We start from the raw sequence: 72,089 nt of genomic DNA on the forward strand, positions 1-72,089 counted from the left end.
TGATGGAGATGCATGGACACTCCATCTGACAGGGATGAATTGGATTATCATGGACAGAGTGAAAAGATGAAAGGGAATGGCTAGAGCCAGAAATGTACCAACAGGAAGAGATTAAAAGCCAAGGTGATAAAAACTAAAGAGAAGAAAGAGACAGAGAGGGGAGAAGGCATGGCACCCCACTGCTTTAAGGGCACGCTTATGCAACTTCTGGCCTTCAGCCAAACCCCTCTGGCTGCTCAAACCGCAGCAACGTGGCTCGGAGGGGCACTGGGGAGGAGCAGATGGGAAGACTCTCCCCCCCAACACATACATATCCTCCCTGAGCCCAGACCCCCACATCAGCTAAACTTTCAGCTCTCTCCCACCCTGCCTAAGCCACCAAATGTGCCTTCAACAAGTTTTACCATCACAACTGTTTACCCATTCCCAGCATCCAGCCACCTAGATTACACCTCACACCTTTGGTAAGTCTCAATCTGACCATACTCTCTACTTTAATGCTTGAAAATCCTGATTCCATCCGAAAAATGTGAATCTAAACAGAATTTATTTACTTGTTATTACTTTTGGTGGAAACATGAGCTCAGAAAATGAGCGTTTGGTCGACAGAGAGCCAAGGGGCAGTTTTGCTCCACAGAGCAATGTTGACTTGTGGCTAAGTGAGTGTGTCTGTGTGAGAAACTGTGTGTTTGTGTGTGTGTGTGAATGTGTGAGAGAGAAAGCTAGCTAAATGTCAGACAGGCAGTTGGCAGGCCACACGAAAACAGGCTCCTGTTTTTGAGTCAAGCTGACTCATGCCACCTTAAGCAAACAGGGAGCACAGACCAGAGCCTTGTCCTCACACATACACACACACACACACACACACACACACACACACACACACACACACACACACACACAAACTGCAACGGTAACAAGTCAACATCTCACAGGTCTAAACAGCCTCTCCAATTTCTGCTGCGTCTCTGTTTGGCTTCGATACACACAGTTCTGTCTACTTTACCAATGACCTACTGCAGAAATGGAGGCCTGTGCTGCCAGTTGAAAAGCCTAATGTGAACACATTTATTGGGTCATCTGGAGAAAAAATGGATGCGAAGGTGCCAATAAAGGTAAAACCCACCAACAAAACTCCATTGTTTTCCGCAGCCAGTAAAAGCAGAGAGGAGGAGGGTGGGAGTGACACAGGGAGGATTAAAAGAGAGAATGAGAAAAATCAAGTGTGAGAGAAGCATGAAGTGAAGAGAAAGAAAGCTTTCAGAGAGAATTATATCCAGAGTTAGTGTTTTTGAGGTATGGTGAAATCCAGAAGCGCGCATTGAGCCTGGATTAGGGGGGTGGTGGCCCTCCGGGAACGCACAGGAAGGGGCGCCTCGTCCACATAAACACTTATTTCCTGTCCTGTGTCAGACAGAGCGCAATGAACTATTGTCTGTGTGTGTCTGCGTGTGTGTGAATCAAAAGAAAAAAGGGCACACTTACAGCGTGGTGGGTGGGTGCGATGGCAGAAATTCAAAAAAAGATCTGGTCCAGTTGACCTCAATGCGAGCACCCACACCACGATGAGTGTGAAGGGAGGAGGAGGAGGGGGGTCAGGGGACGGGCAGCAGCATAGGTTGGAGTAATAGCCCAGAGACTGTTTGGGTCACAACGCTGTCATTACCATGACAACCTCAAAGCCCATTTCCTTTTAGCAGCCTGTTGCTCTTGTGTTGTTGCCCACCTGCTGTCACATGTCCACCCCGGAGAAAAGATGGCTTTCAAACACAGTCAGACTGCAGCACATCACAGCGCTCCATCAAAAGCACCACAGTGACAATCACTGTTTTCCAAGGCGAGATCACAAACCTCTCATATGCATTTTCATTCGTATGAGAAAAATAAACTTGAAATCGTTTACTGTTAACGTTTTACTGCTGCAGTTTCCTACATGTAGTTTATATAACGGCCTTCATAACTTACAGGTCACTGATGTTTACAGAACCCTGGCTCTTAAAGGATCAGTTCACCTCAAGCACAAAAAAACAGTTTAGTGGTGTCTAGTGAAGCTGGCTGATATGGCTCTAGGGATTAGTTTTCCTGTAGTTCCACCAGTTTCATCCAAACTGAAATATCCCAACAACCACTGGGTGGATTGGCATGACATTTGGTACAGGCTATCACGGTACGGATGAACCCTAATGACTAGGATGAACCCTAATGACTTTGGTGAAAACTCTGAAGTTTCCTTTAGCATGGCGAGCCAGTCAAACTTTCCACTTACCCTGTGAAATAGTTCAAGGTAAAAGACCGACACAACAAATAATTGAAGAGGTGGATTTAGGCTACTACTCAGTAGATGGTTAGGTTAACAAAGATGAATTGGGTATACTCACCTATATATTCTACTGTTTTTTTACTACTGAAATTGGCCAGAGAAAGAGGTGGGCAGACCCCATTTTTTCTCCACTACACCACTGGGCATAACATTCTGCACATACATTCATGCATCCTAGATGACTTATCCCAATGACATTGGAGATCCCTCTGACTTGATCCTCCAAGCAACCACAAGATTCACAATTGTTCTTTTAAGTAAAACATCTTAACAATTCTAGGATGGATTGCTGTGAAATTTGGTTTACACATCCATGTTCCCCTCAGGATGAACTGCATTCATTTTGGTGATCCCTTAACTTTTAATCTAGCACCATCATAAGGTGATTTTTTTCTTGAATATAACACAAAACTAAAGAGCCTCACATGCTTTTTACTCATTGGCAAATGTAAGCATGCCAACATGTTTTCAATAGTATTTGTAAGGAGAAAACTACCTGCATGGGTAGCCATTGCAAGGAGTAAGTGAAAAGGTGTCCCCCTTTACACCTTGCATTAAAATGCATCTCATATCTAGATATGATTTAACCTGATTACATTTACACTTGGTATTAATGTGCATCTCCAGTGTCCACCACAGTGTCTCCAGTGTCTGAATGTCAGACACTCTGACTCATTTAGTCTACTGTGGACTCTTAATAATGTGCAATAACTACTTTGATGTGCAATAATCCAGTGCAATAACTACATCCATGTGTATTATGCTATATTCAAATGTTAATCTGTTGTTATATTTATTACACGGTAGTAACAAGAAAAAAATGTACATTTATATCATACTTTAGTGTTTAGATATATTTATTTTATACTAGTACTTATTTTTAAATTTTATTGATATATTCTACACTTTCCTACTTCTTTTAAGACTTTAGAATGGGAGCATCTGTAACTAAAGGCAATTTCCCCTCGGGGATCAATAAAGTATTTCTGATTCTGATTGATTCTGAGATGCGATCGCTCACCCCAGCTCAAACAACCAAATATTATTCACCTTGGTTCTCAACTATTTACTTAGCCATTGCTTCTTAAGTGGCTTGATTGCTGTAGGAATTGCATAGTTGTGCTTGTATACTTTCGTTGGACCACACTGAAAGCTTGGTCTCATCTTGACTCCATCCATGAGTGTCTTCAAGATTCCTAAGCATTTTTTCTGCTTTCTTGCTATATGTTTCGCTAACTAACTATCTATGGCTACTACCTTTGCTAGTTTATATGAGCTACGTGGAATTACGTATTTCTGCCCACACAGTTGTTGTTAGTGGACTGAAAACACAATTGCATGTACAGTTGTGTTGGTGGTTTGGCTGATTGGATCACAAACTGCCCTCATTGTGTTTCGGGTGCTTTTTGCAGTACTCTAATCTGGTCAAGCACTGTGAGATTTCAATTTGATCACCCAACACACATTTTAATGCCAGGTGTGAAACGGTCAGTAAGTTTTTTAGGAAATTAGATGAAAATGTCCATCCTCATAAATGCACTCTAACATCCAGTGGCTTCAGACTGTCTGATCTGCCCTATTTAAACCACACTGCTGAGATGAAACAGATCTCAGTAAGTCTTGCAGCTGAGATGGGAACTGAGCATCTGAACTTCTGACTTGATGAGTCATGAGCCTCACTCCATTATCACCTTAACGGAGGCTAGAAAGCCACCAGCAGGCTGCAGCTATCTCTGTGTCCTATCTGTTTCTGTGGCAGGTGGGAATGAAATTGTTCTCAGTTGCCGGCCCTGTTTTGGTTCTCCTCGGAAGGGACCGTTAGATAGGATGGTGTCTGCAGAGATAGGGGCAGGAGGCAGCCCTGCAGACAGCTGGTAATGATGTCCTCTCACACACTGGTTGCTGTGGATAATAGCTGCAGCAAGGTAGAGCGAGATGAAGCAGAATGGTCTGGGTAGACGAGTCCAGGGTGCAAACCTGTGAACAGCCTTGTCTAGTCATCTTGCTCTGATTCTAGGCAACCCCGGGTAAGTCAGCGTAGCGTGCAGCTCATTTCACACTGTGATTCTCTTTCTCCTATCTAGATCTGCTAGCTGCCAGATAGAGTTTAGAGGAACACAATTAAGTATTTTTTCCAGATGTGATGAGAAGTTATAGGATTGGATTTTCAGTGGCAAGAGTTTGGCTTGGCCTCAAATCCAGTTCTAAAACAAAAGCATTTATTCAGCCAGAATACGTGCATCTCTTTCATCATTCTGACAGAGCCTAATGTCTATATGACAATTGCATACCTTGATTTTCAACTCCAAAAGCAACATTTTCATTTTGTAAAATACTCTTTAAGGAGAAAGCAAGGCTTTTTAGGTTTCACCGCTGTTTAAAAAAAAAAACAGGCTGATGATGGCTGGCTGATAATGGCTCTTCACCTGTCAGTGTTCTCCTTATGAATTTCCTGTGTGCCCTGTCTGTGTGACAGTGAGGGGCCGAGCTTTGGTGTCAGCTGCTTCATGGATGAGGACATCATGGAGGTTGTGGAGCCAGATAGCTCAATTACACAGCACTGCTACTCCTGTACTACTAACGACAGATTGACTGGTCGGATGGAGATATTTAAAGGTGCACAGACACAGACATGCACACACACACACACACACACACATACACACACACACACACAGTCCTTGCCCAATGCATCAAGTCCTCAGTTCAGCCTGACTGCTTCAGTGTCGGAGTGTGTGTGTTGCCTCTGTTGGGCCCTACAGTTGACGATGCTGACCTGCTAGGGAAAAGAGAGGAGGAGAAGGGGAGTGGAGAAGCCAATTAAAGGAAAGATCACTTGTGTGTCTGCTGGAGTGTCTCTGAGAGCCTCTCACGGTTAACCTTTCCAGCTGGAGAGTGAGGAAACGAGAGAGGAACGAGGGAGAGGATGGAGAGGAAAAACCGGCCAGGGAGATCAGGCGTTTCGACTTTAATGGTCCCTCAGTGTTAGAGTGAAGCTGGTTAATTTGCCTTTCCTTCTCTGGGTGCTGCAGGGTTTAGCTTCTGTCAGGCCGGCATTCTGCGAGGAACTTATGCAGGAATAATAGAGGCCACAAAGATGTGAGATATTGTGTGCGTATGTGTGTGTCTAGGAAAAGTGTGTACCAGAAAGGTAGATATTTGGAGATTTTTGCCTTCTATAGTTGATTTGATTTTGCAACTCACCTAGGAGATTACATGGGAGAAGATATCAGATATCAGGATTTTGGAGATTTCTGCCTCCTGTAGTTGATTTGATTGTACACTTTACCCAGGAGATCACGCAGAAGAGGAAATCAAAAGTAAATGACATCAGCACTGCATGAGCTGTCTTTATGAGTCTGTTTTTGGTGTGTGAGTTGTTGCTGTATGCATTGTGAATAAAGAGTGTGTGTGCCATGCATCACAGCAGCTGAAGACAACACAAATTGGGGCTAAATTAATGGGTGTGTGTGAGTGCATACAAGTGTGTGTGTGTGTGTGTGTGTGTGTGTGTGTGCGTGTGTGTGTGATTGGGGGGCAGGGTTGGGACTGACAGTGTGTGGCAGCATAAATTGGGGTTAGATTAATGTGATGCAGATCTGCCTCTGTGCTCTGACCCTCATCAGGGCAGAGATGAGCTGTGTGTCTCAATTAACCTAGCAGCACACGGAAAGCATGTATACAAACACACACACAAATCGAGATGCTGCTGTGAACACAGCACTGATACAACAGTGTACACATATGTAATCAAGATCAAATAACGCGTCCCAGCTAATACTGCACATGAAGGAACTGCAATAAGCATCATTCAGATGTACATCTTCAACTCTGTCTGTATATATGAGGAAAGTAGGACCAGTAGCATCCTTTCCTCTCCTCTCCTCTCCTCTTCCTCTTCCTCTTCCTCTCCTCCTCTAATTGTATGCATGGCATGTAGATCCCTGCAGTGCTGCCAGAATGATTGCAATTAAAGGGAATCCCTTCTTCTACCCTCCTCCACTTCTCCATGCACACACACAATCTCCCTCTCTTTCATACACACACACACACACACACACACACACACACCTCTCCAGTCCTCCCCTCTTGCACTGAAGGCCACTGCCGCTGGTGTGAAGTAGCACCACCCAGACTGGAGTGGTCTTAATCAGGCTAGAGAGTCACAAATATCGTATCCCTCCTTCACTTCATTCATCGCCGCCCTTTTCTTCTTTTGCCTCAGTCTTCCTGAACACACACAGAAGATTGAAAAGAAGAAAGAGAAAGACAGACATGCGTGATCTTCAGGTTTGCTTTACATATGAATTCCAATTATGGAAATCCATACAGAATACAAAACATGACTTGTACATTCTAATCAGCTGCAGAATTGTATTGTTGTTGTTGTCACAAACAGTGCACACCACTTGCATGCATTATCAGGGATCATACTGTGGACAGCTGTGTGGCAACTCTGTTTCAGAGCAGAGTCAAAGAGTGTGTCCTATGAGGTCAAAAGAAAAGACATTGCTCCTCCCAATGGCGAGAGGCAGCATTGCATTAGGTGAGTTAAGTAAAGGTGAGAGAATATCAGGGAGGAAGAAATGAACTTTAATTTTGGAAGCTAAGCATGTTTGATGACAGAATTAAATCAAAGGGGCAAATGCAATGTGAATTTTCATCTTCTTTTTTTTTTAAGTTATTTTAACAGTGGTTATTTTGACAAAGGAGTGATTGGTAAAAAGACGAAGAGCGTGACACCAAAAAGCGTTGAAGAGTCAGAGTGTGTGTTGCTATTCTTCTCCGTGTTTCTGTGTGGCTGCCTGGCCCGCTGACTGGCCCAGATGTTGGCTAATTAACACCAGTGTTAAAGACGCTCTTCATCTGGGTGATTAAATAATCAAATAATTAATTCATTAAGCAGGGGCTTGCACTGCCTCTTATGATCTCTGGCACACAGCCTGCCAGGGTGGGGAGAAGAGGGGAGAAAAGATGCAGGAGGGTGGGGAGCAGACTGCTGAGAGACAAGGAGAGATGACAAGAGGGGAAACTCAGCACATCTGCCAAAAAAAAAGGTGTATTTAAGGTGTATTTTGGCATCTGTTATAGATACAAATTCATTTAGCAATTTTAGACCATGCAATGTGGTGGCAGAGAGGACTGCTGAGGCTAAAAAAGCTTTCATCAAACAGATTAGAATGCGGTGACAGTGCCAGGGAGCTCTTGCACCATAAAATGGTCATAACTTCAAAACTGCAAATGCACACGTGGGCCTCTGTATTTATATGTTTCATTATCTTCCAAGGCAAATGAAATTAAACAAAAGCCAAATGCAGTGGAAGAAAAACTTCTTCATCTGTGTGTGTGTGTGTGTGTGTGTGTGTGTGTGTGTGTGTGTGTAGGTGTGGGAGTGTGTTAGAGAGCCAGAGACAGAGAGAGAAAGATCATCTCTCATTACTCGGAGAGAACATTGCCCCTGCGTTAACAGAGTCAGAGCAGACAGATAGATGGAGCAGAGATATGAGCTGATGGGGGCCAGCAGGGAGGAGAGACACAGAGGGATGAAGAGAGTGACAAAGATGTTTCATCATGCTTATTTCCACTGGTGTAAGGTGGTAGCATCAGCTGGGCAGGACAGGAGGGAGGGTGGTGTTGGCAGGGTGGGGTGGGGGGGTGGGGGGCACCACCTTCAAACAAAGCCCTCATGCACACATACCCTCAAACACACACACACACACACAAGTCCAGGCTTCCGCAGCCCTCATTTTAAACACTCCTTTAGCCATAATCATTTTCATATAATTCACTTTCATACAATTCCTTCTCCTAATCATTATCAGGCCCACTAACGTCTTAATGACTTCATAAATTTAAGCTATAAAAAGTAATGGAGAAAGACAAATGAGATAATTAGGAATAAATCTTAGTGGAAAGCCATTTATCAAAACATGGAGAGGCCCTGAATATTCCCCACCATTAGGCTCTGCTGTAATTAACACAGGCTCTCAGTTATGAAGGAAACCTGGTAGCAGAGATATTAAGATCCAAAAGCCTCACTGTTATTAAATTGACCGATGAATCTGCGACGTATAATATGATGTGGATTATTAGGATCCTTTTTAATTAAAAAGAGCGTTAAGATTTTTTTTTTTATATTTAAATTTTTAACGCTTTAATGGTGGCTTGAACTCATCTCTCTGTGGTTATGGGGCAATGAGACGGAGAGAGAGAGTGGAAGAGAGAAAGAGAATGAAACAGAGGGAGAAAGAAAGTGAGTGAATAAGTGTGAGTGTGTGTGTGTGTGTGTGTGTGTTGGAGAGAGAGAGCAGCAGCAGCGCAGAGTAAAAGCAATCTCTCACACTCGTACTTTCATACTCTCCTTTGGTGGAGACTGTGTAAGTACATGAGAGAAAATGGTGTTCTAATTTAACAAACTCCTAACTAATGCACATATGGACTAATGCATATACAGACAAGACACTATTAATTCTTATTATCTTTAAAAGTGTAAAATGTAATGTAATGGTTTGCTCTGATTAGTGAGGGTAAGAATCACATTCGGCGTTTTTTTAAATTAAAAACTATATTTCTGCGCTCTTTCTCTCTCTCAAACACACACACTTACACACACACATGCCATATCTTCTCCTTTGTCCTCTAAGAATATTCAAGCCTTCACATTTTCAAAAGGATGTCATCGAAAAAGTCTGGGATCCCCCCTTGACCTTCAGTCTGGTCCTAGTTCTTAAACATTGGGGCCCCCGTTTAAGATTCATCACATCTCCATTGATTTTTATTGCCATCCATTCAACATGTACTTATTCTTCCCGCAACTTATTTTAAAATGATAATATGAGTGTATTGTATTTGACAGGATAGTCATGCATATTCAAAATGTTGTAGATGTTTTCATTTGGATGAAAATACTTTCAACAATGAGTCATTATATTGGATTGCTGGTATGAGGCCTTGAAGCAATACATTCAGATAAAAACGACTGAATTTATTATATTTATGACATCGACTGCAGATAAAGAAAAGGAATGCACATCTTCATACAAAGCTCGACGCAGACGGTCTCACAGGGAGGAGAAGAGGAAGAAGAAGAAGAAGAAGTGTGGGCTTCAACATATAGAATCTTTAAAATGCTTTTGAGGGGAAGATACTTTGCCTTATGCAAATTATCTTCATATAAATGACATGCCAACCTCCAATCACTGACCAATTAATGACCTTCAGGGGCATCTTGTGACACATCAACGGCACTAATTTAAACTTGACAGGTCCCCTGGTGCATGCCGGCAAAGTTCGTGTGTGTGTGAGGTGCCCTTCTGCACCAGTTGAGCTCATTACCATGGAAACCCAGTTTGCACATGTGTGGGTTTGTGTCACCAAAGACAGTAATCCTCATCACAATACCCTGCTTGTGTGTTTTTGTATACTATCCCATTTGTGAGCTTTGCATGTTTGATGCATGTGTGTCCATCTGCAGTTTGGGTCAAGCTGATCCCTGCTACTGTCCACACTGTATCAACTCCATCAGCTTCTGTTATGTCCCATCAATCATTGCAGTTGGTACATCTCTGTCTGTCTTGTCTGTGTGTGTGTGTGTGTGTGTGTGTGTGTGTGTGTGTGTGTGTCTCATTCACTCCCTAACTGCCTTATCAGACTTCTGCACCAGCAGCTCTCATTAGAACATTAATTGAAAAAGTGTAATTAATCCTGAGAGGTGGTTAGACTGGACTTTGGCCAGAGAGAGAAAGAGAGACAGAGAGAGAAAGAGAGAGAGAGAGAGAGAGAGTGGTGGACAGAGAGCTGGGTGTTTAGTATGACCCAACACTGCCCCCTGTTGTTGCTTTACAACATCTCCTTGCAGCCTTTACGATGCTGCAGCTGCAGCTGTTTCTCCTTCTCATGTACCAACTACACTTACAATTTGTCTGAAATGTCAGATTTAAATCATTTTTATTAATAAGGAGTTAAATCATATTAAAGAAATATTTTATTGTAAGTTTTTTTTAAAACAACAGAAGAATAACAGTTTTTGTTGTTTTGCTTTAACTCTTTTTAAGAAAACACACAACCACACATAATTTCACCATAAAGATGCTATGTGTGCATTTTTGCTTCATTTTCATTTTGTGTGCACTATGTGAGTCAAAGCCAAAGCCTTGCTATGAACAATATATAAGTGTGTGTGTGTGTGTGTGTGTGTGTGTGTGTGTGTGTGTGTGTGTGTGTGTGTGTGTGTGTACATTTTTCTGATGTCTGATGATAGTGGTGGAGCAAGAAAAATCAAATCTGCAGAGCTATATGCAGAGCTCATCTATGTTGTGTAATGGGCTAAATCTTTAAATGATATGCTAGATTGAAATCAATCAGCCGTTTAACAAAAGTTAATTAAAAAAAATGTTAAAAAATATACAGTTTGAGAAAAAAAGGAAACCAATAGAAAATTCCATGATATATTTTAGATTATTTTGTTATTATTTTTTTGTATTTTATATTAATTGCATCCTTTTATTTTATTACATTTTTTTAAAAACACATTTTATAACTCAAATTTAAGTCATTTTCTCATGTTGATACATAGACACACAGGTGCTCACTGTGACTACTTCATCAAATAAGTATGAGGAAGCAGAATACTGAAATAAAAGAAGAGAGGTGTCTGGTTCCATCTCCTCCATACCCCCTGTGGAGAGGAGAAGGGTGGCGAGCCCGGTGAGAATGAGAGGAAAGAGGAGCACAAGGCCTGCTCTATTATTCTAATCCGTGGTTGTGTCTGGGTGACCTTTGGAGGGATGATTGTTTCTCATTTAGGAGTGTGAGGTGTGATCTTCCCACCCGTTTGATCCCGCTCACCTGACCTTTGTAAATTGGCTGTTAAGCATATCGCAACTCGACCCTCATGCCTCACACATGGCCTGTCAATACAGCCGCACCCTCATAAGTATTTAGGCACTTGGACACACACACACACATACACACACACACACACACACACACACACACACACACATATACAGCACAGACACACAATTTTAGGTAGTTGCCTATATGGATCCCACTTTGTTCATCACCACATTTAATTCTCTTATATATAATTGCTATGCTAATTCAGACCATTTTTTTCTCTTGGTGTGAAAAAAAGGAAGAAAAACGTCATGCGATTTTGTACATATGTAATTTTTTCTTGTCACACATACTGTGTGCACACATTTTTGGGTTACAGAATGATTCATATGCATATGCATGCCATCAAAGGGAAAAAGACATGAAAAAAAAACATAATAAAATTGTCCATTGTGCCGATCACCTTTTCCTGGCTTGGTTAATGAGTGGCAGCGCTGAATGGCAGTGAGGTGATTTTTCCATCAGACTGATGAGAGGAGAATTAAAGCCCACAGCTTGGGGTCTGCAGCACCATTACAGAAGGAAGAAGGTCTGAATTCATTTGGCCTGGCCACGATTCTAATTAACAACTCAATCCTGTGCAGCCACAGAGAGAGAGAGGCAGACAGAAAGGCAGACAGACAGAGGCGAGTCGGGGAGGGAGAGGGGGCTCATGTATTGTGTAGAAGCATCTCTCTGTTCTGGGGAAATGTCAAAAAGATTGGCTCATCTTTAATCACACTGTAGCTACACTATAATTTGGCAACCTCTAGCCTTTTCAGATATGTTTGTCTCAAATTTTTTAAATTATCCAAACATCTTCTACTTGTACAGAGCTCTGCGTCTCCATCTTCAATCCCCTGCCTCTGCCCGAACTTATCCTGCACTGTGTTGTCCGCTGCACAGAGCGCCGTGCGTCCTATGGTTCTCTAAAGCTGTAGGCTTATGGGGGACATTTCCCTGGATTAAAAGGATGATTTCATTAGCCTCCACGGGTGTCAGGTTTCAATCTAGGGATTAAATCCTGCAGATTAGAGGCCAGGGCTATTCTCCAGCATCTCATTAATATCTAATAGCACGAGAAATGTAATTTGGAAAGCCTGTCTTTCTGATTACTAAGCAAATGTATGCTTTGCTCTTTAAGACCATAAATTGGGCTTTGAACACTGTCTCTGTCCAGGGTTTAGCCCTCATCCCCAGGCAGGGTCACACCGTCACAGCCAGAAATGTGAAGCACAACTCAGGGAAGGTCAAACTATGTGCGGCAACTTTTATGGTGCTGCAAGCAGTGTTGATCAATTTTCATGAAATTATAAACTCTGTGATCACAAAGCAGTAGTGGAGCAGGTCACATCTCTCCTGGTCTTGAGGGAGAGCTTGTTCTCCAATAACTGAGGATGCCTTCCTCTTCTTCCCTTGCAGAACATTAAGGCGCTGTCCCGTCAGCCTGTGCTGGCCCGGGCTGGTCCCCACAGAGGCCTGCTCTGAGCTCTGTGCGCCTCCTGTCAGTCAGAATGCCCCTCAGCAGCCTCCCTTACTGATGAAGTATGGACAATGGAGAACAAGGTGGGCGCAAGGGGAGCCAGCCGACTTAATGAGCCAATTTCTCAGATAATAAGATTGGTGGATATGCTAATATTTCTACCTTAAGGAGATAATTATGATGTAGAAGATAGAATATTTTATCTTAAAGCGACAGTGCACTGGTCCCAAACCTATCTGGGATTTTTTTTTTCTTCTTAAAGGAGGGTATGGGGAGGAGAGGATGGGAAGGGGTGGTGGTGATGGAGGGGTGATGTTCTATGTTTGAGCTGTGGGACAGTAGAAAAACAATGCCAACAGTGCCTTGATGCTTTTAGTGCGTCGTGTGTTTTTTGGGCTAAGCCTTTGATCATGCTGAGCATTTGACACAAGGAGGAGAGGCAGGGGACTTTCAGCCTTCATAAATATTTATCTCATTACTGCAGGCGAAAAAAATCACAGAAGAAAGGATAAGGAGATATCAATTGATCTTTATTGTTAATTGACCCAAAAGTATACTCTCAAAAACCGAACAACAAAAACATTGTTCATCGCCTTATTCTCTCGCTGTCCCCTCCTCCCCTCCCTCTTGTGTCTTAGTGTCTGATACAAACTTAGTCAACTTTATTTTTTCTGTCCTCGGGCTTTTAATAATAACTCAGAATTTTGTTTTTGTGTTTAACTTTCTTATCAACACAAATCCCACCCCCCCAGAGCCCCACATGGAGCACGCTCTGCCACCTTGATGTGTATAACTAGAGGTTAAATGATAAAATGTGTTATTGAAATGTAGGCCTGCTGATTATGGCTGTAGTTCGTGGCCCATTCCAAATAGCCAGGGGCAGACGGGAGGGAGAGATAGGGACCTCGTGGGTTAACAGTTTAATAAAGGGGGGGAGGGAGAGAGAGAGGGATTGAGTGCTGCTAGTCTGGCTCTCACTCCCTCTCCCTGCTCTTTCACTCATTCCTTCTCTCTGCCCTGTGTTTTACCATTTTAATTAGGCCATAACAAGCTCAATCATGTAATTAAGAGCTCAGCTGGACCAGAAAACAAGTCAGCCATTAGCCCCGACCAGGCCCAGATCACCCACAGCAGCTGTGAGACTGAAGGAGATATAACACACAGATGCCCACATATGGAGGCAGGGGCGTTAAAAAGTGTGTGTGTGTGTGTGTGTGGGGGGGGGGGGGTCCTCGAAAAGCAAGACATTAAAAGTTTGGTTTTGTTGCACTTTTTAATTTCTAAAAAACGAGTGCCATAATTCAGCATATCCTCACGGTTCATATGATATCCTATGAATTAGCGCCCCATGAACGATGTGATGTACTTAAGTTATGTAATTAGCTTAAAGTTACAAAGATAGTGGTGGAAAGAAAGATAGTAATCTTGCCTTGAGTGCCATGTGCTGGGTCCGCTGCTCTACGCAGGTTAGGTTTAAAGCAAGTTAAGTTACTGTGGTTAGGTTTAGGAAAAGAAATATGGCAACAACATACATCAAAATGACTCAAAGTTCAGATGGTTCAGAACACTAGTCTCCTTGGGAAAGTCCCGGCTGAGAGTTTCGTGTTTTGTGATCTATCCACCACCCCAGCCTGCCTCCTTACAGGGCCTGCTTCAGGATTGCTTCTTTCCTTTCTTTTGTCAGTGCATTGGTCGTATTATTGTAGACTTCCAAAATACTTGGGCTGTGCACAAATTACTTGGTCATGATTGTGGGATTATGTACGAATTTGGTGCAAATGAATGAATACATAAGAACGTTGCTTGAGAGGCCCAGCTCATCCCTTAAAGGGTGTAAAATGGTTTAGTCCCTCCTTGCACTTGGATTTGTTTGTAAGCACAGCTAAGTGAATAAATGCTTTTGCCTCTGGAGCACCAAGAGCAGCACTCTTTACTCCTAGAAAGGAAAATCAAGATTCCAAAACAGAAAAGAAAGAAAGAAGAAAAAAAAGTAAACTGATTTGTATGCAGCAATTTCTGCCAATTCTGTATTAACTTACGGTGTAAATGTCTTTAATTTAGTCAAAATTAAACTCCTTTGCTATTTTCATGTTTTTATTGAGGGGGACAAATGCTCATGTTCCAAATATTGCCCCCCCCCCCAAAAAAAAGCTAAACCAATGAAAGTGTCACAGATTGCAGAAATCATTCCTGTTCTACTTCTTCTGAAAACTTCAACTGTTTGAAAAATTTAAGACTCCACTGGTACTGTAGCAGCCTGCACAAATATTTTGACAAAAAAAGTTTTCATATCAGCCAAGGTTTCAACCAGCCCTAGGTTAAACCTGCACTCACACACTTGACAGCAAGTGTGCGCACACACACAAACACACACACACCTACACACACACACACCTGTTTTTGTACTAAGAGGAATCTCTGCAGTGACAGGTATCCCCCAGGTGTTGTGTTTCACAGAAACACTTTATTTTCTTTGTTCCTAAAAAAGTGCAAAGTGAGAGTGACAGCACGATGGCCTTTTTTTTTTCAAACAGAACACACACACACAAACACACACACACATACAGACTCACGCATAAAAATCTCTATCAGGCTGATGGATGTGAGCAGCTCCCTCACCTCCTCTCAGTGAGCACTGCATGCCTTTGTGCCTCCCTCCAGTGCCGGCGATGCCTAATAGAATTCATGTATATGTAAAGATCCTTGCATCCTATTATGTACAATAAACTGCTTGCTTTATCCGTGGCAGCACCTGGTGAGTGGCGCAATCTGCCAAACACACCCTTTCCAAATCAAATTTATTTAGTTAGCCCTCCATTCAAACCCACTCATGTAAGCTATCATGTTACACTCTGATCTGAATAACTACAGGCAGGGGAATCTAATTCATTTCATATTCACAGCACCGCGGCACCTAGCCCCTCTAACAGGCCCTGTATCAGTAAATTGTCAATTGTAGATGCTCCGCCACGCAACATTACAATGCAAACAAGGTTCGTTTTCAAACACCTGATTTGAATAAGCTCAACAAGGAAACATATCAGGCAGTGCTGCTTCAATGGTCTTTGTATTGCTTCCAGGAGAGGTGAGGTAGGGGAGGAGCGGAGGGAGCAGACGAAGGAGGCGCGGGGACACGGTTTTGCAGGCAGGGTGATGCTGGGCCGATAGCACCGGAGGAATGGCAGTTAATTTGAATATGGCACCTCAAGCCACAATGATCATTATCATCACCAATTCAAGGAAATAAATGAGAAGAGGGGCTCCAAAAATAGCGTTCAGAGCCTTTTGTGCATAGCAGGTAGGCCCAGTGGGGGGGAAGGGAGAGTATTCGCCTGCTCATTATCCAGGGCTGGGCTGAGGGAACGGAGGGATCGAGAGAGAAATTGCATTAATGTGACCACGGACACTCTTTTCATAAGAGCACACACACACACACACACACACACACACACACACACACACACACACACACACACACACACACATTCCCTCTCTCTTGCTCTGTCCCTTCCTTTCTCACTGTCTCTCACTCTCACTATATGCCCTGTTTAATTTGAGTGCCAGCGGGAGGTAATTTAGCCATGCTGCTGTCACCTGCAATGAGGCCAGAGATAGGGGTGGGAACGGTGAGAACAGATTGAAACTAGTGATGCTTGAGACCTTTCCTTTCACTCTCATCACCCCCCCTTTCCATTGCTCTTCATAAACGCTAATAGTGCTCTTTCAATCTCTCTTTCTTCCTTGGACAGCACAATCCTGCATCCCTCGCTTGTCCTGTATCCCTGCCAGTGGTGGAAGAAGTATTCAGGTCCTTTACCCAAGTAAAAGTAATAATACCACATTGTAAAAATACTTTGTTACAAGTTAAAGCCCTGTGTTTAAATTTTACATAAACAAAAGTAGGCTAAGTAGGAAAAGGTACTGGAAGTATTAAAAGTAGAAGTACCAGATGCAGAAATATCTAAAAAACAAACAAACAAACAAAAAAACAACAACAAACAAAGGACCCCCCCCCCCCCCACAAAAAAACCCCTTAAATTATTTAAATAAAAAAAGTACATTTATTTTAAAAATTGGGGAAAAAATACTAAAAACTCAAAATAAAATTATTACACAAGAAAGAAAAAAAACTCCCCCAAAACTCAAAGTTATTTAAAACAATAGAAAAAAAATGAAAAAACTAAAGATTAATTAAAAAAATAAAAATAAAAAACACCCCAAATTGGCAAATCATTTTCCATCAATCAATATATTCATTAATCAACAAATCATTGCCACTGGATTTGTATAAACTGTTCGCTGATGGCAATTAGGGAAAAACTTAATGCATTTATTCAAAAATCTGTAAAGTAACAGAGGTGTCCAGATAAATGTGGTGAAATCAAAAGTTCAAGTACACTTCAGTTTTCCTCTGAAGTGGAGTAAAAGTAAAAAAGTGACATGGAAAGAAAATATTCAAGTAAAGTGCAAGTGCCTCAAATGTGTACTTAAGTACAGTACTTGAGTAAATGTACTTAGTTACATTCTACCACTGATCCCTGCATGCTCTCTTCCTGTCTCCCCCATCATCTGTGCATCCCCCTCTCTTGCACCCTCACCAATCTCTCTGCCCTCTCTCCGTCCAGCCCTCGTCGCCGTCTGAGGGTACAGGAGATGGTGTTGGTGAGTCATCCTGGCAGTCGTTTGATTCATGCTGCTCTGGGCTCTCATCTCCCCGGAGAAATTACCAGTCATTTTAATCGGACCCACGCGTCTCTAATTCATTACACAACCCCATCCTGACACACGCACGCACACAGGCGCACATACACACACACACACACACACACACACTGCACAAACCTCTCAGTCAGATAGCTACCTTCACATAGTCACCTCCGTCTTTGGTGTCAAACGGCACTTAACATCCCTGTCAGTCACACATATTCAGAGGAGAGCTGAAGGAGAGAACGAGCGTGGGGAAATGGGCGGGGGTATTTAGCCTGCAACTCATTTCTCATCACTTTCCCACACCATCTATTAGTTCTCCACTTAGTCCTCTCTTCTATACCATCTGTTCTTATCTGTCTGCCTTTCTAAATGGGTTCCCTACTTCTCTCCTCAAATCCCATCATCCCGTTCCCCCTTTTCTTTACTTCCAAGGTTCACTGTTAAATAGATGCACTTCTGTTGGAAAGTTGAAGGTGAGAGTTTTGGTGTTCAAAAATCAATAGTGTAATCATTTGGGGACAGGAGGTTGTCATTTTGCTCTATATTCTCTCTACTTCTATTACTACTCCCTACGACTTCTTTCAACATGATGGACATTTGCTCTGCTATTGCGCATGCTGACTCACTTATTTACTGGTACACTTCAATGGAATGGGCTTATATCTTCAATCTTCCTGCTGTGACAAGTCAGAACGTCTACGGTGGAAAAGGTTCCTTTTTATCTCTTTTCATCCAGTTAGTTATGCAAGGAGTTATAGATTTTTGAAGGCTTAAAGACTTCTTTCTTTGACATTCTCAAACTTCTCCATGGAGTTAGCTCTCTTTGGTATATCAAATAAAATGTTATGGATACATATAAATGTTAGGCTTCATTACTGTAGCCATAGCCAATACTGAATACCATAATTTAATCATAATATACAATTATATTAATTGCTAATTAACCAGTCAAGGTGTTATGGTTTGATTTTTTTTTGACTGATTATTTGGACAACAAAATATCGAATGTGCAATGCTGCAATGTATCCATATATGATGGTTTGTATGGTATCCTACCAAAATGCACACACAACAGTTTGTGTGATACAAATGTGTGCCCCCTGAATGATTTTACATTCTTAACTTAAAGTTACATAATTAATGCAAAGGTTGAGTTTTGCAAGTAAAGTTACTGTAGTTAGGACAAACAAACTTAGTTGGGACAGGATTTTGCTGTTTTTGTGATTGTTATGGCCTGAAATGCATGATTTCATGACAGCTTTTCTAAAAAGTTGCAGTGCATGTTGGGATGCTTATTTTTGTGGTGAAAATTGCATAAAATAGTTCCAATAGTTGCTGTCTCAGATTTGGAGGTTATTATTATTAGCCTAATGTGTTTCCCACCGAATTAGAATGCATTTTTTTTTGTTTTGTTTTTTTTTTGGTGGGGTAGGCAGCAACAGCTGATCGCCGACAATCAGCTTTACAATGAAATTGGTCAGATTGGTCACACCAAAGCCATCCTAATTTCCAAGAGCCCAAAATGACATCTCTGAGAGGGAACCATGTGGAAATTAGAGCATATGCACTGTCTGGACACAGTTCACAACAAAATCAGCTGATGGTGCAAACTCCATAAACAGTGCTAAACAACAGCAACAGTGCTAAAGGGGGAAACCAAAGGGGGGGGGCAGTTCCACGATGATGTTGTCCCAATATCAGTGGTAACCCCAAGTCAGTGGGAACAGACATGAAATAACATGTAACACAGCCTATATGGCTTTTCACAACAAATTGCAGAGAAGTGCAAATACAACACACAAAGGTAACGTAATTTCATACTCTGTGGTCACAGGGCCGATACTCTATTGTGTCTTCACAGAACAAATAGTGGCTTCCTGCTATATTAATGCTCTGAATATTGTATATAGAACCTTTTTTGTTGCATTTTCTGTCAGACTAACAGTCCCAAACACATTTTAGAAACCGGAGACAGCAAATATTTAGCAATTGTGTTTAGTGGCTAAGGGACTCATGCCATTAAGCAATTATCAAAAAAGTCTGTGAACACTTTTCTTTTGATTGACCAATACTTGTTTTGATTACAACTGGAAAAAAACAAATAACTTACATTTTAAACTCATTCAAGAAACTTTAGAGACACACTTTTTAGAACAAACTTTATGTAACAAGTGATGGTTTTCCCTTCAGTTAAGGCAAGCTGTAACTGTATTTTTTATTATTTTTCATTGTTTTGATGATTTTGCCCAGAGTGTAGAGATGTGTACACTGCATGATGCTGACATTGCATAACAATTGTTCTCAGGAGTCAGTTTAATTGGTGTTTTTTTTAAGGACGTGAAGTCTGTCTCGTCAACATGCAGATTACATTCAGAACCTTTCTTGTATTGGTTGCCAAGTTTGCCTTTGTCTGCCTCTGTCACTGGCCTGGCTGCATTCAGTCTGTACATTGTCAAGGCTCTCTTCTTAACCACTAGTGAGGTTGCATTGTGTAAGTGCAGTTTTGGGCTACAATTTCTCAAACAATTTTGTATTACAGTAGTTTCTCTCAAAAATATTTTTTCTTTTTTGTTGTGTAAATGGTTGTTAGATCTTGCATTGGTTCTGATGGTCCTTGGTGTTTTTATAACAGATGTTTAGTCATTGAGTTACATGACGTTGACTGAAATTACTCATCCCTCTGTGCTCCTGCTTTGAAAAAAATTCATGTTTGAAGATTTTCAGAAACCTTTGAATTATGAAATCCATTTTTTGTAGCTCAAAACATCCTTCTTTCTTTTTAAACAGCCAATAGCCTTTTAATTTCCTGCTAAGGTGATTTTAATTTCTAAATAAGTGTAGCTGCTCAGTAGCTGTGTTTCTCTTTGCAAGTTTCTTAATGTTTCTGTGGATTCGGGGGCTTTTCTTTAAGATAACCACTTGAATAGCTTTTATTTTATTAACCATGTGTTGCAACATATCCTTTATACTTAACATTTCATTTTGTTTTTATCATTATGACATAGAAACAAAAATTGTATGTAAGATGAGGAAAGATCTATCACATTTTAGTTTATTTACAAGTGCTGCAGATCTCCAACACACAACCAAAAAGGAGAAAACATACCTCGAAGCCTGTTGTGCACCATTTCACATCATTTTGAGGAGACATTTCATTTTATATGGAAATTGTTGCAAAACGTTGCACACCGTTTTAAGATTGGACGTGCACTAGGTGTGTCAATAAACAGGCGGGAAACTGACAAAAGTAGTATGTAAAACAAACCACGACGTATGAGGAGATTGACTTTCAGAGCAAAACAGGAAACAAACTACAACAACATGACACCAACACCTGGACTGGGACAACGATTTAAAATCACTTTAGAAACATCAATCTGTAGACTGTACGCTAACTTGGCTTTGCTGTACACCGGCAAGAAGTGTCAACCTAACAAAACCAGAATGATTAGCTAAACAGTGGCTTGTGTTTTTCACCAGGTCATTAATCACACAAATATAAATCAGACGAAATAAACAGCCTTGGAGAGAAATAACATCCTCAGTTGGCTATGACGCCCAAGAAGGGCAGAAATATCTGTACGAAAGGACATGATCACACTGCTGCTTTACTGACAACATAAACCAATTAAAACACACACACACACACACACACACACACACACACACAGAGGCCTAACCTCTTGGAGTTGAACAGCGGGGTTAAATCCAGGGTAGAAATACTCAGCACTGTGCTTGATGCTGTCTCTCTAATTACAGGGTGTTGGTGAATAAAAAGTAAATTTTAGTAGCCACTTGCAGATCACCATCATCACTCCTGCACACACGTACACATCGGTTTGTGTGTGTTATATAATGCTTGTTTACTGGGGGCCAGAGGTAAGCAGCCATGACAGCATTAAGGCCAAACAGGCAGTTTGCTGATGTGAGTGAAGCGAAGGGTTAGAGGAGAGGGGGCCACTGTGTTGGAGCTGGCTGGAACAACAGGAGAGGCATCTCCTGGCTCTAATTGGCTCTTTACATAGAGGAGAAGTTCATGGTGTGTCAGTCGTCCTTCCCCATCACCTCCTCTCCTCTCCCCTTCCTTTTCCTCTTCCTCTCTTTGTCAAGATGGAGCTGTGATGGGTCACTGATCAGGATTAATGGCTGTCTTTTTGATTCTTTCTCTCATCCTTTTATAACATTTCCCTTCCCTCTCATTTTTACTGTGAAAGAAATTGAGAGAAACTATGTGATTAATTGCAGAATTTTCCATGTTAATCATTTCATTTGAGCACATAGATACATATCCTGGAAAAAAATGAAACAAACACCTCTTTTTAAGTTCCCTCCTATCCAAAAATCCCCTCTTCGTTCCTCCTCCTGCACCATCAACTTCTCTGCCCCCCTTCAACCTCCCTTTTTAAAGATTCCTGAAAGCAAGCCAAGGTGTACAGTTGACAGCAGGCTCTAGTGATTAAGTCTTTTCATTGGCTAATTAGCCCCTACAGCAGTCGCACACAGGCGAGGCAAACAAGGACCGACTCACCAAACGATCAAAGACACAGCCTGTCAGGAGGCTCAAACACTCTCTGTACCTGTGGGACAGTCACACAGAGATACACACACTGTCGTACCTGTGGGACGGTCTCTCTCTCTCTATCTCACGCACACACAGGCACACACACACTCATCATGTATAGTACCTGTGGGAGATTCCCTCGTGTCTCACTGAGTTGAAGTGGTGCACACACACACACACACACACACACACACACACACAGGGATACATTTTAACAAGAAAACACTCTTTTAGACACTGAGATACTGGCATGTGGGTGCACATACACACAAACACACTTTTTTCTAAACACTTAATCAGCACTGAAAGGAGGGCAAGAGAAAGTGTCACTTTAGGAGTATCGGATTAAAAAAAAAAAAAGAAAAAAGACGATAACTCCTGTGGGTGAGCTAACTCAGTTTTGGTTTAAAAGGCAGACTTGTCTGATCTTGATATGAGAAGACAGAGTTGCATCAACTGTTGGTTTCAGCTAACATTGTGCCTATTTGAGAACAAGTACACCTATTAAGTGAAAGATGAAAAACCTAGTCTTCTACCACTATCAGCTGCCGCTTTTCCACCAAAATTAGCGTGTGCATACGAGTTTTTTTAAATGCAAGTAAACCCACCAGTATAGTAGAGCTGTGTACACGGCTCTGCAGCAGATGAATATGCCTTTCTGTGTGACTGTTTTTTTGGGGTGTCACATTTGACATCATGGGCAGGCCAGCAAATGCGTAAACAGTAGAAAGCTGAAGTCTATGAAAACTTAACAGCAGTTACTTCTCAGTCTCTCTTTCAAACTCAGCACAGACTAATTTGGAAAGATGTTTTAGCATGTTCACCCAGTTGTTGTGTTTCCATCAATGCTAATCGGAGCAGATTGTACACTTTAAAATAAAAAGGCAGATGTGAGCAGGATTTTTTGTGCAGTGAAAATTAGGCTTAATTTATTTTACTTGTAGAAAAAAAACTGAGAGTAAAGAATAGTTGGCTAATGACATATAGTCTTTATGTGCCTGGTTAAGATTTGGTAGCCTATTTTACCACTCAATACTGAAACTGGACACTTTGTAAATATTGCCCTCTTTACAGTAAATCACATATTTTTGTTTATAGGCCCCAAAAAAAAAGATTTTCTTAAATATGGATGATGCACCAAGAGTGAGTTGGGTACTAAACATTGAAAGGAACAGTTTGATTTTTGAGTTTATTATTTAGGCTTCGCCCTTATTTATTTTTTTTTTAATTTGCCAAGAGTTTGTCAAGAATTATGATTTTACGTTTTTAGCATCTGAATTTTTTTTTCTTTTTTATGTTTGAAGTCTGGCTCTACCCTCTTCAGACTTTTGATTGGATTTTCTTGACTTCTCTCACCTTTTCTTGTTTTTGCTGTTGTTGTAGCTATTGCTCCTCAACTTCCTTCATTTTTGTGTGCACATGGCCCAACGGTCTCATGTCATTTTACTGGACTTTGTGTTTACCTATGCAAATTACGATCAACCTGCACACAATTTAACTTATAAGGACAATGGGATTCTTCATAAAAAAAATGGGTAAAAACAATTAGGCAGTTAAAGAACTTCATGAATGTGACATTTGGAAAAAGCCAAGGTAGCTGTTTCATTCTTTTTCCAATCTATGTGCAAAGGTAAGCTAACTGGTTATAGCTTCACAGCTATTCACCACACAAACATGAAACTGGTATCAAAAAATCTAAAACATATTTCCCAGAAATGTCTATTCTTATAACTATTTGTTGAGATTTGCATGTTACTTGAAGGAAACTAAACCATGTATGCGGTGTTTCTGGAAGATGTCTTGTTATATTTTTGCAGTTTGACATCCAGTGGTGTCTTGAAATTCCATGTGGGATGGCACAGAAATTAAATTAACTTAATAACTTAAGTTATGTTAAACAGATAGCATCATTTTGACTCTCCTCAAAAAGGACTCATTCAAAAAACATTTATTTCATGTTTTTTTCTTCCTGTTTGTAGTTAACAGTAGATAAACTGACTATTAGATCACAACGCCTTCTTTTAGAAGGTGCTCATTATAAAGCAGTGGGGAAAATTTGATAAGCAGTTGACGTTTCTCAGTAGGTCACCATGGCATTAGTTCCACGGGTGCATTCTGCTTTTGAAATGATTTAGGGCCGTTAACCCACTTTGTATAAGACTGCATAAGATGCTGGTCAATTGCCTCTGCGACATTTGTGACAAACTAATGGTTTAAAATTTCTGACTTTGAATGCTGTTGATGGACATGACAAAGGAAGGAGCGCACTAAGCGTAGCAGCCTGGGTGCAAGTAGCTGGCCCACAGCACTAAAGAACAGTAATGGTTCTAATTCCAATAAAGAGAAAATCCAAGGTCACACTGTGAACTTCCTCCCCATCAGAAGACTACAGAGACTGGCTGGGAGAGTGCATAATATCCTCACAGCTATTTTTACCCTCAAATTAAAATCTATGACATGTTGAAATGACTGCAGTGTGCAAGAGGGGTATTCAAAGCAGACACTAATGACGCTTATTAATGGCGTGAATGAAGTCTTGACAGGTCGTGTGTCATTCTGCAGGCAATGCTCCACTGGCATAATGGCTAATGTAAGTGGGGATAATTATATATATTATACCCTGTCTTATGGTATTTTGGCAGGAGTATGAGGAGCCAGGCAGTTAGAGAGGAGAGTGAAAGCGCCTGCTCTTTTTGAGACAGAGATGTGCACGTGTGTGTTTGTGTGCGTGCACATGCACGTCTGTGTGTCTGCCCCCCCACTCCCCCCTATCTTTAGCAGTGGTCTAGGGGATGAATAATAGTAAGACAACAGCACCAAACAGTGGCTGAACAAGATGCCTGCATAAAGAGACAAGCATCAGATAAGAAGCATTCAGAACATCTGTGTTTCAGGCCATGTGTGTGAGACACTGAACACTATGTTTGAAGGTGCTGAATGAATTTAACAACATAAATACGTAAAACTGAGGTGAATTCTTTTTTTTTTTTTTTACAGAAAAAATGTAGTGCACATTGTAAAGTGATTTAGTATACATATGTGTATGATGTATTGCGGTTTACTTGGTTTGTCTGAGACAGAGAGAGAAGTAATGACCATTAAATCTGTGAAACATTACAAAGTCAAAATAAATACAGTAGAAAATAAAGAATTATTATTTCATATATAACCATCTTTTAAAAACCTAAAACCTCAAACATTAAGAATACTTATACAGTAAATAGACTTTGCTATTATAACTATGAAAGTTAAAGAAATGTAGTGATGAGGGAAGACATAGGACTGAGGAAAAGGGCATTACTGTGTGACAAAATTAATATAAAATAAATCAATAATTACGCTGGCTTTACTTAATTAAATATAATAATTATAATATTTTTGCCGCTTGCAACCAGTGCTCGACCTAGCACAATCTGAGTTTCCCTTGCCCCCATCTCCACCCCTCAAAAAAAAGAGAAAAAAAGAAAGAAAGAAAGAAAGAAACTACGTAAATCAAAGAGCTAATGAGAAAGTGGCACAAATAAACCTGCTTCTTTTTTTGCACTGTGCACTGTATATTTTCTCTTACTCTCATGCTATCCACATACACTCCTCTACACCACACCCATGAATGCTCAGCATCTTCTGACTGTGATGATCACTCACAGATAAACATGTTAATGTAAACTGCACTGCCAGGACTACAGGTGGAGCCGCCACTACAGACAAAGCAATAGATCTTTGGATCATTTTCACCTTATATTCATTTTTTTTAAAATAAATAAATAAATTAGATTTTGCCCTCTTGGATGCCCTCTTAGGAAGCCCTCTTGGGACGCCTCCAATGTCACCAACAGGAAGATCCACCACTGTTTGCAGTTAGTAACCGTTTTCTTGCTCTTCGTAAGATGATGATGATTATTGTTTTTGGTTCAAAGTATATCTCAATAATTTAATTCACTATAACAGAAGAGACTATATCAAAGTGTATACTTCCTCCAGTGTAATTAAGCTGAATGCAGCTTTATTTATCCCTATAAGGTCAGATGTATACAGCAGCCTGCCAGCCAGGTCAACAAGTACAGTTGGGTTCAGTGCAGTGAATGTGTGTGGAGAGGCGGGGACAGCTGCGAGGGGCCGGTGGGAGGTGGTGGTGTTGGGAGGAGGTCGGGGGGGGACGGGGGGGGCTGAGTAGATCTTAGTGGATCTCTCCTCTCTGTGATGTTGGCGGGAGAGAGTTGGCTAATTGGAGGCCCGGCGGTAAAAGCTGTTCATTAATGCCTCTGCCTCTTGGTCCCCCTGCTCAAACACCTTGCCTCATTTATCTCTGTATTTACCCACCCCCCACCCCCAATCCCAACACAGGACCCCAGAACACAGCAAAGGTTCAGTGTGGAACGAGGGGGGGAAGGAAGAGAGAAGGAAAGAGAAAGAGAGGTGGAGAGGGAGGAGGAGGAGGAGGGGAGAAAACAGGGAGAGAGGGAGAGAAAGGGTAACTTATGCTCAGTGGGAATTAACAAAGCACTTAGTAATTAAATCTAAATTGACATTCTGGTAATTAGCCTCTTGATTAGGAGCAATAACACAATTAGCCAACCAGTCTTTGCTAATTGTTAATTAGTATAAGCAAAGTTATTGTGTGTGTGGCAGAGGGAGGCATGTAAAAGAACAAATGTTAATCTGTCTCTCTTTCAACAGCCGCGTCCCCTTTCTTTTTTCTTGCTGCCTCTCTATTGAGCTAGCAGGCAGGTTCATTGCCTTTCTCTTCACTGAAGCTGCATTCAGAGGCAGCAGTCAGTAATTAGCTAAAAGTCTTATCGAGGATATCATCAGAGAGCGGGCTGAGCCGTGCTGGCACATCTCCACGTCTCTACCTTTCGCCGAAACATCCCTCTTCCCTGCCTGCGCTCGGCGGCGGCAGCGAGGTGTCATACAGGGGGTATTTGTTCTGAATAAAGATGTGATGTGGATTAAATACAATCATAAAAGGGGGAAAGAAGCCACGGTGCTGGAGATGAATCTTAAGGAGATGTAATTCATCTAAAAGGTTTTAGTTTATGAGGCAGAGGAACAGAACACCTCATTAAAGCCGGGGAGAGGAGAGAGGACACAGGGAAATAGATGAAGGGACAATAAAGATGTTCCAGGAAGTGGAATTTACATTGGCCACAGGTGAAACATGGGTTATTTTCAATTAAGATGGACTTAGCAGAACAATAAATTTCATTTGCACAAACCCCCGAAGTAAGAGGGGCTAACTCAACCAGTTTTTGAAAGACAGACATGAACTGGGAATTGCTTCCTTTCAGCTCGTCTGTCAACCGTTCATGTGTAAACACAGCAGTTGCACTTCAGCAGTAAACACGGCTGTGCCGCTAATCTCCTGTAACTTGGCCAAATGGTCGATACGCTGGTCAAGAGGGCGGAAGACACACACTGGTATCAGCAGTGCCGCAATCATTCACATACACAAATGCACACACCAGCGGAACTTGATAACCCTGAGCGTGTGTGAGTGTGTGCATGTGGATAGGAGCATGTAACCAGCTCCAGATTAAGCTGCTCTCTCAACACAAATATTTGGCAGCAGGATGAGCTGTCTCAGGACGCACCGGAACATGAAATTAACCAGGAAAGGTGGAGGTGCCAGCAAGAGCTAAAGCAGCTCCTGCTGAGAGACGAGGTGTACTGGGAGGAAGAGGTGGAGGGGCCAAGCGCCCTCCGAAACTCTTCTGTAGCGCAAAAAGGAGAGCAAAGGGATGCAAGAAAAGTTAGCTCTGCTTGCAGTAAATTTGTACATTTATACTCAATTTCTTGTAATGAAATTTGGAGATGAAAAATGCAAAAAGAGTTGAGAAGTGTGTGTGTGTGTGAGAGAGGGTCTGTCTTGTGCCGTGGCTCCTGCTGTGTCCCACCCACTGTGGCTCTAATTGGATCCTTATTACCAGGCCAGCCTCCATCCTAGGAATGATGGATTCATACCACGCAGAATTCCATTAATCATTCCTTATTCACAGTCCACTCTGAGGAGAGGGCAAATTCATTTCTTGTCGCGCCGAGCGGCCACCATAATGAATATTCATGAAAGGAAATTTGGGGTCAGGCCTAATAAGGGAGGTAATTTGTAATTTGCGCTGTTCCCGCTCGGGTCTTGTTCGGCAGGTTAACCTATAGAACAGGCAGGCGCATGCAGAACAGACACCGGCACAGACACACAAGAACCCACACTTTAAACATACTGTATTTTTACTCTGAACCTGCCGGGTGCCAGCAGGAGTCATGTACATATTCAGTCTCAGTTTCTGAACGTTAACCTAATATTATAGCAATATTATGAGGAATTTATGCTGAATGTCACCCCAAAAAAGTGTGCTGAAAAGTGTGGCTTTAAACCAGTGCTGTATTTGTTCTTCCAAAACTTCACACACATGACCTGAAAATGCTGATATGTTGTATTTTAATTCCCAAAAAAATGTGACCCCTTAAGGATCGAGGCCACACTAACCAAACAAAAGAAGTTCAATCAAGCAAAAAATCGGCTTCAGTGAGGAATACTACTTCTTCTACCACTGGAGCCCTACAGCTGCAATAAAACAAAGAATGAAAAAAGGCCTTAATTTTTGCAAAATGGCGGATCCACACCGCCTGACCAAATAAGCCCCGTAGACTGTTGAACACTTTGTGAGAAATCCCTTTTAAATAAAACAGCTGCTTTAAGAGAAAAATAACAAGCTCCCTCGCTCTGCTTTCACATCACAGCACTTCAGCCCCAAAAGCATTTTACTACTCCTGAAATTATGCCCACCTGGCATCACTTAAAGTCACTTAATTAATAATTTATCAATACATTTGAGGTGATTAAAATTCATGACCAGAAAGTGTTTTTAAAATAGTGCCCTTGTACCCTCAGGGTGTCCAATCAGTGTATTGCGTCCGTTAGATCAGGAAGGAATAATTAATTGTACCTGAATGTTTAGTGAGGTCAGGCAGTGGGGGCAGGATGCCTACGGTCCTGTGTGTATGTTTGTGTGTGTGTGTGTGTGTGTGTGTGTGTGTGTGTGTGTGTGTGTGTGTGTGTGTGTGTGTGTGTGTGTGTGTACCGAGGATGGAGGGTGTTAGTTACAAGCACTCATTCGCTTTGCACCACAGCACCTTTGTGTGGAGGTGAATGCAGTATGCAGATAACCGGAGTCACTCTTTTCCACATATATTTATGTTTGTACCACACACACATGTGCACACACACACTTTTACTCACACCCCTCTGGCAGCATCCCATCATTTCCTCTGCCACCCAGTCATCACCTTCTTGTCGTCCCTGCCCTTCCTCTTTGTTTCCATCATCAACCTCTGTTGGAGAGATGAACAGCCATTAAGTAACCATGATTTAGACGTGATGTCAAAGACCTGCCACTCACCCACACGTGCGCACACACACGCACACACGCGCTTGACATGACTGACAGCTAAGAGGCTCCCAGCTGGGTCAGCACAGGGGTTAGCTCATGCTCAGAGTGACACGTACCTTACATGCATACATGTACACAGAGGTGGATAGTAACTAAGTAGATTTACCAAAGTCTAGTAAAATCTTAAAATACTGATATTTTATTTATGTACTGTTTGTATATAAATTTTGTGCAGTTTTATGCTTCTATGCTTCTACATTTCAGGGGCAAACCGTACTTTTTGCTTTTGTATATTTGGAACCTATGCATAGCTTGACTCAATAGTTTAAGTTCAACTAAATGATTCTGAAATATGTAGGTATGGTCATTTTCACATATCCTCCATTGATAATCTGTTAAACATCTACAAAATAAATAGATTAATCTCAAGTAAGCTATTGAAATGTTAGGCAGACTTACCAAATAATGTGTTACATCATCACATTACATCATGATTTTACATGTAATGATTAAAGTAAATAAAACATTCAAAAAACTCAAATCAACTGTTTTACAGGTGACTGACAAAAATTAATAAGAAGCATGGGCAATATTATGTGACAATTATAGGTTTTACAGCAATTAAAATCATAAATACCAACATGTAAAAATTAACCCATTACAAGTGAAAATTCTCATAATGCAAAATGTGGTATGTACATTTTTTTTTTTGTTAGTTATTGGACTATTATTGCTGATTTAATAGCATGACAATTTTAATGTCACTAGTAACAATGTCACTAGTCACTAGCTAAAAAAAAATGTCACTAGCTAATTTTAACAGCTTAATATACTGCTGGGTAGTTTAATTTATAGCAATAAGTTTATTTTGATATGTTTTGCATATAAAATCTTGATCTGAAGTAAATTGAGACTTTTGGTTTGAAATTTAAAAAAACAACAACAAAAACAACATTTCCCTGAAAATTACAATACTTCATTTAAGCATGTTGTGAAGTAGAAGTCTGAAGTATCATTAAATGTAAAGTACAAGAACAAATACTCAAGTAAAGTAGAAGCGCATGAGAACTGGACTTAAGTACAGAACTTGAGTGAATGTACATAGCTGCATTCCACCACTGAATAAAACTATTTTAAGAGACATTATAACAATGAGTCACTAACACACACCAACAATATCATAAGATTCAAAAAATATTTATATCCAGTGCTACATATTTAATCTTAGCACAACCTGGATGACCTGCAACATTAAAATGCTGCTTACACGTTAATGCATCAATAATTTAACACTCGGAAAGGGACCCTTCTGCATAATGAGTACTTTTACTTCTGATACTTACAGTACATTTTAATGCTTATATTTCCTTGTTTTCGAGACTTTTTTTTCTTTTTCCGCAGGATCTTTACATCGTAATGCTCCTTTAAATTGTAGACACAGGTTCAAAGATGCACAACAGGTTTTGAGGAGTGCTATTCTGTTTTTTAAGAGCCCCACTGAGCTGAACAGCAAAGGGAGCAAAGGAGGGCAGAGGGGCGACAGAGAAGCGCCTTTGCAAAGGAAGACACTGAAGGTCTAAATAAGGAACACGGTGTGTCTTGCCATAGAGGTGAGGAGACCGGCCTGTGTTTCTCCGTCCTCTCATGTATAATACATCTCTCTCTGTTTCACCCCAAGGTTCAGAAGCCCAGGGCCCCAGAGACCAACACAGTCTTTTAAAGATATGTGCTCACTTAATCACTGAAGAAAAGGGCCCCCAGAGCTAGCCTAATATTATAATTAATTAATTCAACCAAAGAGGGGTATTAAATTTCCTCCCTCTTAGGATATCAGTTGAATACATTGACCTTTGTGGAAATCGCCCTCTAATTCGAATCAGGTTTTTGAGCCGCTTACAGACTAAACTTGTTTCCCTTTCTCTTCTTGCATCGTTTGGTTCGCTTCGTCCGGACAGGTTTGTGCAAAAGATTCAGAAATGGTACAAGTTTGTCTCGATATTGTGCCTCCATTTTGTGTCTCTGAATTTGCCGTGTGCCTTTCCAAGATCATGTGTGAGTTTTAGAGTGTATACACGTGTAGGTGTGCGCGCGCCAAGAGTGCATGTGAGTGTGAGTGATCCCTAGTTTTATCTCCCCGCTGTAACACAGAAAAGAACAGAAACTTTTCTTATTACCGGAGAGAGTGGTAGAATAGCAGGCAGCTAAGTCTCTGTCTATCTCTGTCTCTCTCTCAGCGGTGTAGCTGACTCCCCAGTGTACTCCGGGTCTTCAGTAACTCTGACTGAAGTTCAGAGGGGTTAGGTAGTATACTCAGGAGGAAGGGGGGAGAGACAAGAGGGGGAGGAGGAGGGAGGGGGTTAAGTAGGATTGGAACAGTGGCAGTTTTAAAACAGAACTTTAAATCTCCACCTACGACAGAGAGAGAGAGAGAGAGACTGGGAGGACAATGGCGTCATGTGGCGTGCCGTTATCATCAGGTCTCTGAAAGGCGGGAGAAGAGAGGATGAGAATAAAAAGAAGCTTGAAGAAGGGCATAAATGTGATAACAGCTGTAGGCTGTATAATCTACGCTGCTTTTCAGGGAGGTATGGAGAGGGAGGAAAAAAATCTTCGCGACCTTCAGATTTTAAGTTCAGCGAAACAGCTTCTCACAACAACACCAAATGGAAGAGGATTTGCGAGGTGGATGGATGAATGGATGAGTGGATGGCTGGATTGGCAGATAGAGAAACAAACACAGCAAAAGAACAAATAGATGTCAGGAGCTTATTGAATGAATCCTGCGCGCCAGAACATTAGTTAGTCAGTAATCTTCATGGTTTTTTGGTTGTCAAGGACGATGATATTGTCCATCATTTGAGGTCCCCGCTCGAGATAAATTCCCACTCTGAAATGAAGACGTGATGCAGGATTCATCACTCTCACAGCCACTCCATCAGCTGCCAGAGGAGAGGATGGAGCGGTTAACCTTCAAAATGAGACAAATTCCATGTCAGACGCATTATTTATCTTAATACTGATAAGCCTAATTTAGCAGCCTTCCAACTGGCCAACAACACTGAGATGTTACAGTATTTGTGCTACATCTTTGATCATTCAAACAGCCCAACAACACTTTGTTCCCGGGTAGCCTGCCGCTGGAATTTAGAGACAACTGCATGTCTTAATTTTACAGAGGTTGCACCAGATGCTCTTTCTGTCAGCGTATGACATTCATTGCAATTCCAAACAACATATTCATTTTCAATGCTAAGAAATGTCAGTCAGGCCTTGTTTGTGCTCTGCCTTCACGGTGTTGTGGACCACTAACTCCCCCTACTGGCCCTTCAGGAAGAGGACTCAGAGACTCTCTTTTATGGCATCTAAGGAGAAATGAGTATGAGAAGCCAGAATACATGGACTTCATTTTGGTGCAAAATTGAATTTCATCAATAGAGAAGCAATGCTGGAAATATTTCTAATTTATTTTTTATGATTTTTTGGAGGGAGGATTGTTCCTTTTTACATCTGTTTTAAAAGAACCAAAAGTTGAAGACTCAACTATTTTTTTATGGATTAGTTTTTACATGTTACCTCAAACTTGCTGCAGTCCATCCATGCAGGGGCGTAGCACCAAATTCTGGGTGCCCCCCCCCAACACAGTCAACACTTTTATGTGGGGCCCATGTGGGTAGTAAATGCAGTAAAAAAGAATTCGGCCCTATACGGGATTGTCCACGGGTTCCATAAAGGCCCCACACCCATTGCCCAAATAGATGGGTTTACCCAAATAGGGCCCACATGGGTTATGCTAAGGCTAACTGGGTACCAAGCAGGTATGAGCCCAAAGTGGGCCCCCCCATATGAGGGTAAACCCATCCATATGGACAACTGTCCTGACGCCACCATAGAACCATATAGGGCCCATTTTTCAGCCCATTTACTACCAACATGGGGCCCACATAATAATGTTGGCTGGGAAACCATGTGTCTCTCATGCACCTTTTGATTTTTTTAAAAATAAATAACTAAGCCATCAACTGTACCCAAGCATGAAGAATACAGAATTGATATTTAGCCTCTTGGCATGCTTATAGCCCAACATACAATAAAACAGGCTGTGATGCCATTCAACATTATAGCTATGAAGCTAATTTATGATACTGATTCATTTATACGATGCTTCAAGCTAAATTCCTTGTTGTCTGAATGCCTTTAATCTAAACAACTGCAGACATTTGGCAAAACCACTCTGGAACTGTTTTAGATGTGCTCACCTTCATTTTGCAAAGAATCAGCCAAAAGCTGTTTTCTGTTTTAAATTGAACACAATATTCCTAATTCAGTCTTTCAACCAATGTATCAAGCCAATTTTAATTAAGTAATGGCATTTACCCTTTAAACTCGGCAATAGATATTATATTATATTTTTTGTATTATATTTTTGCCTATTGTAATGTCATTTCTTGAAGTATCTTAATATATCTCATATCTTTAAAATTTGCACACCTAAGCTTAAAAGTTATGTAAGTCAATAAACCATAATCATTAATAGGACTATTTAAATATTGTTTTCTTTCAGTATTACAAAACCCAGACTTTTTTTCATCGGATTTTACAAAATAAAAACAGAAATCATAATGATCCAAATTATTTTTTAAATTTAGAGCCATAAAAAAATGCTCACACTACAAATGTTATTTAAACTCTGTACATTATTAGTTTTTGAGATATGCTATTTTAATGAGCAGAGTGCGATTCGCGTGCCTCATGAATTGTAGCACAATGACATCATTACGAGCTTATAACGTCATGAAGCAGAAGACAGACACCTTTTCTTTCTGGTGCAAAAAAAGCTGTTATGGTTCTTATTTTGCATCTATTTAAACGGGATCATGCAAACAATGATCTCTTGCAACCAACTGTGACATCTGGTCTTAAAAGGTTAATTACTTAGAAATAAGAAGATTGCAAACAAAAACAAACTTTTTAATCCAGGCTTTTGGGGGCTCCAATTTTCTCCCACTATGATGCCTCTGCATCCATGTGCAACCAGAGACTCTCAGCTCTTTGTTTTTTTAACAACTATCTCACTCTGTGCAGGCCACATACAGTACAGTAAATCCTCCTTCCTCTCCTCTGCTTTTCCTCTCCTGCAGTCTGAGCAAAAGTTAAAAAGAACAATAAAGAACCCAGACCACGGCCCTCCACCACCTCCTCTCCGGCAACCCATCCCCTCACCTCTCGCACACATGAAAAGACTGATCCTTCCACGCCACTGTTAATGGCGGGGACATTATTCATCTCTCCAGCCAATTTGAGCTCCTTTTCTTTCAGGAATGGAGGCACGAGGGGTTGAAGGGAGTCAGCGAGGAGTATTAAATATGTAGAGGAAGATGGACAAAGGTGCGGCAGAATAAAGAGGGGCAGGAGAGGTGGGAATGAAGAAGGACAGGGTGTGCGTGGCGGCAGCATCGAGGCCGAGTTAGTTAGTGGGAGAATGTGAGAAAAAGAGAAAGGAAGGAGTTGCCTTGCCTGTGTGATGGGTGTTTATAAGCTCTCAGGTTTGACCTTTCAAAGTGACAATGTGTTACTGCCTTTATTTAACCCTTTTTGACACTCAGCTGAGGTCCAATACCGATAAAATCAGAGGCGCAGATTTCGGGGAGTGGTGGGGTCGCAGGGGGACACATTCCCCTCAGTGTTTGGAACATGTGTATTTTCAGAATACCAGAGGGCTTTTATTTTGACAAAATTTAAGTTATTTACATCCATGCTGGCACCGGATGTCAAAATGTCAAAATGACAATTTTGGTCTGAATAAAAATAATAATATTTGAAATTCAGGGCCAGTGCATGCACTTTTGCTGCTCTAGGCAAAAAACAATAATGCCGTCCTTTCATTTGCAATGTACCATCTAGCAATAACATACACAGGCCAATATACCTTATACATAAAACAAAAACAAAACAAACAGTAACAACAAACACCAAAATGGCTTACATATACAACTGTGTACTCAAAGTGACTCATCATGCAAGATTTTTGAGAATCCATACAAAAAACACACCAAATAGATCTTCATAATAACTTCAATAACCCAGTTAGGAACTCTATACAACAGAGTGATGACAGAACTTGACAGCTATTTCAAAATGATGAAATTCTCAAAATCACACCAGTGCAATGTAAAACTCTCTATATACCACTTTCTCATGTGCAATTGTTCATCAAACGCAAATGACTAATGGACTGCAACATTGCAATTAGGGGGCAAAAAAAAGCTCACCTTTAAAAAGTGTACACAGCATTTTGCAAGGCCAAATTTATGCTTAACTCTTTCCATTCATTCAATGTCTCTTGCAAAAGCTGTCTTTCTCTTACTTCAGGTTTACAACACAAGCAAAAGAAACACTGTGCAAGTGTCTTTTCAGACTCTCTCCGTATGTTAACATCTGACTTTAATGACACACAGAAAACTTTCAGGCAGTGAAATAGCTCCCTTCCTCACATTTATATGTATTGAGGGGGTTTCGAAAAAGATCAAACTTAAGGCACATTCAATCTGTGCAACGGGCTTTGAGGTATATGAGTGTCAGAAGTGCTACTCAATCAGCAGCAATGTGTATACAGTAAATACATGTCCAGTGGACCTTAGCTTATGTTATTAAATGTTTTGTTCACATTTCACACTTGCTTTGGTAATGTAAACGTGTGTTCCTTCCCTCTGAAGCCATTTAAACTGAAATGAGTTAAACGACACAATATTAAAAGGCAGTGTTCCTGCATAACACAAAAATTAACAGTCTGCGTTTTGCAGGGTCTGAGGGCAACCTTTGTCAGTCAGCCTGTTGCCATTGGCTAGTGAGAGCTGGAAGGTGAGGGAGGCAGGCAGCTGCGATTGACAGACTTCCCAACAATTCATTGTGCTTGCAGAAAACGTAGCCTAGTATGCTAGGAGCCTGTAGTTACAGCAGTTGGTTACTGTGTGACTTTCCTCATAAAAAGTTGGCACACATATATTACGGCACCCTTGCTAAAGTGCTGCCCTAGGCAACTGTCTAGTTGGCCTATATGGACGCGCCAGCAGTGCTTAAATGTGGTTATGCTATGTCAAGATGACACTGACAGGAGACAGTTGGAAGACAATGGATTTTGGTTACTGAACAACACACTTAAAACTGACAAAACATCAACATCATCTATCGTCGGTATTCTACATCAACTGACGTAATCAAACGTCTTGACATTGAGTTTAGGTCACCCTATGACTTAAATTCAACCAAATACCAACATTGAAAGCAGTTGGTGGTCACCTGGAATAATTTAGTGCAGAGAAGGCATAAAATGGTGCGTAAGAATTCACCAAAATATGGAAAATTAGATTTTTGATGCTTAGAATTTTCTTGCAGAGGACCCCAAACCCCCAATTTTGTATGTGCCCCCACCCCCCTAATGTTGAAACAACACCTATGCCCATGGATAAAATTAGAATGGTTCTGAAATGGAAACCCAAGCATGTAAACACATCTAAATCTTGTTAAAAAATATGAAATAACTCTGGAAATACTGTAAGTCTGAGGAATTAGGAGTTTCAGAGGTGCCCCAAAACTTGAACAAACTTGAATCTGCAGCACTGATGAATTATGGGGCTAAAATCAATGTTGTGTCACCATGCCATCATCATTAGAGGCTTTTTGATAGTGGGCCATCAGGTCCTACAGGAGTATGTATGCCTGCAAGAGGCCATAAAAAGTGCCTCCAATCTCCGTTCATGTGGTAAAAGCCGGTATTTTTGGTGTGACTTCCAGTCTGCCTGTCAGGGACGATGTACGGCGAGTGGCCCGAGCAGGAGAGATCATAAAGCAGACGGTGATTGACGGTATCTTAATGGAGGAGGACGGATCAATAAGTAATATCAGCGGGTTTTAATTCAAGGCAACACGCATAAACCTTTACCAACTTCACAATGTCACTCAGTGTTCATAAAAGTTTTCTCCACATCCCCTCGGACAAAAAGAGATAAATCCATCAAAAAGTCGTCTCAGTTTTATAGCCCGCCCTCCCTCCTCTCTTCTTTCCCTCCTTACACCCCCCCTCATCTCCATTTTGATGTCTGTCTATTAGCAGAGGGTGAGGCCTTTCCTGCTCTCACATCCAGGGGCTAAATTAGCTCAATCAGCCCCCTTTCACCTCTCTTCTGTGGGCTTCAAGCTGAGTGACACACTGCTCCCCTGGGAGGAAGGGAGGACTCACACACACACACACACACACACACACACACACTGAGCCCAGCGGCCAGAAGAAGACTATAGATGGAAGGAGGGTGGTGGGGCAGGTAGATGGAGACATCAGGGTGAGACGGAGGAAGGATGAAAAAGAGGAGAGAATGAAGCATCATTCCTTCCCGCCCTGATAGATGAGCTCTGAATGGATCTTCTTGTTGAACATTAAGAGAAACCTCAGTGATTATTTTACTTTCCCTCTTCCTCACCCCTCTGTAGGCCATGGCGGAGCTCAAGGTGCTGTGCCAAACCCACTTCAAGCGGCCCCACCATCAGAAAAAGAGGTGATGAGTGTTTCTCAGTGTGTTACTCCTCACTCCCACTACCAGCACACTACTGTAGGCCTGGACCGGACTCTTGCCAACATCTCTTAAATTGCACCTTCATGTTTGATTTGTCTCAACCCTTCGCCTCTCTCCCTCTCACTAAACAGCCACCCAAGTATCTGTGGAAGTGCAAGGCAGGCACTTCTGCTGCGGTAATAGCAGCGTGTGTATGTGTGTTGCGGGGGGAGCTGGGCGAAAAGGTGGCGATCGGAGTGAGCTATAAGATCTACTCTTTGCAGCTCTACAGGGATTTATTAGACTGGGGAGTACATTAGCATCATAAAGACCCGGGAGAATGGGCCTGTGGATGGGCTGCAGACACCACCACTACACTTTAACATGCTCTGCGGCATCAGTCAGTGCATGTGTGTGTATGTGTGTGGATAAGGAATAAGATTACCGCGATTTAACTTAAGAAAGGCTGTTAAATGGTTTTATGGATCATCCTGAAGAAGCCCTGGACTAATACATCAGGAAATGATGGAAAGAGAGGAGAAAAGAAGCCAAAAGAAGGAGGCGGCAGGTGAAATGTGAAGGCCGCAACCTCTGAGAAAATAGGATGATTTTACTAAATTGGCACTGATAAATTTAGTTTGTCAAAACCCTTACATTCCCCACGATAAAGGTGTGTACTGGGCGTGCTGATATTTTATGAAAGTGTTTTAATACACCATGGAAAAAATTATATCAATATCTCCAACAATTGCTGTTTTCTGCACTAAAACAAAACATTCATCATTCAACTCTGCTTGCCATTTGAAAAAAAATTAGACTTAGTTCTTCAGTAGTATTGCAACTCAGTCCTTTCTGTGACTGCTGTGAGAATGATATCGCAGGAGAGTTAACCCTTTGAAACCTGGAGCGACATCACTATTCTTGTGCTGGTTTCAGACCCTTTTCATCCGTATTTGAACCTTTGAAGCCTGAGCAAATTGGTGCCATTTCTTTCAAAAACATATACCACAAATTGTGAGAAGTTATTAGATTTAGAAAAAAGTATTTATTTAAAAGGGTGGGGGTGGGGGGGGGGGGACTTTTTACTAGGAAAAAGTAAAATATCCAGGGGGAAAAACTATATTAATAGTTATTGCAATTACATATTTGAAATTCTGTTACAGAATTATTATAATTTTTAAGTACTTTTTCAAGGTCATATCCTTGTTTTTACTTTTGTTTTCCTGTGTTGTTGTTTTTAAACAAATTTCCAGGTCATTTTCTTGTATGTTTTACTAATTTCTTGCTAATTTTTGGGCCATTTCTTCCTTTGTTGCTCATTGCCTTCTTCCCATGTTTTTGAGGGAAATCCAGCCAATTTGCTCAGGTTTCAAAGGGTTAAAGGAGACATAAGGACCGTCTCCTACATTATAGATCTCTGGTGCTCCCTGGTGGACGTATCATGTAACTGTGTTTTAATCTGTCATCTGCCTTTGTATGCCAACACCTACAAAGACAGTGGAGGCATTACCACTAAAATAAATCATGAAATTCCTTTTTTTCCAGACCAGCCCTGAGCTCAGGGACTTTTTCCAGCCACTCCCCAGCTCCTTTGTTGGAGGAATTAACAAGACAAGATTGAACAAGATTGAAGTGTTAAAGTTTTTCTCCTGTTTTATAAAGTCCCTTTGCTACCCCAGTAATTCACTCACCTGAGCCATGGAGATGGTGTCCTCTGAGTTGTTGCTGGAACTCCCTTTAGGTGGCATGGCAATATGAAGATCAGGTCCGCTAAAAACCACTAGGTCCAAAATAAGGCCTAAGGCCTACAAGGCCAGAAGCCTGGATGATCGGAGACCAACAGAATAACTCACTCAGAGCTGAATTTCACCCCCAGATTGAAGGTAAAGTTGGCGTGATGTCTGTTTGGCTCAGTTTGTATAAGTACACCAAAGACAAATCGAGGATCCAAGAGATTTTAGATAGATAGAGTCCACTCAGTCTCTGAGAAATCACAGCAGCAGCACAGTCTCGCACCAGCATTGTTGAATTGGTGATGTTTCGTGGGAGACATGGTCAATTTATGCTAAGAAAAAACTATTCATTTATATTCACTCTTACGTTTGACTAAAGGACAAAACATATTTACACTGTCACAAAATCGGTCTCTCTCCGAATAGCGACATTTCCCAGTGGGTTTTTTTTTTTTAATTTCACTTGCATTATATTCATTTATAAATACTGAAGAGGCATATGCAAATTATTGAGATGCATGTGCTTTTCTTCACCAAACTTCCTTGTGGAAATCACAAACTGTTTTCCGTTCAATTTAGGTCATTTCATTGACAACGTAAAAGCGAAAAATTAAAGATGAGGTGCACGTTTTCTGGTAAAAATATAATAATACCAATACAAGTAATGCTAATACTATTAATAACCACACACACACACACGCACACATTTCTTAAGTCAATAAAAAAACACTTCAAGCCAGTTGAAGGATTCTGGTAAAACATTTTATATTCTCAGTAAAATCAGAACCACTTTTCCCTGTGTAGTTTGCTCTGCAGAGCGCCCTCTAGTGGAAGAGTAGAGGAGGCCTGAGCAGCTCTTTGGAGTGTTGGCTGGGTGAAAGAACAACAGTCAAACTGTGGCTGATCAGGAAAAGGCACAACTCTGGCAGACAGAGACCAACACAGAGTCAGTGATACCACGCCATGGCGACCACAACTCCTTGGCTCAGAGTTTATGTGAAGTCTGTCGTCTTCCAGTCTCCATGGAAACCAAAGTCAGGGAGGAAGGAGGCACGGCGAAAACGTCCACCTCCTTCAGTCTGACCAGAACCTCTGGTAAATCTTACATTCATAAAATGAGCAATTTGAGTTCAATCAAATCAAATCATCAAGTTTCTGTCTGGCTCCAAAATTCAAAGTTAAAATAGAGAGAAAAATAAAAACCCAATCATATAAAAATGGCATCATAAATGTACATAATATCTTCATCTCTCTAAAGTCAGTTGAAATCTTTAAGTCTACAAACGGAACGCCACTGCTTCCCCAATTAAACATTGTGGCTTGTGTGCCTTTACAGCGTGCTTACCGAAAATGGCTCTGACAACAAAGGGTAGTTTTGGAATAAAATTGAAATAGAAACTAAAACAACAAATACAAATAAAACACATTTAAGTGGCTTAGTGGTATACAACATCTGAAATAAATCTTATTCCATAATTCTTCCATGTACAAAGTCAAAACAATAATATAGTTTCCAGTGCTTTGGGAGATAAAATAAACAACAAACTATAATAAAGAAAACAAAACACATCTTTTAATCAAAAAAAAAAAAAATCAAAGGTTTTTTTTTCTACCTTCATCAGTACTGATCGTGAGCTATATCAAATCAAAGCCAAGCCCAGGGTCTACCACAGCAGAGATACAACTCAGGTCCGCCTCAGCTGTCCCCAACCATCACAGTGACATCTGTAGTGAGCGGGATCACAGATTCTCTTTAGTTTGAAGCAGCACACCTGAGTTTTACCTCTGCAGCGGGCAGCTTCACTCGACCCGTTGGGGGAGAGACTGAAGCGCAGGAGACTTGTTAACATGCTGATTTGAAAACAGCCTCAAGGCTGCACTGTATGTATGTGAGCACTATAATGCATGTGTGTGTCTGTGTGCTAGGTGGGCATCTGCATGTTTAATCCATGCCTGTTTGTGAACCGAGTGAGAGCGTGAATGCATGCAAGTGTGTGCTGAAGCTGTGCTTTAACAGTGAAAATTACACTACCTCCGCTGTCAGATAAGACAAACTACCACTTTCTCTCTCCAGTTTTAAACCCTGTCACTGTATCTTTCCTTCACCTAGGCCTCTCATGCAAGCCGAGCCCGACAAAGTCAGTTAATGAGAGAAAAATGAAACGTTTATCTCCTGCAACAACAAAAGTACAGATGGCGAAGAAGCAAAATCTAAAGCATTTACAGGCATAATTGAAGATGATATTAAATCTAAACCCTGTTCGTGATCTCTAACCTATAAAAACATGCCTTTAAGGCGCAGCAGCTGCAAAAATGAAAAGGCACATTGATAGGGGTTATGAGACGGACATAGCTCAGGTTAACATCTGCTACTGCTTAAAAATGATCCGGCTGGTGTATCCTGTTACAGTACCTGAGTATTTTGACACCTCACAGTTTTGGACGACAAGCTGTATTTTGAAGACACACGAGGTCATGACGGTGTCAGGTGTTAAAGGGGTAGAAATTGGGGGACAGCAGTGTGCATTTGTGAGAAGACAACAATAACAGCGAGAAAACGGGTGGATGAAATAACTTAAAGGGGCTTTGCTTAAAGCTGGATTATCTGCCTCCTCCAGTGAGTTTTAAAAATGTTTCCTAAAATGCGGACACTTAAAGAGCACGCCTCAGCTCTTTGTCAAACACCACACAGCTGGTGCTAGAGGAAAACGCCAACACCGGAATAACAGATTGAGGGAGAGAACAATGTGACTGGACTGCATCCCCTTTAAGATAAATTATGCATGCAGGACCATGACGCTATTTCCATTTTATTCACTATCGTTCATTCAATCATTTATGGTTACTAAAAGAGGTTGATGTAAGGAGAAAATAACTTGTCCTCTATCAAGTGAGACAATGCGCTCGGTTGTCCTTGTATCTGATAACTTCAATCTAATTAACTGCTGGTTTTGTCGCCTTGTTCAATTATGATTCAGGGCCACCTTTATGGAAACAAGGCCAAGTGCGCTATATAACTCCTGACCCGGCGGTGTTGGTTCACCTCTTGCAAATGCTCTGTTGGGCAAAGTTTCAAACTGCTCAATTTATCTCATATGCACTTGTGTGTGCTTGCAACCTATACCGAATATTTTCAACTGTGTGAGGGCTGTGTACCTTCTTTTGCTAGTGCCATTACAGGGAGATAATTGTACCACAAATGAGTGTCAACGGTGTATGTTCGAGATGTGTGATGTGTATAGAGAGTATCTGTGTGTGCCGGCTGATTCCTTTATGTTGTGTGTGCTGTAAATGTGTTGTGTTGTGCAGATGTACTGTCACTTTTTATTTTTATATTTTTACTGCAACCTCTCTGAAACCTCTTTGTGCTGCTTGTGCATGCATTTGTGTGAGTGTGTGTGTGTGTGTGTGTGCACACATGTGTCTACAGTATGTCTCCATCCTCTATGCTGAAGCTGGATCTGCGGCTCGAGTCGACGGAGGCTTCAGGCGACATCGCGGAGAGCAGAGGGTCTCCTCCCATAGGGGACAAGGGCTCGTCCATCATCAGGAAGCCCAGCTCGCCTCTCCTCCCCTGCATGTCCAGCCCGCCCAGGTCGCCTAGCCCCGACATGCCGTCTGAGAAGCCGGGTATCCCATCACACAAGTCCAGCGACTGGTTAAAGTCAAAGGGCTGGGAGCTGCCTACAGCTGGGAACTGGATGGGTGGCTGCTGCTGCTGCAGGTGTTGTGGGAGCGGTGGCAGCTGCCTGTGCTGTTGCTGAACCTGGCTCTGGGGGTGGAGGTGGGACTGCGGGAGGAAGTGGTGTTGCTGGACCTGGGGATGAGGCTGGTTTTGGGGTAGGTGCTGGGGCTGGTGATGGGCTTGTGCTTGGTGGGAGAGGTTCTCCTCTGGGCTGGTCTCTTGTTTTATGTAAGAAGCCATCAGGTCAGCTGAGTTCAGGGCAGAGGGGGAGTTGCTGCTGGGCAGGCCATGTAGACGAGCCTGCATCTCTAGCTCCTGTAGACAATGGACAGAAGGCAACATAGTCAGTTTACCGTTAGTGACGATTACGTTAACTAACAGTGTGACTAATTATGTTCCTTAGCTGCCTTTTTTTCCATGACTAAGTCGAGACGGCATCAGCGTCATTAAACTGTGACTATTTCAATATTAAATATCATTGACAAGAACAGAGAAGAATAAAAATGTATTTAAAAAGTTAAACTTTGGGGCGCCACAGCTGCCGTGGGTTTGATTCTGACCTCAGCACTCTGCTGCATTTCATGAGCTCTCTCTCCCACTTTTACACTTTCCTATCTCCAATTAAGGCAAAAGCCAAATAATATTTAAAATTATCTTGAACGAAGAATAAAAATAGTAAACCTTTACTAGTATCTGTATTTACGTTTGTTGACAAAAAAGGAGACCAAATATTTTATACTGGTCATGAATATGTGTGTTAATTAAGTAATCAGTTGTGCAGTTGGAGTGTCTGTGTGTGTGTATGTCTTGACAGAATAGTGTATCTAAATACAAACTAATACCATCTCAGACCTTAGTTGTAGGTACAGACTACTTGTTTTCATATTTGGCAGTCTTGAACACATTCACAGGTCAGTCATAAGAGGGCTTCAACAACTTGGGATGCCCAAAAATAGGACTAAACTTCTAGCAAAGTGCTGCACCATCTCTGCTATCATTGGCAGCCGCCATATATGGTGGAGAAGGCTGCTACTTACATCCCTGACAACGAAGTACTATGTTTTCGGTTCTGAAACCCTGCATCACCTGTGTTTTGCAAATATATTCTATTGCACCTTTAATATTTGTGTCATTGTACCAGATATTTTTATGTGGACATGTATAAATTGTTAAACTGTAGCTGGGAAAGTAATGATTTAATCCTTGTTTTTTAACTGATGATTATAACATAAAATCATGTGACATCATTTGACTTAAATCGCAAAACTATTGGTTTCTTAGGGGGACAGGATTGACTGAAATGTTCAAAATAATGAAAAAAAATGTCAACAGTTTTCATTGACTAAAATTTAAACAGCTACAGTTTCTTTGACGAAGATGAGAGTAAAATGTCCAAACTAGTAAACAAAATTTAATATAAAGAAAAAAACACAATGGTGCTTTTTTTGTAAAAGCTGACAAATGTAACACTACTCTCAATTTATTTGCTGTGGTTGTGTTTCAGTGTGTGTGTGTGTGTGTGTGTGTGTGTGTGTGTGTGTGTGTGTGTGTGTGTGTTACCTGGATGCGTAGCATCAGTTGTTTGTTGGTCAGCTCCATCCTTTTAAAGTTGTTTTCCACCTCTCTGGACCGATGAGCATCCTTCTGCATGCGTTTGATGTACTCTACAGACGCCCGCAGTATGGTGCCTTTGTTCCAGCGTACATCACTATATGCAGTAAAGAATACACAGGCCATTTCCACAGGTAAATAACTGGCAGTAACATATTCCATTCAAATGTTTGTATCTACACTGCAACAGAAGAATTATGAAAGCAACTCACAGGTCATTGGTTTTAGGGATCATGGTGCCCAGCTCTTTGATACGATCATTGATGTTGAATCTCCTTCTCCTCTCAACTATTAAAGAGGAAAGAAGAGACAAAAGGGAGACAGAGGAAAACACATGATGAGGATAATATATCAGATAAATCAAAGGCATGAAGAGAGGAACAAAAAAAGAGCCTGTCTTTGGAGATTCAAAAGTCAGTTCTGAAGTAAGGCTGTATAACATCCAAACAAACTGTGAGCATGACACAGGGTTGGGATTGTAGTGGTTAGTATAGATCAGTGAATACTTGATATATACGGTAAAGGACAAAGAGGGACAAACGTTTGGGCGCGCACGCACACACAGTCACAGGCAATTACACTTTAGTGCCAGGACAGCAGAAATTACCAGGTTAACCATCCACCCACTAGTTGCACTATGTCAGCTAAATCAGCACAAGGCTACATAACACTGTTTTTGCAAGAGACGGATTATGGTGTCTGTGTCTGTGTGTGTGTGTGAGAGAGTCTGTGTGTGTGTGTGTGTGTGTGTGTGTGTGTGTGTGTGTTGCAAGTGAGAAAGTAGGAAAAGACATACATCATTTGGTTAAAGAGCCTGTTGAGCGAAAGACTTACTCAGATTGTGGTTGTCTTTCTTCTGCCTCTCCTTAGCCAGGGCACGGGCTTCTGTGTCTTTGCAAAAACAAAAGGTGATTAACTAATGGCTGAGACTGAGCCATCTGTTACAAGACAGAAACAGTTTATAAAAGGTGTCAATAAATGCCACAGCATAAATAACAGGACGAGGCACCGTGGGAAGCAAATGCATTCTCTCAGTGACTGTGACTCAGTGTCTTTTATAGTAACAATAGTTGGACCAAGTTTGGATAATTTGTAAAGTTTCCAAGCCATTGTGACTACACAAAGTGCGGAACTTTTGACTTTCGCACCTGACAGTTCTCGTTTGATGGTCAAGTTGGCGGGACAGGAGTTACTGGTCATAGCAATGGCTGGGCCTTTCATCCCCGGACCTGTATACACATCCAGGTGACTGCTAGACAGCGGGAGCTGGGGACACACAGCAAGACATGCACACGAAATAATTACAACATTATTCATTTGCCAAATATCACTTTGTTATGTGAGCTGTGCAGAATGAAGGTAGAGTTCAAAAGCGTTTATGTATAACTTTATTCAGTGCTTTGTTGCCCATGAACAGACTGGTTGTGAATGAAACCCTTCAAAATCACTGTTATTCATCGAGATGACCATGATGAAAAATGACATGAAATGAGCTTTATCTGTGTTTAACTATGATATGAGAGGAGTGAATGTTAAAATTAATTAGACTTTTTGAAAAGCAATTTAACCAGAAAATACGCTAATCTAAATAATTTCTTTCTGTTCCTCAAACTACAGCTCCATACACCTTGGTAAGTATCTTTATATAGTCAGTGTCCTTGTTTAGTGTGCTGTAAAGAACAGATAGCAGGAGATAATGCGATAATATCACACCTTACCAAGCCTGCGAAACACACAGCAATGATTGACTATCATCCTATCAACCTTATCTTTCTTTATGGCTTGTTTCTCTCGGCTCCTGAACTCATACTTTCCTCGTTTGCACTTTAGACGTTGCGCAAAAGCTGCCATTTACTTTTGTATGGACCCCTAAAGAGATGTGATTTCCTTTTAATTGTACTGTATAGTTTGAGTGAGATTGGACTTTTTATGCCTCGTTACAAAAGCAGATCGCACTCCCTGAAGCGAGGGCAAATGTGACAGCGCTAATGAGGCCTGAGAGATAAAGAACTTAAAGGAAAAGATACCTTATCTGCAGGCTACTGTTTGAGCTGTGAGATCAAACATATTCACACGCATAAACACACACACACGCACACATCCGCAGGTTCACCTCTGTATGTAAATTATATGCTCTGTTAGAAGTCTTAGATAGGGAGAAGGAAATTATACTGTCATGGTTTACACCTTTGCAAAAAGTAATCGTTTTTTGAGCTGTTTAGATGTGGAAAATCACATTACAACTAGATCACAAATAGACATTAAATTAACTAGTTGAATTTCATCGCATATGACGACATACTAAAGCAGGAAAAAACCTGACATATTAACTGCTTTCAACTGTGAGTTTTAAAAACAAAAACTGTGTATCAATATAAGTGGAAAAAATCCTTATAAAATCAGATCATAATGCCCCACCCTGTTACAGAGCGGTATAAATTAATCAGTTAGTTTAAAATAATCAGCAATTAATTTGATAATCAAGTATTTTCTTTTAGATAAAAAAGTCAGAACTGTTTGATTCCCACTTCTGTGACAATAAAACAAATATTTTGAGTAATGGACAAAGGATTGAGGACATGATCATGGGCTTTGGGAAACGCTGTTCAACATGTTTTATCATTTTTGGATATTTTATAGACCAAAAAACTCATCAATTAATCAATAAAATAACCATATTCATCAACATGAAATAATCATTAGTTGCAGCCCTATCTTGTTATGGATACTTAATGTTTTCTGTTGATGATAGAAAAACACACAGTTTCAGATAAACTTTTATTCCCAGCCTCCTCCACGGCCAGGCGGCCTACCTCTCACAAAGCCCCACTCCAATGAGAACCCAATCTAACTCAACTGAACAAGCAAGCGTGACCGGGACTGAGAATGGCTCAGTGTAACCATCCATACACACTCGCACACATTTAAGACTCAAACTGTTCACTTGTGCCTGGTATTCACTGGTGTTCCCGGCTTTTACTCAACTTTGAGATTCCAAGAATTCCATGGAGTTTGCCGCTTTAATCCCCATCAGGATTAGCAGGTGAGTTTTGCTCACTGGTCTGTCAGTTGGGAATAAGTCTCCGAGTTTTGTTGCCAGTGTGTATTAATACAAAACACACACAACAATGATAATATGTTGTAAAATGCAGCATTGATTACCTCTCTTTCTCTCTCAGTTACTTTATTGTGTTGGCTTTACTCACACTGATCAATTGCCTAATCCAATCAATCAGAGTAAAATATGCACACATACAAACACATGCATGCCAGCACAGTCACATTGATTAAACACATCAACCACAGAGGACATATTATCAGATAAAGCCACAGGAGGCAGTTGGGATATCAATCTGTCTCTCTCTCTCTCTCTCTCACACACACACACACACACACACACACACACACACACACACACACAGTTGTGAGTCAGACAGACGACCACACAATGAGATAAGTCTGTACTTGTTTACCTGGCTAACATAACTTCTACAATTAAATGATGCTCAATATCAACTAAAATGTGCAAGAATTCTGATTCCAGTGCTGCAAAACCCCCATCATGTGCACAAACAAAAAAAAAAAAAAAATCTAAAACCTCACCCACCCCACCACCCGTGTTGTGGCTCATTTTATAATCAGGGACTCAAGGCTGGGAGTTAGAGCATCCTGTGCTTCACTTAGAGCGAAACTCCTACAACACTAACCAAAGTCATGTTTAACTGTCAAACAACAGCGCTTCAGTGTCTTACCAGCTGAATCTGTTCTCCTTCAATAACTTCCACAATGGCATACGTCTTATTCATCTCCTTCATCCTCTACTCCTTCCCTCACTAAGACAGATGTCTTTCTTCCTCTCTTTCTGGCACTGCCGCCCTGTCCTGGGAGACTGACCTCGCCGGCACCGATTCCTGTCTTTCTTCTACCTCCGCTCCCCACCAAACAGGAGTGAACTTTCCCCTAACTGGACTTTCAGCCTGTTTTCCCTTGCACAAATTGCCCTCATCCCCCTATCCCTCCTCCCCTCTTTTCCACCCCCTTCTCCTTCACCACCTCCCTCTCTCTCCGAATATCTTGTAAACAAGTTGAACTCTAACTGCTGGCAGTTTAATTGTTAATTTTCTGAGTTCGTTCCCTGAGACATAAAGCACTGTACAGTCCTCGTCTGGCATGTCTTCCCTGCAGCTTCTAACTATGTTCAGCACGGTTTAAGGATGGAATGTCCTTAACTCAATTATACACTTTTGCATGGATGTAAATTTGTGCTTATGGGTCAAAAAAAAAATATCAGGACATTCAGTAACAGATTCACAGCAGCATTAGAGCAAAATTACAATGGTTGCCTTGCAACGCTTCGTCACACTGATTGCAGTTTAAGAATTAACAACTGCATGAACACCATCACATCCCTAATAACACCGACATCTAAGAACATCAACAATAATTGACAGGAGTGACAAAAACAGAGAAAGACTGAACAGATGCAGGGTCAGCTCTTCAGAAGCTACTGAAAAGCCAACAACTGACTGGACATTTCCAACTCCAACTGTGACTAAGTAATTTTGTCTATTTCTAAAACTTACAATATTCTGTCTCTTAAAGGTTCAGCGGGTAACTTAAAAAATATATCTTTTGTCATATTGTCTCTTTATCCTTACAGTAGTACATGAGGTAGATCATTTGTGGAAAATTCCTGTTCCTCTGGCTTCTCCCAGTGCTCGTAATGGCATTAGAAAGAATCAACCACTCCTTCATGAAAATAACCAATCAACCAATCTGAAAACAACCAATCAGAGGGAGTCTCTAACATTTCTCCACTGAGGACCTTTGCAAACGCAATAGCTGAGAAACCAGCAGTTTAAAAAATGCCCATTCCTCCTGAGCCAACAACAACATACACGGCAAACACAAGTAAACAAAAGATGTAAAGCACCCTTGCTTTTCATTGTCGATCTACTTCTGAGCAGTGGTTAACACTGCATTGGAGACTTCACCTGGCTCTTATTAGTAGTTTTTCTTCAGGCGTTGTTTTTTGCAAAAGGCAGAAGGACCACTAGGATGAGCACAAGGAACCTTTTACAAAAGTTACATACTGAACCATTAAAACAAGAAACATTGCCTGTTACTTGGTCAGTTTTAGCATTTTTACTAACTTTTTTTTTATATAAATAGTTTTTTAACAACATAATGAAAATAAAGTAAAGTAAAATACAGTCCACGACTCCAGTCAAGATTGAATAGTTAAAACGTCTCATGCTATTCAAACACTATTTTATAAATATTTTCCTCACTTCTTTGTGTTTTTTGAAGAAATTTGCATGTTGCCTTTGTTGTAAGGAAAAGATAAGTTGACACAAAGTATCTGTGTCAAGTAAGACAATCAAAAACCTTTCCTGAAAGGACTTCACAATTCAATCATATGATATACTCTATCCTTAGACCCTGGGTTCAAATAAGGAAAATACTGTAAAAATCCCCCCCAACAAAAACCCTAAAACTTTCCTGACACATGTAGGAAATATTTGGTAATGATCTAACCTGGAATAAGTACATCAGTCATATAAAATATAAAAATTGAGGATTACTGAAATGACACCTCGTTGGTGGGTTGGTTCTACTTACTGTGTTTGGCATCTGGATGGGGTCAATATATGCCTGAATATCGTCGTAATTGGACTGCATACTGATGATGTCATCAATGACCTCATCCATCTGGAGAAAAAAAAGGGTGTTCCTTGTGTGACTATGGCAAGCTAAAAGACCTCTCATGTCTGACTTAGACAGAAAAACTGAGACTAATCCACATTTCTGTGTTTAGCAAAAAAAAAAAAAAAAAACACAGAAAAGACAGCTGGTATGCAGGCCTCCAGGTGAACTCGCCTGCAGGTGCATGTCTCACTCAAGAGAAGACTTGAGATAACTTCTATGTCACTGAGGGTAAGTGGTAAGACTATTCTAGGGTAAAAGAAGAGGGGTCAAGAGTTGGAGAAGGAGGAGGAGGAGAGCTGGTCAAAGTCTGTCAGGTCAAGGGCCTTACTTTCTGCTGCTCTTCTGTAACTTGTTAAGCTGTAATTACTGTTGCAAGGCCATAATGGAGCATTTAAACTCCAATGATAGACAGTTTCAGTTACTGCCAGTTAGCCAACACATTCATCCACATGCCAACTGTACGCAAGACACATTGACACCAATGCACTTACAAATGCTGCTGCAACTTACCAAAGACCAATTAAATCATTATGTACTTTCATAAAATGTGGAGATAATGTCACTTCGGGGGCAATATTCAATCCTCATAATTTTATATAGTGTGATTAAGTCATATTTTTGGCATATTTGTTCAATCTGGTTGTTGTAAACTGTACTTTATAACATGACCTGGAATTAATGTTTATCATGCCACTGTCTGCCCACGCTCCTGGGCATCTACCTCTGTCTCGTGGCTGGAGCCGATGTTGAGCATGGCCATGGGGCTGTTTGGGGCGCTGTTTCCAGACATGATCTGCTCGGTGCGCAAGTGTGGGGAGTGGAGGGGTGGGGGGGCAGACGCTGAGCCCCCTGTAGGTCCCATGTTTGTGGGAGGAGAGGGCTGCACCGGCCCTGCTACTGCGTGGACCGTCTACGGACAGAGAGAAGGTGATGGCGGTGTTAATGACTTAGTACTGGCGTAGATAGATGTACTGCAATACTGTTGTTAGACAAAACAGACAAAAACAGAGAGGGGCCATGTTTACAGTTCATGGAAGGCATCTAATGGAACACAGACAGGCATTACAGACAAGAGTAAAGGCATCCAGAAAGGTACCTGTTTGGTGGCATAGGTGGTGGACAGGTATTCTTTCACCTGTTGCCTCCGAGACTGACGGATGTGGTAGTCTGTAGGATTCTCAAGGTGGGTCTGTACCTGTATTAGGGATGGACAGTAAAAGGATTATCAACTCTTATTTGATAACTTTGCACACTGATCCAATTCACTGTTGATCCTGTTAATGACTCATTTTTGACTCAATTTTTCTGAAAACACAAGATTTATAGTCAGTTAGTAATTTAGTATTGTTCAAGGACACAGTCTGTGATCCAAATATGAACACTCGGGTTGAAAGGTGCTGTTACTCCAACACTGACTGACAACCCATTAAATACGTACGTAAAAACGTATTCTTTAACAATAACATAGAATTAATGCAGTCAAAAATGACCATATTGGCGTTTATTGTTTATGTAAAAACAAATGCTCAAAAAATGCTTGAAAAACTGCTAGTTTAATCATTACAACTTGCCCCTTGGGTAAAAGATGCACTTGGAATAGCTTTAAAGGATGCAAGCTGTAAGTAAAATCATTTTAATTGGATTTTATTTGTACAAAAAGCTCTGTCCAATAACCTAGAGCACTTTTTTATTCTGAGATATGCTTGAGTGAGAGTGAGAGAAGGTTGTGTAACCCGTTGCAGTTTTGGAGAAAAGGTAAAAGTTATTTAAAGGACAAGTGTGTAGGATTTAGTGGCATTTAGTGATGAGGTTGCAGAATGCAACCAACTTAAACTTCTCTCTCAACTTAAACTTCCCAAGTGTGTAGGAGAGCTACAGTGGTTTGTCTGTTCTGGGCTACAGTAGAAACATGGCAAACTCCATGGAGGATGACCCATTCTGTATGTAGATATAAAAAGCTCATTATAAGGAAACAAAAACACAACAATTCCTAGTTTCAGGTGATTATAAACTTATGAAAACATAGTTATGCATATCACATACTGCCAATATATCCCTCTAAATGGCAATGTTTTATTATGAACATAAAATTAAATTTCCAGTAAAGAAAATAACAAAAAATATGAGTTTATACCAATTATAGTTTTTCGAAAAAAAAAGAAAATTGAAATTGAAAATTTGAATCTGCAAAAAAAAAATGCAACTGCTGCATCTTTAAGTTTAAGCTAACAAAACATCATTATGTGACTGTATTGATATTTTCACAGCAAATATTTGAACATTTTTCCTATTTTGTAACAGCCCAAGCACCACATGAAAACCAAAACAAAACAAAGGAACACTGATACCATTCCCTTCAATACTCAGCATCAGGATTACATTTTAATTAATGCATACCTGTTTAGTGTGTTACATAAGCTCAACATGGTTTCCCACTAACATTTAAACACACAACACTGAGTACATGCTTCAGATGTACACCTCATTATACCCAAAACACCGTGATGGCACGAGGACATGGGAGCATTAAGTCAGTAGTAAAGCCTACAGGGGTAAAGCCACTAAATCCTCTGGTGTGGCTACATAAAGCAGTGGGCTGGCCTCATTCCTTCACATCAAAGAGTAAAGCTCAGTAGACGGCAGGCCTGCTCCCCATTACTACAGAGAGAGTCTCAACCTCTCAGCCCTCCAAACCCCCCTCTGTTTTATAACCAACAGCCAGATTATATCAAACCAACCAGAAACTTTTCAATAAATACATATTTTTGCACCTTAATGCTGCTTTGTGTGTGTTTTTGCAGCAAATAACACACTGGATAAATAAACATAATTGGCTGTCAGCCTTAAAAGTGTTTTATGAGCCAGAGAAGCAACTATTCAGTCGCAACTATTTGCACCAGAGCTGTCAGCACAGATGAAGTCCAAAGAAACACAGCAGCTCTGACAGACTCTGTGAGACTGATGGACAGACAGCTCACCTTATCTACAGAATGAATAGAAAGACACTGACAACTCTAAACACTGAGATTTCAAAAGCTCCATCCCACACACACAAGCATGCACCCAGAGTAAACTGTCAATACAGCAAATTGTTCCATACAGTAACTGGTGTATACAAACTACAGATTTACAGTTTAAAATACCATAAAGCCACACGTACATAATGGAGTATTGCGCAAACCCCATACACACACAAACACACGCCATCAAAGATAAGGACACACACAAGCATCTTTGGAATCGGGCAAAATGTCACTTCAGCTTTATCAGTCCCTGTCTGACTCAGGCTATCTACATTGCTCCTGTCTGTCCTATCGCACAACATGTCAAACCTCTCTTATCTGCCCGTCCTCCTCCCCCCTCTGTCTCCCTACCTGTTTGCTGCTCCACCGCATTTTTCTCTCTGTCTGCCTTGTTTCAAGTCTGTCCCTGATTTTCCCCTGTGTGGCAGTGCTACTGTGTGAGGCTACGATGCCAAGTGAAGTCCTGACTACCGCCACTGTGCCCTGCTGCTGCCCTGCTGCTGCCCCGCTGCTGCCCGCTTTCCTGCTCTGCAACATGTGAGTGGATTAACAGAGGTGCCACACCCCCCTTTCTTTTTGGGACCCCCCTTAACCAACATCTTTTCCCTCTTACACCAATCCCCTCGATAAGATCTGTTTAGCGCTTTGTCTTTGTAGTTTGTTGCCTTTCAACCGGAAATGAGATTTTACTACACTTATTATTTCATTACCACAGACTGAACAGTGGTCCAGTTTGAGAAAAAGACAGTATGTAGAGAGACGGAGCGGATTCTGTGTTCAATGACCAATGAGTCAAACAACAAAACCCAGTTTAAAGATGACCTCTGCACAATTTTCCTAAAAAAGCAATGTATAGATATATACAGACGTTCTCTCAATCATCACTTCTGATCCACCAGAAGTGTGTGGTGGTGTATTCTTGGGACGTTTATGGGCATGTACCTCCACAGTGCTCAGGTGAGGTTGGGGCTTTATATAAAGGTAGCCACCAAATGCCAGGCCGTAACTGGCAGGCATTCAAGAGTAACACAACACCGAAAAATGCAAATGCAGTAAGGAAAAACAACAAACAAGGTTGAAACTGAGTTTGGCTGTTACTTTTGGTTTTTGCTGGCGAGCATGCACATAAACAGTAACTGACAATTCTGCATAATACACCTTTGTTTTTTAGTTCCTGTCAAAATACTTTCATGATTAAAAGCACTGACTACATTAACACACTATCCTGAAACAATAATTCACTAATAAATGAAATAAATAATTAGTATATACACATAAAAATGAATTATTTCAGAAATTCAAAGTCATTTATTGGTAAAAATGCCAAACATTTGAATGTTTGTTTTCTTTTTTTTTTACACAATGAGCTTTGATAAATTGCTCACAGTTCTGAAACAGAAAATATTCTAATATACTCAAAACTTTTCCCTGGCTGCTCTCAGTGTCATCTGTAACATCTTTTACCATTCATTGTCTATTGAGAAGCTCCAGACTTTATACTTCATGACATCACAAATTAGATTCTTATCACTCTTGTTTTTGGACTTAGGAGAGCTATTTCATGTATACTAATAATTTTTGACTGTTTTCGACCATAGGAATAATGTGTATACATTTTGAAAATGAGGGTAGTTACCCTGTAATTAATGATGAAAACAATCATTTGTTGCAGCCCTACTGACCTTAAGAACCTCGACGGGGACCTGCATGCTTTGGTAATGCTGTGGGGTGCTGATGGCCGGGGTGGGTGCAGGTGGCCCAGCCATGCGATGCTGCATGTATTGCAGGGCTGCATTCTGCTGCTGATGCTGCTGGATCTGCTGCCTCTCACGCTGCTCCTCTTGCTGCAGCTGGTCTCGCATTAGCTGGACACACACACACACACACACACACACACGAACACACACACACACAAGAATGCACATTAAAGCATTGTGACCTATAAACTGATGAGTGATGCTGCTTTTGGCTTTTCTCTGCTCCTCCCTTTGTTTAGAGTGGACACGAAGAGCTGTTCGGAGAGCACAGCTGGTGACTCACCCATCTATTAAATCACCCTGTATGAAAAGTATGTACAGTAAATGTATTCAAATATGCTAAGGCCGAATAGCACGGCCAAATTTATCAGTGGTTGCTGCACGTAAACGCCCTTCAAATAAATGGCACAACCACAAAGCTTTGACATTGACCAGAATATCTTCTTCTCCGGTGTCAAAGATTGTATGCACTGCATATAGGATGGTGGAAATTGGCTGACTTGTACCTGCATCCGCAGCCCGATGCGTGAGGCCATTGCTGGGGGGCGAGGGGGCAGGGGAGGGCGAGCCGACGTCAATGCACCGCAGTCCAGCCCGAGAGGTAGAGGAAGCTGTGGAGGGAAAAGGAAGGGAGAAAAAAGTGAGGAAGGAAGGGGAAAAACAGGGTGAAAACGAAGGTATCAAAGGTCTGCTGTGGTTCCTAAACAGGACGAGTTTCTGACAAGAGTAGATGCTGTGTCAATACATCAACTGACATACTGTCTTTGTAGAGGAGCTGGATTCAGTGTGTAACTGTTAATGAGTGAGGAGAGATGTGAGAGATGAAGGGGAAGCGTGCAATGTTGTGGTACACTTTTTTATGTTAACTGAGCCGTTGCTTTGTGGTTGGGTGCTCTTTACATTGTTCTCTTTACATTATCTTATGTGTCAGTTTTGCCTGTTTGTTTAACAGTGAAAATGATCCTCAACTGTCATTCAAGCATCCTCTTCCTTTTTTAAAGATTATCGCAAAAGATAACCTAAGTTAACTATCACACTACCATGTCCTTTCAAGCTAGACTAAATACACCCTGGACCTATCGTTGTCTTAAAGTGATTCTCATTTAACTCCGGGTGAGACAGCAAACAAACACATTCTCAAAGCTGTTTCCAAAATCTCTCAACTGCTCTCTTTACAGCAACCTGTAAACTCTGGGACCTTGCACTTTTCCACTGGTGCCACTCCACTGGTATGCATGAAACCTTTATGTTTGACGCTAGACCACCTGATCAATCACCTGTCTGCCACTGACATGTACTCCATGTTCCTACTGAATCAAAGGCACCCAGTCAACTTTTAACAATCTCTCCAAAGACAGGTTGTCAGATCCCTTATCCTGTTTACCTTTGCCACTACATATGCCTGTAAGAATTTCGTTTTTGTTTCTATGAGGCCAAAAATAACTCCCTATAGAATAAATCAGTCTGTTTAAAGGATGTACAGCATACTCATGTGATGTCTGTTTTGTCTGTCAATGAAAAAGTCTTTTCGTGTCTGAATGTCACTATTGTTTGCAATGTTTCAGCACATTATTCAGCAACAAACTTGTTTTTATTCACCAAAATAAGCCAAGCATCTAGAATGTATTGTCTTTAAAAGCAATTTAGAACGCTGTCTATATAAAATACAGTGTACTTTTTTTTGTACAACAATACCAAATCAAAGATTACATATACAGCTTGTTACTTTGTCAGTGTGAGTTATATTTAAAGGGTAACTGGTATTTTTCATCCTGGACCATGTTTTACCATGTTTCTGCATCTAAGCAACTCCTCCTAATAAAGACAATTGAAAATTGCTCCACAACGAGCAGTGTTGAAACAGGCTGTGATGTAATCCCTAAGGGCAACTGAGCACTTTCAATTTACATCCACTGAAAGCCACTGACGGGCTCAGATTATTCTGATAACATTATAGAAGGATTCGTAGAGGGATAGGCCTCTTTGTCAGTGTAAGATCTTTTTTGCTAACCAGAAACCCCTAAAAAGTCACTACTGTCAAACTCACCAGACTCCATTTAAATAGACGGAAATGTTTTAATCATAAAGCACACTTGAAAACTCAAAAAAGCCATCTGTGTGCATCTCTCCACTTTTCCAAAAATAACCAACTCTGGTTTGGTGAAAATAAACCCTTAAATCACTGGGTTAGATGTTAAAACATGCTAACTCTATACATGCTTAAATTACAGTTTATTTAAATAAAAACTGGTGTGTTGGGCAATGGTGAGTTGGGGCAATCTCTGGTTAAATAACAAGAGTTCCTCTTCAGCAAAAACACTGACCTTTTTAGGGATCCTGTCCATAAGATGTCAGAAACTTAAAATAACAATCTGAGCCTGTCAGTGGAAAAAAACAAACACTTGTACCTGATGTAAATTGACGGAGCTCAATAGCATGGATTACATTGTAGAGCTGTCCAATAAAGCTTGCTACTGAGCTTTATTGGTCAAGGATTTTTCAATACTGGACCAATTTCAAACATTGTTGTTCCCATTAGTCACTTAGACACAAAAACATGAGAAAGTGATGTCCAAGTTGAAAAATATGAAGTTACTGTTTCAGATCTATTCCAGAAATCATTCAACTTAGTTTCCATTGGTCATAAATAAATCACAGCAACAGAGATACAAGATGCGATTTAATTATAACAAAGTACACCAGATAGTATGCAAAGCAAAACAAAGCACATCTCCAGGATAACGTCTCTACACTCTGTAAGTCTGAAGTTTCATATTTATTCTGATGTTTGCAAGAAAGTATTGGGACGAAGATAAGTGAACAGGAACACTCTCAGCCTCCCCACAACTCTGTTCCTCCAAAGAAAGGGTGAATTGTGAGGTACTTCCTTGAAAATGGTGTAGAGGTCATGTGGGAGTCATATGGCCTTGTTGTTTTTGGGTGATCATGTGAGCAGGGACGATGGGGAACACCTAGAACACCCCCTTGGCTTCTCTCTCACACATACACACTCACAAACATGAATACATGCACACACTCATTGGGGAGTCCCAAGACTGATAGTTCCCCTTCTGCAATGACTTGTGTTCATCCCCTAAATGACTAAGCTCGTCTGGACTCACAAAGTTGTAAGAGAGGTGTTTCTACTGTATTTTAATGTCTCTGCTGATGGTAGTGTGTTGTGAGACAACTAGATACAGACAAGCAGCAACAAGGACATCTGGGTCTCAGCAACCAATCAGAATCCGATTCCTCCAGTCTCTCATCAGAAACACTGTCTGTATATGGTCATAAAGAGAGAAAGACACAGAGAGAAAGACAGACAGAGAGAGAAAAGCTCATTGTGCGTGAGGTACAATAAGAAGGGCAGCTCCTATTGAGGACTGAAGCCGCCTGTTGTCCGAAGTGTACATTTCAGCACCCGAGGGGGCACACACTGCCCGCTTTGTGCCCATTGGATGGCCCACATGAAAAACACACACCCATGCAGAGTTGCACATTGAAACACAAACATTCCAATACAAACATGACCAGAACTTGGACCTGAGTACCGAACGGCTCTCCACCAGCAGCTACCCAATGTCAAAAAAAGCTAAAATACTCTATAAACAAAAAGTTCTTAAGTAGAGACACACAAATCACTGCACAGGTTTTCTGCGGCTTTAAAGAGATGCCCCTGTTGAGCAGTTGTCTCTTTCAAGGTGCTTACTTACACTGACAAACAAACAAAGTGTGTTCGCACATATACACACAGCATTGGAATGCTACTCAGTTTACTAATAGATTGTGCCAAATGGGGTGATTACATCTCCAAACTCAATCGGCAAGGTAGGAATACCAGCCAGAGGAGGACATGCACTGTGTTGAGGGTCAAAAGATAGACCTGTATGAAGTACAGACTGCAAAGCTCCTTGAGGCAAATTTGTGATTTTGACAAAAACACAAATTTTATACTCATAAATAAAAATAAGACTGACTTCCACCAAAGAGTCATATTATGTTCCACCATATGGCGCAATAACTTACTTCCTGTAGCTTTATGCATGCCGAACCTACAGCCATAAAGTGCTATTACTGTGCATGCTATTTCAACTGTCCTGCACTGTAGGTTTTCAGCTTAAAGGGGACCTACTATGCTTCTCCTTCTTTTTTGTCTTATATATAATTATGCCATGACTGACGCTCATATTAAACATGGCCAGAATTTCAAATAGTGATATAAAGATAAATGTAAAAAAGATCAAAAGCTTCTTCAGATTGCTCTGATTACTCTTTCCAATTTTAATTTTCTACTTTTGAGACAGATGACATCAGTTTGTGATGGATTTCTTAATATGTTACTCCATTCCAGACAGGCTACTAAAAGTGTTTATAATAATACATAGCCTACACTGCTACATGTAGCTAGATGCTAACAACAGGGAAACCAGTAATGTTGGTTGCCGATATTGTAAATGTCCTTGTGATTTTGGTTTATATTCCTGCTGGAACTTGTCCGGTTGTTCAGATTTTGCTTTAGAAGCTATAATTGTTAATTTTTCATGGTAGAAAGTGGCATTGTAGTCTGTTATAGTCATGCCACTGACTGCACTGACAGTGCAGAAACACTGAGAGTGCAGTGACCAATCCAAGCAGTCTGGGCTATTTCGGTAGGGGGCCTTAAAAAGACAGGTGCTGAAATGTGATCTCAGACAGAAGTTGAAAACAGGTGCTACAGCAGTATGAGGGAAATAAAGTGTTTTTTGAACATTTAAGCATGTAAACATGTTCTAGTAGAAACCCAAAATAAAAGTAAGAACCACAAAATTTGCATAATAGGTCCTCTTTAAGGTGGGATGCAGATGTTTTAATGCTTCTTCATCTTATCCAAAGCTACTACTCTGCAATACAGTTGCGACAGGGCTGCTGTTGTTATTTGCTGTTTGTAGGGGAATGCGCCAGCAGTATGTGGCACTGGCACAGTCTGGCTCTCAGATGAAGATTTAAATCTTTCATGTATGAGTAGGAAGTTTGTATGCAAATAAATATAACAGTAAATTCACTGAGCAATATTCATTTCAAACTGCTATTTGAAATCCCCCAGCTGCGCAAACTGCTTACAAACTGACACACGTGTAATTAAATGTTCACGTAAGATTACCTAACTTTCCAACGTATGTGAAGCTATACGCAGCTATATGTGTATCATATAGCCTCAAAGTGTGACTAAGCCATGACCCATAATCCATCTTTTAACACATGCATAAACACACTGATAGATATCACTTCCTGATATCATATGGTGACACACTGCTACCGAGCAGCATGAGCTCCCACATGGGCCTTCCCATTGCCTGGCATCCACTGGGATAAGCAGGCAGCTGTGACGCAGTAAGAGCACACAGCGGCCATTGTGCGTCCAACGCTGTGATGTCACAGGCCCTTAACTTCAAACACTGACAGCCAGTGGGAGGATGTAGAGCGGAGGAAGCCCAGGTCAGAGGTCAACTCTGGATTGTGCCACAGATTAGTCACAAACATACATGCCAACAATTAGCACACAACTGAAAACACTGAACACATTAAACATGCTGTGCACAGCTTCAGTTCTTTCCTATGCATACATATGCATGCAAAGTGTAATGCATACACATTCATAGACACAAACACACAAGTACACACACACTTGGGGGCAGTGTGGGGCCATGGCACCTGTGCTGGGAGACATGGTGTAAATTTGTGGAGTGTGTATTTTTAGAACTGACTGTGCTATGCCAAGAAAGGCTTTTTCAACAGCCAACACTGAGCAGTTGAATGTGGGATGTGGACACACACACATACACTCAGATGCTCTCTGACAACAAAGCATGTGTGCATTCACACGTATGCAGCCACAGCTGCTTCACACATTTCAAATTTTATTTCTGTTGAGTAAAAGTATAAAGAAATTCCTCAAAGTCAGCTTGTACATCTCTTAAATATGTCTGTTAGAAACACATTAAAAAATATTATTCAGGAACTAACGTCAGTATAACCGATGATAATCACTTTTGTTGCTTAGTACCAGGTTATCAAACCCTTAGTCAAACTTCCCGTTAATATTACAAAGGTTTTAAATGTGACACTGCACTGTGCACTTCACCAGCCTTTCCATCACCACACATGCGCATTCACACAAACACACACACACCCTTTTCGCATTAAGCTATCTGTCTGCCTACTCTAATGACTAAAATAACCCCCTCTGCTCTCTGTTCTCCTTTTCAGGAACACCCTGTTCCCCTGAGCCATGGTGTGTTTTTTGTTTTGTGTATGTGCGTGTGTGTGTCTCCACATGCATCTGTGCATGTGTTTTTGTGGTGAAGTTTGGGGAGGGGGGGGTGTGTGCACATGAAGGATAAGTAAGCACATGTACTACCACTCTATAGTGTCTGTCAGCTTTTGAGCAGAGTCTTTCAGAACGTGTAAACAGACCTAAAGTATCAATATTCCTAAACCACCACCACACACACTTAAAGGGTAAGGTTGGTAGGATTATGTGACATGGCTGGCATGGCAAGCATGGGGTCCTTACCCCTTCCTCTTTAGTCTCACACACACACAAACAGCTGTATCCCTTAGCGACAGAACACACCGAACTATTCGGACATGCAGACGGACAGACTGGCAGATGGATGAACAGTTGGCTCATTTTCAAACACTTAGGAGTGGTATTCTGTTGCGGCTTGAGATATAAAAATATTCCTGTTACCACCTCACATCTGTACTAATTACAACACATACTAGGGATTTAGTTACAGCATACAGGTGTTGTGTACGCATGATGAGGTCACTAGGCTCTCATTTCTATTTAAATCAGGATTGCCTGCTGTGTTAATCCAGAGTAGCTCCACAGTCACTGAATGCAAAGATGTGTATATATAATACAGAATTGAATTTGTGCACAGAGACAGACACATATAGACACCTGCAGTTACCTGTTTGAGAAGAAAAAGAGTTCACAAAGGGGGAATACACTCTGCGTATGCTGCTGACTACATGTCTGGATGCTGGAGCAAGTGGATGGCAATCTGCAGGGGGGAAGTCACAGGGCAGGAAGAGATGACAAATTGATGGAGGTGTGAAATGAGAAAGATATAAACAAAAACAGACATAAACAAAGAAAAGAAACAAGAAAGCAAAATATGGCTGGTTACACAACTGCAAAATGGACAGACTGAATGAAAAACTGTAACATAAACTATGACTGTGACTGGAGTGTGGAAGGAGGCAGTGGAGTGTTCAATAAGGGGGAAGCAGCAGGTGTGCAACACATACTGAGCTTCAGAGATGAGCAGAATTTCCACGGCGGAAGCGATGGAAGCAACAGACCATGGTAAGTAGTGAGTATAAATACACACTACATGGTGTGAAGAGAGGATATTTTCAATTGATTTAAGGCTTCATCATGTAATTCTGTTGCAGGGGACATCTTTGATTCACTTGATTAGTTCATTTTTGTCGTACAGCAAATTGTTGGAGCATCCATTTTGCAGCCATTATGGTGTCAAATTTGCTATGAGAGGTTTTGGCTCTCTCCTATCTGGTTTCTAGCCATTTTAACCTGTCCATTTTTCAAATGAGTAGAGTTTGAGTAGAGTTTCTATAAGACAAAGATTAACTGATGTGTGTGCTCACGTAAAACATTCAAAACGCTGCTTCCTCTTCCTTTTGTTATACGTTTTAAGTTGAGGGTGGGATGCATAGAATAGTGAATAGAAGGTTGTGTGTAATTACAGGCCTAAAGTGCCCACAGCATATAATTTCTGCTCAGTAACCAACTTTCTGAAGGTCATCTGCATGAATCACCACAACTCACTGACATTGTGTGTGAATCACAATGCCTGTCACCTTGTAAACACAGTCTATTAATAGCTGACCAAGAGAGACCCTTGTCCAGGGTGAGTCTGTCAACTCAGTCCTGCCTCGCTCAGGTCACTCGGCTTCACAGATCACAGAGAAGAGAGGGATGTGAAAGTAGCAAAAACAATAGCTTATTGGTGTAGACGCACATTTGGACATGTCTGATCAAATTACAGCACGATAAAAATGCAGGAAAAACAATAGACCAGCACCATCAATTATAACCGCAATGCATCACTTCCCCTTTCCTTCCATCAGTTTTCACAACTCCTGCTTTAAGTCAGTGGTGAAGCAACTTCCTTTGCAGGAAACCCAGGGAAAGAACTAAAGATGTTTGACATGCCACAGACAAATCTTTGCTTTCAGTGTTGTGATATTGAAATTAAAGAGGTAAACCGAAGGAAATGTTGATCAGTCCTAAGTCAGTGAGGCTATGCTCAGTGCAGGACATGTGGTACGCACACAAGTCACATATAGAATATGTAGTAACAGAAACGAAGCACATGGGCGTCAACACTCAGAGCATCGGATATACTTTAAGTCACCGTGTTGTGGTGCAGGTGTAGTGCTTGTAAGTTAAGCTTTAGGATAGCAGCACTCCAATCACAAACACATTCCTCAACACTTAGTTAGCATCAGAGAACTGTTGTATTTCATGTCATAACTTTTATAATCTCCCCACCAGACTGCTACACAATCAGTATTATCACTGACATTCTGCCTCAACTTAGCAGCATATAACAAACAATGGTTACATTGCTTGAACAATACAGTGATGAGTGGAGGTGCGTAGATCCTATATCTGACCAAAATTCAATATGTAAATCAGTTAACTGTCAACGGCAACTCAACCAATGTTGTCTGTTGCTGCTGCGCATCTATTCAACATTAAAAGAATTTGTTCAGTTTCATTTCTGATTTGACAGCATATCAGTCTGATGGAAGTCAGATTGACTGCACCGTATCTTACAGCCAGGCAGTGAGAAATACTAATAGCATGTGTATAAACTGGCGACCTGTCCAGGGTGTACCCCGCCTTCTGCCCGATGACACCTGGGATTGGCTCCAGCCCCCGCGACCCTTACGAGGACAAGCAGTTACAGAAAATGACCGACTGACATAAACTTTGATCCTTACCAGCAACTCTTCAGCTATCCCAAAGACAACATACTGTATCCAGGAGAGATCTGCTCCTCCACGTGTTAATGCACACACTCCCTGACAGAGACAGACACTTGTTTGCTGGCTGGGCCTGACCAACTAGTGCATTCATATGCCGGTTGACTGGTTGTCAGCACTCCTCCCTCCTCCTGCCGAGCTACAATAAGCCAAGTGACAGTCACTATTAGTCACCTTCCTCCCTCTCTCTAATCACAGCTCAGCTTCCTATTCCTTCTCCTCCTTCTCCTTCTCCTCCTCCCACTCTCCTCCTCTTCCCCTAAATTGGCCTGAATGCCGTAGTCTGGGGAAACAACAACGAGAGCCCTGTGTCTGGTTAACTCATCTCCCTCTCTCGTTCTCCCCTTTCTCACTCTAATGTGGAACTCCTCCTTCAGTCCAGCCTCCTGCCTAAAGCTGTGCGCAGCATTTGCATACAGTAACACCTACACATGTGCGTGCATAAACACCACTACACCCTGGAAGCAATTCCTTATTTTGACTGCCAGGTCATTGTGTATGTGTTTTTCTGAATTTTAGGGCAGTGAATCAGCATTATTTACTTCTTCAGCTGTACTCCTACACACTGTTACCCTACCCTACACACACATACACACACCTGCATGCTTAGATGGCAAAATGACTAAACAGATAAGTCTATACACAATTCTGAGGATATTGTCTTTGTCAAAGATAAACTGTTTCCGTTCACACATTTATGCCTTATCATAATAGAAAGAAACGTTCCATAGAAATACATATGTTATCATTTACCGAAAGTTATGGTCATTGTATTGTAAAGGGATTATTCACTGGGTGTAGGAATAATAAAGAATGCTCCTGGAAATAAAAACAGGTGAAGCGACCACAGAGCACTGAATCCCAGCAGATAGCTTGTAACTGACGCAAAAGAATCTTAATAGTTTTTTTAGGTTTAGTTTTTTAGGAATAGTTTTTTTTATTGTGACATGACGGAGGTGACTGCACAATAAACTGCTTTCCAAAAAAACACATTTTTCTTACTTACACTATTAAAATAATATAGAATCTGGGGCACCAAGTGGCTCACCCGGTAGAGCAGGTGCCCCATGTGAAAAGGCTATGTCCCTGCCATGGTGGCCGTGGGTTTGAGTCCAACTGCAAAAGCTTAAAAAAAGCCCCAAAAATAATCTTTAAAAAAAAAACAAATAATAATAATATAGAATCTTTATACATTACTACATGTAATGTTATGAATCCAAGGCTACCAGTGGAGAAAAAAAGTCTCACTTACAGGTTAATTTGTCTGTGTGCACTATAGGACAAGAGCATCCCAGTGACCTGTATATGTATATCTGTGAGAGTATACCTGTGCACACCACCCACCTACAAACACACACACACACACATACACACAGTCACATCTGTTTGCAGATAACCTCTGATTCAAAAGTGGGTCATTTCCATATGACTGTGAGTCTGCATCTTTTTCACGATCGCTGATAAAAAAAATGTAAACTCTCCTGTCAGTGCCATACAAACTGAAGTTAACTGTTTTTATTGTGACAGACAAATGAGATGATTGACGTACAACTTCTAAAAATGTACTGCAAGATTTGTTTACAAGAAACAGTAGTCATGTCATGAATCACTCTTGCCTCCTTTCTCTCCCCTCCTCTTTTCTGCTACACCCATTTGTATGACAGCACAAGCAAAAATGCATACACACAGATTAGTATCAACATTCTCGACATTCTCAATCAAATAGATAAACACAAACACATCCCTCCAACAACGGAACAAATCAAAGACACAACTGAAGGTGGATTGATGACTACTTGCTGACGGGACCATTAAATGAGCCTCCTGGTGGTGAGATCATGCATAATAGTAGCTTATTTAGAAAGAAACATTTCATAGACAAACGTGGGTTATCATTCACTGAAAGTCATGGTCAGTGTATTAATAAGAGATTATTCATTGGGCGTAGGAATAATAAAGAATGCTACTGGAAAATAAAAACAGGTGAAGCAACCACAGGGCACTGAATCACAGCAGATAACTTGCAACTGACGCAAACGGATCTTAACACATTTCTAAGACATAACTGATTTGTTGTGACATGATGCAGGTGATTGCACACGAAACTGCTTTTCGGAACATTTGCTACAGTGCAGCACACATCTTTCCAACATACACTTTAAAAATAATATAGAATCTGGGGCGCCCAGATTCTGATTCTTTCTGTTTCCAAGGAATGTTTCTTGCTATTATGGAAACTGTGTACATGGACAGGTTTGAAATAAAGGGGATATTTGTTTTCTAATGCTTATTGTCTCTTTATTAAGTGACAAAAGTCTGACTTTTACTGTTTTTAAGCCCAAAGCCTGTACCTATCACTAATGTCATTCCTCCTCGTTAGACCTCACTGTAAGCTCAACTCATTAGACTAGAATGCAGAGGGACCCACTTTAAAATCAATGGACAAATCAATCTGCATCTGCCGCAGGTTGTAACACATAGTATGTGCGAACATACTGTGAAGGCCACATGCAGGATGCCGATTACATGCAGCTGCTTGTTTGATGGATCCTCTGTGCAAAATGCATGTTAATAAACTGGTGTTTTTCAGACCTTTCTTTCATCCCTGTACAGTAAGCAACCCAGATATTAGTACTCCTTCATCCATACTCTCTTATATCATCCTCTATCCCTGAATGCAGAAATACAAACACTGGTATCAAAGTGCCACTCAGCTAGTTGCGCCTATCACAACAGAGGAGAACACTGGCCAGCATGGTTCAGCAGTACCCGGCTGACAAGCATCCCTTGTTTGTACACAAAGCATTCAACAGTGGGCCAGCTCCAGTTCTCATAGTGCCCGCAGTGTATTTACTGGGTTATTTTGGTCCGGGGGCAGGACCCCTCCAGGCCCTCAGCTTATTGGCCGGGAAAGCTACGTTCCTGTCAAATCTGGCCAATTGTAAGGCGTATGTGTAGGAGGGCAAATCATTGACCAAGACAGCCTTGTACTCTTCTGACAATGGCTAATGGAGGAGGCAGGACCCAAACACACACATGCACACATACATACATATGTCCACATACACAAACACACCACCTAAGACCCTCCTCTACATGTCCACTGGACAAGTTTCCCTTCGTTTACTCTATAGGTCACCATGGCTGCGAAGAGCCTGCAAACAAATACTACGTATACAGACAATCTTTGTAGCTCCATGGAATGTGTTGGACGACGGATGATATGTCTGAATGAGGTTTAACCCAGCTTTGCTAACCTAGGGCTATCTCTCTGTAAAGTAGGACAAACAACTATGTCAATAAACCAGAAAAGTTATAACCAGGGTCACACGCGATGGGTCAACAATTTAACCACTGATTTATGGATTTGCACATAAAATGTTTTACTTACATGATCTATATCTATATCAGATAAATACCATATTTATCCATTATAGATACTGCTATATGACACTGCTGACGCTGAGTTAAATAATCAAAGATGGATACCATTTTTGTAATGGCTTCACACTGGAATGGAAATATTGTAAACATATTGCACATCATTTTAGAAACATTATCCTATGCATCGAATATCTGGTATCTTCAATTTTCAATTAATGTTCTATAAGTTTAATAAAACCTTGGCCATAAAATAACCATGATTTGAGAAAAAAAAGAAAAAAAAAACTTCCTCATACTAGTACTACATCATATGACCTGGGGTGACCTCAAGTTTGTGGTTACATCATACATATCACCTGACATTCCTGATAATATTACCAAAATGAAAGAAATATTATTTATTTTCTTAATTTAATTCCATTGATTTTTGAATTTCTAGAATAGAGTGTATAATGCAGACTGACCAGACAGCTTAGTCTTGGCAAGGTGCTGTAAACATCTGTAAATGTAGAAAAGATTTATTTATTTATTTTAAATGTATGCAGTGTTTCACTTTATTCTGAGCTTTGGGTCTGTCATACCTTCATTGACTTCTTGGCTTCACTTTTCAGAGTTGACTGTACCTTCATGAATTGGAAAACTTTGCACAATATTTTGATTTTCAAATCAAAAAATACACTAGGATCACAAGTTAATGTTATATGACTTGGATGTCCCAATAAAATGGACTAAGCCACTGAGTGTTTTTAGAGTAACCTTTTTCTATTTGGAGAATAGTAATTAACTATCATAGGAGAAGAATAAGAATTCTTTATTGTCACATGTACATTGTACAGTGAATTTTGTCCTCTATAATGGGATCTATAAGTGAGTATTAGAGAGAGAGCAGTGCAATAACCAGCAAACCAGCTACACAGCATTTCTTTTTGCATGGGTGAGAGTCACCATGTACGGTGAGTTGGAATGGAAGGCATTTGGGAGATGAGTCGTCAGATAAGGCACACACACACACACACACACACACATATAAATTAATTTCACTTCCACCGTCACACACCAAAACCTGTTTCTCACAAAACTTCAACTCCCCCATCACTCTCACTGCCCCTCTTTCTCTCCCTCTTTTTCCTATTTTAATCCTTAATGCACAGACAAACTGAAAACTAATTACCATCAGTATGAAGAATGTGACTGCCTTTGAGCCCTTTAGACTTTTGAGAGACAGAGAGAAAGGACTGCAGAGATAGAGCGAATGCAGGAAAGGTAAAAAAAAAAAAAAGGACAGAAACAATAGAAAATACAGGAGGGGTTCAAGGAGGGGTCAAGAGGACGATAATCAATAAGATAAGTTTACAAGAAAACTTCCTATGTGCTGTGTGTTTGTGTGCCAGATCAGCTTCCATTTCTTGTCCTCTGACCAAATATGGGGACAGTTTTTGATTAAGCAATGCAGACAAAGGAATGCCTTGTCTCTATACAGACACAAACACAACCTTATACAGGAGATCACTCATTTTCCACTACAGATGATTCGGCCATGGACTATGGCTAACACTAACAAAGAGGGGGAAGAGATTGTCCAATAAAAAATGTCAATAAACTCGGGCAGAGTACAGTGCTGCTACTAAAATTGCTGAGCTTTATAGCGTTACTAATCCCAGCAGATAACAGCCCTTTTAAAGTGAGAAGAGCGCCTGCTGTCGACTGAAGAAGATGGAGCATCCCTTCAGTTCTTCAGTAGAGCAGTGATATTACACAGGCTTGAATAAGAGATGATCTCCATTAAAGATGTTTTCACTACTCATATAATATCAGCATAAACAGAGAAAGTTGGAAGTTAAATAAAGTTGGGCTCTAAAAATATGATTAAATCTATACATGCTTTGGTTACATTATGAAAGGTTGATGAGGTGAAAACCTTTCTATGAAATAAAATTAGTTAATGTAAACGGTCTAATACATCTACCAAGTGTGAGGCTGATGGGATAAATGGTTGTCGGAAAAATCAAAGGACAGACATACAGACCGACCGACAGACTTTTTTCATTTTAGTTAAAAGTAAACTGAGCAATTAAAAATCTTGCAATCACACACTAAAACCTTGTATTTCATTCTGATGTGAAAGCAAAGTGTCATCAGCATAACTGCAAGGAAATAACTGCATTTCTTAATTATCGAGAGGAAACATGTAGAGCAATGAGACCTACAATGTGTGAGCTCAAAGGAGTTACCGACAAAGGCTAATATAGACATTTTCCATCTTAACCTAAAAGGTTGATTTAGAAGGTGAGAACATGTACAAGAGCACTCACATTAATCCCAACCATGTGCATGTCAGTGAATTGTGGTTTCCAAATCAAAGGCAGACGTGACATCGGACTTGAGTATATTTGCGCAGTCATGTCGTTACTCATCAGTGGGTCATTAAACATCCCCATTCATAAACCAGACTGAAATTGATTTCCAAAAATATGTTGAGAAAAACAGCCTTCCTGCTTTTATTGCCAAACAACTGGAAAGAATACTGCATAATGGAAAACCTGTTTGAGGAGCCCAGAGGGCATGTTATTATGGAGCGCAGACTTCATATGAGAGTTTCTAGTAGCTAAGAAATAATTTTCAGTTGCAAAAGACTTTTAACATCAACGCCGACTGTTGAAACAGAAAGTTTTGTGTGTGTGTGTGTCTGTGGTGGTGGTGGGGGGTATAAGCAGACAAAACAGCCATCTCATTGTCACTGTTAATATGAGCTTCATCTACCGTAACATATTTCACAATACACATCAATAGACAGGATTTCTTGGAAGAAGTGAAACTGCAAGATAAACATGTGAGGTTGCCTCATATCATTAGATTGTGCTTGTTTCGAGGAAAAGCTTTTAAGACAATTACACTGAAATTTAACAAAATGTCATCATCTATCTTAAGAGATAAAAAGTATAAGTCTGAAATCTGTGGTGGGCCTCTCACAGAGAGCTACAACTGCAAACTACACCCCTGCAGTTCATACCAACAAGCAAATTGTCCAAACGTACACAACAGGCCAGCTGCAGTGTGTGCTCACAGATGTAGCTGAGACATCATTCTCACAAAAAAGAGAGACTGCGCAAGACCATCACTAGTCTGTCAGTCAAAAGAGGATATGAAACAGTGGAATGGAGCTAAGATGAGGAAGTGGAGTCACACATTCAGCACATGCCCTAAAAAGCCCCACCCACACTCACCTCTGATAGATCATGGGTCATGTTGTCACATAGCACATGCCAAGCTGTCATTCCTGTGGTTTAAAAAGTCCGAGCTTTGGTTACAAACATATTCGGTAATTGGTTTTATCTTTTTTCTTTTTTTTTATTCAAAAGGGATTTCCAGAACCACCATAAAAGACACTTCCTCATTCGTGTTTTCTTGATCTAGTCAGCAGCAAAAACACTGTCTGGGTCACAGGAGATCTGTCCATATGGCGAATGGATGGAGCTGTGTTTACACACACCTGTTGCTCTTTCACTAGAGTACATCCATTGAGCCTAGTCAGTATGCCTGTGTGTGTGTGTGTGTGTGTTTGCTGCTGCCTTTGTTTGTTAGCCCCATCTCCAACACTTACAAGCGGACATGAGTCCAATGAGGCTGAAAATATGACACACACACTTTTCCATGCACACAAGATGTAAAGTTTGTGCTAATTTGTGCAATTTTGTGACAAGATGATCAGATTGTATGTCTCACACAGACATACACTTTTAAACACAAGCCAGGGATAGGGTCGCAGCCATATGCCGGTTTAAAGGGATACTGTGATATGAAAGGTGAGGATCATCACACTGTGTACATTTGCTTATCAACGATATTGAAAAAAAATGCAACTGAATTAAGGATCTCTCCTTTAGTTATTTGCAAAAAGGAGACTTTTTACACATCAATTAACAATACAATACAACTGTGTTGTCTTACAATTGTTCAACCAAAATTAATCCTTCTGGGTTTTTTTAATTCCTCCAAGGGTCACTCTGACTGATAATAATATTAATTCTGTAATACCGTGATACAAACAGACACCTCTGCAGTGAGGTTTTAGTGCTTGGAACTCCACTCTGTTTTCCTTTCTGAGCAGGTTTCCGCTGTGCTATTGGAGAGTGCAATCAGGCTGTCAGGCGTCACTGCTGCTCTACATAGTGGACGGTCACCTCTGACCTTGCTGACCTCACAGCTCAGTGTGTTTACTAACCCCTGACCCTTCATACTGTG

At 40.9% G+C, this 72,089-nt stretch overlaps 1 protein-coding gene and 1 long non-coding RNA gene across 8 annotated transcripts in view; one reads left to right on the plus strand and one right to left on the minus strand.

Moving 5' to 3' along the window:
• The first annotated feature begins 372 nt into the window (after window positions 1–372).
• Window positions 373–38,678, plus strand: LOC148190154 (uncharacterized). Its single transcript, XR_015778111.1, has 3 exons — window positions 373–464; window positions 12,620–12,763; window positions 37,824–38,678. It is a non-coding gene; the product is annotated as an uncharacterized LOC148190154 (long non-coding RNA).
• Window positions 38,679–40,358: 1,680 nt separating this feature from the next.
• Window positions 40,359–72,089, minus strand: part of tfeb (transcription factor EB) — a 34,796-nt gene continuing 3,065 nt past the window's right edge. The window contains exons 1-12 of one of the 7 annotated variants that reach the window (XM_088085168.1): window positions 64,422–64,772; window positions 62,360–62,452; window positions 55,910–56,014; window positions 55,329–55,511; window positions 51,720–51,818; window positions 51,345–51,533; window positions 50,537–50,626; window positions 46,063–46,180; window positions 45,749–45,805; window positions 45,127–45,202; window positions 44,864–45,011; window positions 40,359–43,618 (exon numbers count right to left, since the gene is read on the minus strand). In XM_088085168.1, the coding sequence (XP_087941294.1) occupies window positions 43,043–43,618; window positions 44,864–45,011; window positions 45,127–45,202; window positions 45,749–45,805; window positions 46,063–46,180; window positions 50,537–50,626; window positions 51,345–51,533; window positions 51,720–51,818; window positions 55,329–55,511; window positions 55,910–55,939 (1,566 nt within the window). In that variant the 5' untranslated portion in view covers window positions 55,940–56,014; window positions 62,360–62,452; window positions 64,422–64,772 and the 3' untranslated portion in view covers window positions 40,359–43,042. Of the gene's footprint in view, window positions 43,619–44,863; window positions 45,012–45,126; window positions 45,203–45,748; window positions 45,806–46,062; window positions 46,181–50,536; window positions 50,627–51,344; window positions 51,534–51,719; window positions 51,819–55,328; window positions 55,512–55,909; window positions 56,015–62,359; window positions 62,453–64,421; window positions 64,773–72,089 lie in introns of those variants that run through there. The other 6 variants (XM_088085161.1, XM_088085182.1, XM_042500919.2 and 3 more) reach the window with 6 other exon arrangements.

The sequence above is a fragment of the Plectropomus leopardus genome, chromosome 2, assembly GCF_026936395.1.
Source record: "Plectropomus leopardus strain MGB_pleo_1.0 chromosome 2, ASM2693639v1, whole genome shotgun sequence".
NCBI lineage: Eukaryota > Metazoa > Chordata > Actinopteri > Perciformes > Serranidae > Plectropomus > Plectropomus leopardus.